Source organism: Hemicordylus capensis, chromosome 5 (assembly GCF_027244095.1).
Source record: "Hemicordylus capensis ecotype Gifberg chromosome 5, rHemCap1.1.pri, whole genome shotgun sequence".
Lineage (NCBI taxonomy): Eukaryota > Metazoa > Chordata > Lepidosauria > Squamata > Cordylidae > Hemicordylus > Hemicordylus capensis.
The window spans coordinates 68,816,030-68,874,492 of NC_069661.1; the positions used below are offsets into that span (position 1 = coordinate 68,816,030).

The window sequence follows — 58,463 nt, forward strand, 5'->3', positions numbered from 1 at the left end:
TACAAATTGAAAGCATATTATGCTAACAAAAGAGCATACTAATTTAATCTGGTATGATGCCAGATGAAGGTATATGTCAGTACCATGAACTACCTTTGGCTACAAGTAGGGATATGCAAACAGGTTTGACGTCGAACGTGTTTGACATTGAACCAGTTCGGTTTTACCGTTCAGGGTCAAATCAAACCATCCCCTGTCTGGTCCAACACTGGACTGAACACCCCCCGACTGTGTGCAGGGTTCACGGATATTTTTTATTTTTAAAAGAATGTTCGCGAACACCACCACCGAACCAAATGGGGGGGTTGAGGGGGTGCCGGACCAAATTTGCCTGGTCCAGTTCGGGTTTGGACTCAAATCTAACTGGACCAGCTGGTTCTGTGCACACTGCTAGCTACAAGTTAACCAAATGACCAGTATATTTAATTCTGCCTATAAACTGCAGAGTTTTGTTTGCTATTATTTATACTAACAGAAAAAGATTTGGACTCTTACATTATCATACAAGGGCGTAAACAGGAAAATGGTATCAAAAAACTTGTCTGTTTCTTGCATTATCTCACAGTTTTAGCCATACAACTTTTATTTTCACATACAAACTTTCTGCCTTAAAAGGTACTGGGGAGGGGTTGCAGCTCAGAGGTGGAGTATCTGCTTTACATGCAGGTTCAGTGCCTGACATTTGCAGATAGATCTAGGAAAGACCCCTGACTGAAACTCTGGAGAGCCACTACTAGTCAGTGTAGATAATACAGAGCTAGATAAACCAATTATTTGTCTCACTGAACCAGTTCAGATTATACTTTCAACACATTATTAAATTCCTCTAAGGTAAAGTGTGTCGTCAAGGCGATTTCGACTCCTAGTGCCCACAGAGCCCTGTGGTTTTCTTTGGTAGAATACAGGAGAAGGTTTACCATTGTCTCCTCCCGCGCAGTATGAGATGATGCCTTTTAGCATCTTCCTATGTCACTGCTGCCCGATATAGTACCAGTGGGGATTCGAACCAGCAACTTTTTGCTTGTTAGTCAAGCATTTACAAATAGTAGATATAATGTAGGGTTTAAAATGTGTGTTTGTCACTATCATGTGAGTAGATGGTCATCTGGATCTCAAAGTGGTGTTATCACCTACCTGTCCCTGAGTTCGAATTGTAAACATTTGTAAAAGAAAGAACAAAAAAGAACCTAGGATAGCATCATTCACTCTACCCACGTTGGTCTGTTCGTCTGAATTTGCTTTCTAACTGGGTATAAAAAATAGAGATATATTAATTGTATGTTTAAAAGTATCATCTGAACTGGCCTATTATAAGGCATCTTTGTATATTTCTGAGCATGTTCTTGTATTTATCTTTAAGTGAGATAAATTACTTTGATAGGCAATTATGAGACAGACACTAAGGAGGTGATCTGCATGAATGTTTTGTACATTCCATTCAGTGCTTGAATTGAAGGAGAGAAGGCCACAAGTCCCATCCCAATTACCCCACAATTTTAGCTTTAGCTCACTCTGTAGCCTTCTAAAAATAGTGGCTGACATCCCAGGTGATGCAGCACACATGAAGCATGCATGCAGCTGCTGCATTCCAGATGGAAGGAGTGTGGGCACTCATGCAGAAAGGGCAATTTTCACTGACCTCCCTTTCTCAGAATACCTCTGAACTCTTCCTCTGTGACTGCCAAAACTATGTCTCTGAGGGCTGCACAATTCTTAAGGACATATTTTTAGGAGTCGCAGAATGCTACGAAGGGAAGGAGAGATCAATGAAAATTACCTCTCCTCTGTGCAAGTGCCCACGCAGTGCCTTCTCTTTTAGTTGGGAAAACTAAAAACTTTTAGTTCTCTTTTTAGTGTGCTTCCTTTGCTACATGTGTGCTGCATTAGTTAGGGTGCTGACCATCAGTGAAGCAGCAAAGCACGCAAGCTAGGAAGAGCAGGCCTCCTCTGGTCCTCCTGTAACTCAAGCACTGGTTTAATTCTGTTCTGCTCCGTAGCCCACTCAGGATGGAGGAGTATAATACATCCATGAACTCTTGGTCACATTTCATAAACTTTAGAACAAATAATTTCTATGAGGGCATGTAATCTAGAAGGATGGAAGAGTACATCAGCATGAGTCCATACGTACACTATATAAACACACACATTTGTTCTGTTAATCATCAAGGCATCTTTCAGTGTGAAATTCTTCTTGCAGTTCAGCCTCATTTATCATCGAAACAGCATAACAGGTAGAGAATAGGCTAAAACGTGACAGTTTTCCCAAGGCCACTCAATGCCTCCGAAGGAATTATCAACCTCTTCCCGTCTGCCGCCCCAGGAACCAACTGCATTGCTCTACTTTGGCCCTGAGGCAAGAATACTAATGTGAATAAAACCTTAAACATGAAACCAGTGATATGGAAAGTGAATACTGATTCCTTGAAACTCACAGAAACTCTAAGGCATGAGATATTTTAGTAATCAATATTGTGATGACCTAAGGCAAATAAAATAATGGTAAAGGGAAGGGTTGCATTTATAATTTAGGAAACTGCACTCCCATTCTTGTTCAGTAATATTTCTGAATATGATCCATTCCTTGCTTCATATGAGCCAGCATGGTGTAGTGGTTAGGGTGCTGGACTAGGACCGGGGAGACCCGAGTTCAAATTCCCATTCAGCCATAATACTAGCTGGGTGACTCTGGGCCAGTCACTTCTCTCTTAGCCTAGCCTACTTCACAGGGTTGTTGTGAAAGAGAAACTTAAGTATGTAGTACACCACTCTGGGCTCCTTGGAGGAAGAGCGGGATATAAAAAAGCAATAATAATAATAATAATAATAATAATAATATGTACGCCTTCACACCTGTCTACATAATGTAGTTCATCACTCATTAAAATAGACACTGCTGCTGTGTTAGAAATTAGTTTGTTAAATTCAGTATTACACACTTCTGTATTTAAGCAAATATATTTCGTACTACAAAGCTGTTTTAAACTAAACTTCTTTCTGTCACAAAAGGAAGAGAGTTTTTCTTATGTCAAAGTAAAAACATAGGCCTACTTAGATCAGATTATTCTTCCCCAGTCACTCCCCAAGTGGCAATTAAAAACAATAATCTTAGTTGTATTGATACAGAATAGCTGATTATTCTAATTATATACCTCAGCATACATTTCTCAGTTATAATTTATCCCATTCCAACTTTAGCCTGTCACAGACACAGGAACCAATGATAAATTAGGAGAGAATGTTCTTTGAAATGAAGTCCATACATACACAATGAGAGAGAGAGAGTGAACACTCCCTCCTTTTTTGCCGGATCATGTGTGCCTGTGCCTCTGTTCACAGTGAGTGAGTGAATGAATGAGAGTGCAAAAGAGAATGAGAAGAATAAAGGAATGGAAAAGAAGCTTTCTGTACACTCTCTAACCAAAAATAGGAACTGTTGAGGTTTTTTGTGAAATCTCGTGGACAACATTCATTTCTTCATTGTATTACTGCAAGATAAAGATGGCATCTAGGTCCTTCTTCTGCATATTTTTAGCTATTGGAGCAAATGGTAAGTATGTTTAATCTTTTGTATATTGAAACAGATAGATAACAGACTTCAATCACTCATTTTCATTAGACTGTGATTTTTAAAGAAAAGATTTTTACTATTCTCTGATTTTGACTATTCTCTGGCAGTTTTGAGATACTGACATTTCTGATATATTTGAAATGCAAATATTAGGTATGATTGAAAGCTGTTGTACTTTCAGGGGTCAAGCATATAATAACTTTTTAATGCTATGCAAGTTTACATTCAGTTCAGAACTCCAGAATCCCAGTTCAGATCTTTTTAAAACAGCTTTAGATTGAACATGGAGTTTCATTCAGATTTCAGCATTTTCCTTGAGTTGCTAATTATTTTACTGTGGTGTCTATCAGCTGAACAGTATCTCACTCTTTGCTTTTTAGAAGAACTTCTCAGTTGTTTAGCTTTAATATTTAGTTCCAAAGTGATAAACCTTGGTCAAAGCTCTTATCATTAGGACTAAAACTATTCTACCACCTAGATAGAAGAGCAAATAGACAAACATGTGATGTTTCTCTTTGATCAAGTTAGGATCACCACATTGGCTTCAATATCATTAAGCCAGTATGAACAGAGAATTAAAGGTTCTCTTTGAAATTTGTCATTGCTTTGAAGATGACGAAGACCAAAAAGTTGCATAATAATATAAACTCATGCTCTTATTTTGCATATCAAATAATAGTACTAATAGTATTGGACTACAAATTCCTGTGTATAGATTTGTGTGTGTATGTGTGTATGTATGTGTGTGTGTGTGTGTGTGTATATATATATATATATATATTCATTCCTATTCACGTGTCTTGTTAATCAAGTACCTGCATGATCATAGGTAGTTTGAAAAATTTCCAGTTGGCTCTTGTCCACTATCTTGCTCAAAAACAAAATATTAAATAAGGAGTATTTAAAGTATATCAACAGACATACAGTATATTCAACTGTGTCCTGCATGATACCTCTTCTTCTTTTAAGGTGTACCTTGGCTTTTCTTGTGCTCTTACTTTTCTTTTTTCTTTCTGGTGATAGAATAATTTGATCGTAGGCTGTGTTTTACTATATGAGCTTCTGTTCTGTTGCAGATGTTTGCTTATGAGCAGTACTAGAAGACCTCCAAGGTCTTCAACACTGAACTTCTATGATTGTATGGAGTATGTTGCAGAGAAAGAAAGAGAGCGAGAGAGAGAAGAGCTCGTCTTGGGTAGTGAATATGAATTGTCCCCTTTGCTAAGCAGGGTCCCCCTTAGTTTGTATTTGCATGGGTGACTACATATGAACACTGCAAGATATTCCCCTTAGGGGGTGAGGCTATAGCTCAGTGAAAAAGCAGCTACATGCTTCACGTAAAAGGTTCCAGGTTCACTCCCTGGCATCTCCAGGTAGGGCTAAGAAAGACTCCTACCTGTAAACATGGAGAGCCACTAGCAGTCAGACAATACTGAGCTAGATGGGCCAATGGTCTGACCTTGGTATAAGGCAGCTTCCAGTGTTCAAGAGTGAGTGATCAAGTGTGTGTGTGTGTGTGCGTGTAAGCAAGCAAGCTCCAGGCCAAACAGAAGTATGGAGAACAGAAGGCCTAAGTAACTCATTCCGCCTGTTTACTCCATATCTTTTAATGTTAAAATAAGTGCAAGGACTCTCAGTGATCTATTCAGTCCCCTTCATCCATTTTTTAATAATGATTTTGGAGAAGATTCTGCCCCTTTTAATCACAGTGTGACCAACACTACACTCCTCATGGCTACCCAAACCAATCTTTTCAGTATAAGGTATCCCTGAACTGTTCTTATGTTTCTTGGAGCATAAGACTGGTGCAGATTGCACACTGATTTGCTTATTGTTCCCTAAATTCAGAAATGAAAAAGAAGAGCCTACAAGAAACTCAAACTGTTTGACTCATACTCAGAATGGATGAGATAGTTCCCTTCAAAATGTTTCACATGCCCCTGACTCAAAGTGTCAACCATTAAACTAGTCCTTGAGGAGAGTCTAGTCTTCGGGTCCAAATTCAGGATCAAGGCCACTTCCAGTAGACCACATTTCCTGCTGCAGTCTGGGAAGTGAAGGCTCCTTCAGATTTTCTTTTTGTAACATCCTGGATTTTTAGAGAGCCAAGCTTCCTGGATTAGTCTGGGGAGCCCTTGATGTCTGCTCTGGAAAGTTCGTTTGTGATGGAACTGTAGCTCAGTGGTAGAGCTCTTGCACTTTGCAACTACCACTGAGCTACAGCTCCTGTGATTTCGATTGAGAAGGTCCCAGGTTCAAGGCTCTGCCTCAGTAGAAAGCCAATGGATAATTTAAAAAAATCTATGGATTTTTTTGGGTGAGGCTCATAGTGTAAGTCTTTGGCATTTGGGGCTGTCTCCTATATTTAAACTTGTAAGTGTTTTCCTGGAACAGATTCAGAATAAAAGCTATGTATTGAAATGAAATCTATAAACTAAAACTCGGTGGTGACGCAAATTGCGTGGTGACACAAATCACCTCTGCATATGCATGGAGGCCACAAAAATGGCCTCTACGTGTACGCACAAACCTGAGCCAGGCCACAGATAAACCAGGTTGTCATTCTGGAGGCTGGTGGGGGGCTTGGAGGAACTCCTGCCACCGCCCCCTGATGCCTCCAATGCTTCTCCACCACCTCCACCTCCTCTAAAAGTATGTAGGCCCCTTTCTTTCTCCACTCACACCCCTGCACCTTTAGCATAGGGATTAGGGATGCCCCCTTTACTTATAAAGGAGAATTCTCAAGGATTCCCCCATACAAGTATACCAAAGCTAGCCCACGAACTGGTTCAGCCTGGTTCGATGACCAAACTAGACCAGACCTGGTTCGGCCGAGCCCAAAGCCGGACCAGGCAGGGTTGGTTCGTATCCTATATTTTCAAACTGAACAGATTCTAACTGAAACAGCCAAACCAGTTCCATGCACATCCCTACAGTTTGGATCAAGAAACTGAAAACCGGGACTGGACAAGAGAAAGATGGCAAAGTACCTTGCATAGTAAAATGCAATTTAAGTGATGGTGATGGCAACAAGTATGCATTTTTGGCAAGTAAAGATGGAAAATTCAGCACTGGTTTAGTGTAAAGTATTCAGCTACAATCATAATCCTATTGCACCACACAGACTTCAGTAATCTGAACAGCAAGCATTAAGAAGCCCACGTTTGTTCTTGTTCTTCCATGTTCAGTTGCCCTTTTAATGTTGTTAAATTACAGCAGAAATGGAGGGTGCAGGGAAAAACCAATATAAAACTGTAGGAAGAACAAGGCCTTTGAATTTATTAAACTTAAAGCAGCAGGAGTAAAATATATATGCAGCTATTTGCATATGGTGCTTTATGTCTGTGTCTTTGTTCTGTCTCTGTACATATCCAAAATAAAAAGTCTGTAATTTATTAGGAACATTTTAGCCATGCTGCACAAATAAAGTCGGATAACTTTTGTGATAACACTTATGGGCTGAAATGGGAAACTTGCCGTAATCATGGTGGTGATCAGGCTACTGGAATGTTATAATTATGATAGTAATAAATTTTAGAATGTGACGGAAATATGCAGGCAATTCTTGGAAAAGAAGCAAGCTAAATGGAACCCATTAGATCCATTAGTTAACTTGATACAAAACTACTAATTTCATATTTGTTCCTTTGACAGAAATGATTGGTCTGCATAACCTGACCAATTCCATGTTTCTCACATTGGACATTCTCGCTTTTTCACATGTCCATGGTTGTTGAGACATGTTTGTATCTAATTTCCTTGGGGGACCCCTGTCTGCCATTTGATGGCAATAGCTTGTACTCTCCCCATATCAGTTGTGCTGTTCACCCAGTCTGAGTGTCCCATAAGTGTGTTAGACAAATTTCTCATTTTTTAATTGGTCTGTCCCATGAGGTGTAAAGCTCTTAGTGCTTTGTTCAGACATCCTTTCTTTTGCATGAGGATTGCAGACCCCAGGAATGATGCCACCTCCTCTGGTTGGCAAGACAGGCATTGTATATTGTATCCAATAGAGATTTGTCCAAGATTATAGGAGTTAAAGAAGCTGACACTACTCCTAAGGTCTGTGGTTCCAATGTGAAGGTTGACTATCCATTCTCTCTATCTGATCAGATAGTCTTTTCAAGGTTAAATATTTAGCTGGTCTATGAGGGTGAGTTGCATCACCTAAGAAAGGTAAATGTCTGGCCTGGGCTCCGTCTTCCTGAATCACTATGTCCCAAATCCGCTGCCTAAGTATCTCCTTGGCTTTTAAGAGATACAATTTCAAATAATAAGAGATCTTTGCAACCCAGACATGTGCTTCAATTGGTACTACTCATGCCAACTGATTTGGCTTAAACTTAACTGAAGATGCTTTTATTTATTTTTTTACAAAATTAATTTAAAGCTTCTCTGACAACTGAGTGAACAGTGAATGGCAGACTACCAAGGGTTTTGTGTGTTTTGAATGAGGGAGAAAGAGGTTGAGAAAAAATATTTGTTCACTTTCATGTGACAGTTTCATTCAGTGGGAAACACAAAACCTTATTAGATTCTGCAATATATTGCTATATCAACAGAGAATCTAAGTACTGTATGTTAATGTTTTAACATGATACTAATAATGACACTATATATTTGAAAGCTATCCTAGCTACATAAAATATAGTTTATCAGAGTTAATAAAATATATTAATATATCACAAGGTTCATGAGAAATGAACAATAAAACCTCATAATAGGTTCTGGGTGACTACAATATCCATTGTGAGGCTGACTTGTCTGGTGCGGCTCAGGAGTTCATAGCGGCCATGACAACTATGGGCCTATCCCAACTAGTTTCAGGACCAACTCATGTTGCCGGCCACACACTCGATTTGGTCTTTTGTTTGGATCAGGGGGGTGTTCCGTGGGTGCGGGATCCTGTGGTTTCCCCATTGTCATGAATGGACCACTACCTGGTTAAGGTTGGTTTCACAGCCACAACCCAGCCCTGCAGGGGTGGAGGACCTATTAAGATGTTCCACCCAAGAAGGCTGTTGGATCCAGTAGGATTCCAAAAGGCCTTGGAGGGTTTTGATGTTGGTCCTGCCAGTGATTCTATCGATGCCCTAGTGGGAGCCTGGAATAGAGAACTCACCAGGGCAGTAGACACGATTGCTCCTAAGCGTCCATTCTGATCTGCATTCAGAGGAGTTACAGGGTCTGAAGCAGTAAGGTAGACGACTGGAGCGCAAGTGGAGGAGAACTCGGCTTGAATGTGACAGGACACAGCATAGAGCCCATTTGAAGATTTATGCGGAGGCAGTGCATGTGGCAAAAAAACCATTCTGGTCTATGCGCATTGCTTCTGCGGGTTCACATCCAGCAGAGCTGTTCCGGGTTGTGAGGAGTTTGATTCAGGATCCTTCCAACTCAAACCAATCCCCGGGGACTTTGTTCTGCTGTGATGCTTTTAATGGGTTCTTTGTGGACAAAATCTCCTGTATTTGGGCTGACTTGGACTCCACTGTTTCTGCAGAGTCTATTAAGGTGGTGTCCAGCAATCCCTCTTGCAGTATTAGATTGGATCAGTTTCAATCTGTGATGCCTGATGACGTGGACAAGCTGCTTGGGGCGGTGTGGCCTATCACTTGTTCTCTGGATCCTTGCCTGACTTGGCTGCTTTTATCTAGCAGGGAGATTGTTGGGGATGGCTTAGTTAATATCATTAACTCATCACTGAGGGAGGGTAAGATGCCTCCTTGTTTGAAGGAGGCAATGATTAGACCACTTCTTAAGAAGCCTTCCCTAGATCCCTCAGTGATGGACAGTTATAGGCCGGTCTCCAATCTCCCATGGTTGGGTAAGGTGATTGAGAGAGTGGTGGCTAACTAGCTCCAGGCGGTTTTGGAGGAAACCGATTATCTAGACCCATTTCAAACTGGCTTTAGAGCGGGCTGTGGGGTTGAGTCTGCCTTGGTCGGCCTGATGGATGACCTTCACCGGGGAATCGACAGAGGGAGTGTGACTCTGTTGGTTCTTTTGGATCTCTCTGTAGCGTTCGATACCATCGACCATGGTATCCTTCTGGATAGCCTGGGGAATTCGGGATAGGAGGCACTGCTTTGCAGTGGTTCCGCTCCTATCTCTCAGGCAGATTCCAGATGGTGGAACTTTGTGACAGTTCCTCTTTAAAATGGGAGCTATTATATGGAGTCCCTCAGGGCTCCGTTTTGTCACCAATGCTTTTTAATATTTACATGAAACCGCTGGGTGAGGTCATCTGGAGATTTGGTGCAGGGTGGTACAAGTACACTGATGACACCCAAATCTATTTCTCCTTATCATCATCATCATCATCATCATCATCATCATCATCAGGAAATGGCATTCACTCCCTAAATGCCTGCCTACAGGCAGTAATGGGCTGGATGAGGGATAACAAACTGAAGCTGAATCCAAGCAAGACATAGGTGCTCATTGTGCGGGGGTCGGAATTTAAGGGACGAGTTAGATCTTCCTGTGCGGGATGGGATTACACTCCCCCAGAAGGAACAGGTACGCAGCTTGGGAGTGCTCTTGGATCCAGACCTCACCATGGTATCTCAGGTGGAGGCTATGGCCAGGAGCGCTTTCTATCAGCTTCAGCTGATTCAACAGCTGCATCCATTCCTTGAAATGAATGCTCTCAAAACAGTGGTCCATCAGCTGATAACCTCCAGGCTCGACTACTGCAATGCGCTCTACGTGGGGCTGCCTTTGTACGTAGTTCGGAAACTTCAGTTAGTTCAAAATGCGGCATCCAGATTGGTCTCTGGAGTAACCCGGAGAGACCATATTATGCCTGTCTTAAAACAGTTGCACTGGCTGCCGATATGTTTCCAGGCGAAATACAAAGTGCTGGTTATCGCCTTCAAAGCTCTGAACGGCTTGGGTCCGCGTTACCTGAGAGAGCGCCTCCTTCTTTATGATCCCCATTGCTCGTTGAAGTCATCTGGAGAGGTCCATCTCTGGTTGCCACCAGTACATCTGGTGGCGACTCGGAACAGGGTCTTTTCTGTAGCCTCTCCTGGTGTATGGAATGCACTCCCGGCAGATATCCACAGTTTAGGCTCGCTGTCGGCCTTTAAGAGAGCCCTAAAAACCTATTTATTTGGCCTGGCCTTCCTAGGCTTGTAAAGTGTTGTTGTTTTTAAATGTGTTTTAATTGGTTTTAAATGGTTTTAATCATTTTTGAATTGTTTTTATATTGTTTTTAGCATTGTTTTAATTGTGGGGTTTATGTCTTTTAAAAGGTGTTGTACACCACCCAGAGCCTCTGGATGGGGCAGTTTATAAATGAAATAAATAAATAAATTAAATTAGAATACATTAAAACAGCATTTAAGCAGGCTGTGCTTAAGAGCCTGTATGACTGTAGCTGAAGAGGAGGAAGCTGATGGTGGTATAAATGCTGTGAGCTATCCACAGCTATAAAGCTATTGTTAAATTGCAATAAACTATCATAAAATGATTATAAAATGAAAGATTATAAGAAGCTTATAAGAAGCTTTAAAATTAGAGTTACAATTGTTGCTTATTTGCTGAAATCTATAGATTTAAAAGCCTATCAAATATTTGTAAAAGTTATTTTTAAAAACCATGTATTAAGACTAAAACAGTGAGATACCTTGTAGAATATGGTGTAGAGAGGTAAGCTGTGTCAGGCCTGATTAACTCTTGCTGGTGGTCAGGACCTGATGCATTTGACATGCTGCACACAGAATATGTAAACATTGTGTGATATGATGGAATTGTGGTTGGAGAGCAGAAGAGAGATGTAGAACTGGCCGAGCGACCTGGCATCCTGGTAATTAGCAGGAGAATAAGGGCACTGCGAATATCTCTATAGAATAAGCAATAGAGAAGGGCCTCCACTTTCACCAGGCCTGCCTCTAGGTGCAGGCTGGTGTTTGGGATGCACCAGTGTACTTGGAAAACCGCTTTTAGAAATTTGGACTGAACAAGCTCCAATGGAGCAAAGATGGAGAAGGGGCCCACTTGGGTACCATAGAGGAGTTGTGCCAGTGACTTAGCTTCAAATAGTTTGAGGGCTGTGGGTATGCAATGGCCTCCGCTTGTTCAAAAGATTTTTAGGATGGCAGCTGTGCTCCTCTGGGCATTTTGAGCAGCATGAGTGTCGTGAGCCTTTCTGATGCCAGAGGCATGGAAGACCACCCCCAGGTATTTGAAGCATGAAACCTGTTCAGTTATGTTCCTGTTTATATGCCATGAATGTATCTTAGGCTTCTTGGTGAAGGCCATAATTTTGGTTTTGTGATAGTTAATCTCCAACTTATCTTTCATGCAGTATTGGGTGGGGGTCCTCAGAGCTCTTTTGAGACACATGGAGGTCCTTGAGAGAATTGCTGCATCATCTGCATAGAGCAGAGTGGAGATGTGTTTCTCTGCATGCTTGTGGGGGTGGAAGTCTGAGTTATTCAGGTGTCCTACCATGGAGTTTATGTAGACGTTAAATGGGAGCGGAGCAAGTATGCACCCTTATTTGATGCCCTTAAGGGTTGGAATGGTGCCTGATTAGTGACCTTGGGGGTTTCATCTATCTTTCAGGGACATGTCGTCATAGAGGATACCAATGAGAGATAGCAGGCACTGGTCAATTGTGGAGGCTTCCAGTTTTCCCCACAATTTGGTTTGCGAGTTGGAATCAAATGCAGACGAGATCTATAAAGGTTGCATGGAGGGAGGTTGTAGTACGGGTGGAATATTTCTCAATTAGATGTTGTAGGACTCAACACTGATCAGTGGTAGATCATCATTCCCTGAATCCAGCCTGCTCCTCTGCTAGGAGGTTTTCTTGTTCCAACCAGTCCCTTAGTTTCCAGTATAGGTGTTTGGAACTGTGATATGTTGCCAGTATAGGTGCATTACTGAATGTGCTGAGCAGCCTATAGTTAGCTGGTTCGTCTCCTCTACCTTTTTTGAAGATGGGGACAATGACTGCAAGCCCCCTGTCCTTAGGAAAATGGCTGTGCTTGTCAATCAGTGTAAACAAAGAGGCCAGAATGGGGGCCTACGTAGAGTTGGTTTTGATTAACTCTTGGGCGATTAGATCATCACCAGGGGCCTTCCCAGGTCTCAGTTGGGAGATAAGGTTTATGATCTCAGCTGTCATCACTGGTGACCAAGCCAGCAGGCCCTCAGTATCAGGGCACCCATGTTCTGCATCTCCATCTCTGTACCATTCAAAGAAGTGCCTTTCCCACATCTCTGGTGAAATGTGGCTGTGCAGGTGCATCAGGCTGTTGTTGGGGAGATCCACAGTGATGCACCAAAATAGGGCCAAGTCATTTGATCTGACTGCCTGGATGAGATGTGATTTTCATAGCATCTCTTTTCTTGCATTTGAGTAGTTGTTTGTATTGCTTCTTCTGTTTAAGAAATTTCTGTGCAGACACTGGGCTTGTATTGGCTTTGTAAGCATTGCAGTTAGTGATGAGCACTTATTTGGCATCAGTGCATTCAGTGTCAAACCATGGTTTGAAGCAGAGTTGCCAGAACCTAAGGGGTATACTCGTGGGTCAAATGGGCTGTAAGCCAAAATTTGGCTTTTTAAAAGCCAAATCTGGCCACCTAGGTTTGGAGTGCTGCAGGTGCAGTTTTGGGCAAGCATTGAAATAACCTCCTACCACTATGTGCACATTGGGATAGGCAGAGAGGTCAGTTAAGTCGTTTTCCAGTTTAGTCCATAGGTTCCTGACCTGGGATTTCCATCGCTGCAGGGGTAGATAGACATTAATTATTAAAAGGGTGCAATGTCTGAAATGAATTGTCACTGCCATTGCCTGTTGCTTAAATGGAGGGAGTCTTGCTGAGGTTGCACACAGGGTGGTAGAGACTAGCACTCCCAGTCTGACTTTAGGTCTTCCCCTTCCCGCACCAGCTTCTGCTCCAAATGAGAATGATTTGAAGCTGTTGAGTGTCTTCTGGTGTCCAGGTTTCCTGGACCAAAATGATGTCATGTTTGGAGATGTAATCTGTGAAGGAGACATCTCTGCAGCTGGAGTGCCAGCCTGCCACATTCCAGGACAGAAGGGAGAATGAGCCATGGGGCAACTGAGCACTTGGTGCCCCACCTCAGGCAATGCAGGACCGTGGGCTACCCCTGAACACCATTCTCATTTCTAAGTGAATTGCTTTTTCACCTTATAGTCATCCTGCTTAAATACCTCTTTCAAATGCACTCCTTATAAGTACACCCGTTACAATTTATTTTAATTTGTCTTTTCTGATATGTTTCTAGACTTCACTTCTGGTATTCTTTGTATGGATCAATAGTTTCTCCTAGTAGTTACTACTGAAGTACATGATGAGGTCATTCACACAATCAAAAACTGTGTTCTACCCAGGTTTGGGAGCTGTGTGTGCTCCCAATTTTCAGTTGAATGGAAGCAAGATAGGAAGAAAACCTGGGTAGAAGTGATTGTGTGGAAGCAAGGCAGGAGGAAAATCCACCCAGGTTTTCCTCCTACTTTTCTTCCACATAACTGAAAATGGGAAGCACACAACCTGTGTAGAATACAGTTCTTGATTGTGACCTCACTGTTGTTAGAGCTATAGTGTTAAGGAGTCATCTACATATGCAATAACAAAACTATTTACTTGGAAAATGTGTATGGAAAAAAATTGCTACATGAAAACAAAGCATTGTTGGTTCTTGGTTGTTGTTTCATCCCTTCCTTGCAAGGAATGTTTTAACATCACAGACAAAGCACTGATGATTTCTCCCTGTAAATGTTTCTTCTCACTTCTGTTTATGACCTTAACTAATGACCCTCATCACTTTTTATTCTTTTCTCAGTTGCATTTCTCAGCCACTGAATTTGGCTGCTCTTTTAGTGTAGATTTTGAAGCTCACATTCATAGGTAGGCCTTCAGACCAAACTGTGTAGTACGTACACACACACACACACACACACACACACCCACACACACACACACCCCTCTATCTATATTTTTATTTATTTATTTTATTTTATTGTTGGATTTATATACCGCCTTTCATTAAAAACAATCTCAAGGTGGTTTACAAAAGTTATAAAACATACAATAAAATGGCAATAAAAATATTAAGCTAAAAATATAAAAACAAACCAAATTTAATATCTATAAAATACAAGCATAAAAACTATACATGGATAAAAACACATAGAAGCAGCAATAAAAACAATCATGTAAAAGCCTGGATAAAAAGCCAAGACTTAACAAGCAAATGGGACTGATGACTGTGGGAATCTATATCTCATTGATTCAGCCTAAGAGGCAAGATGCCTCTTGATACCAGTTGCAGGGAGCAACAGCAGGAGAAAGGGCATGCCCTCACCTCATGCCTGTGGGCTTCCCAGAGGCATCTGATGAGCCATGGTGCAAAACAAGATGCTGAACTAGATGGCCCTGATCCATCAGAGCTGTTTTTATGATTTATTGCACTGGAACATATTTTCATGAAAATATGTGTAACACTGCAGTCTCAAGTCACTGAAAATACTATATGGAAAATTAACAACACAAGATTGCTCTTAACCCGAAGCATGTAGTGATATTGTTGTATATAGCACTGTATCGGTAGAGATATTTGACACTTTTAACTCAATACAGTTGTAATTCAACAAAGAAACGTATGTGTGGGAAGACATGCTTTAAATGAAGCCTATTCTCTTTCTGTTGGTTTTAAAAATAGCTCCGTATGCTACTTCAAGAACTCATGATTTTGGATTTGGTCTCCCATGTGCACTTGGCTATTTCCCTTGTGGGAACATCACCAAGTGTCTGCCTCAGGCTCTGCACTGCAATGGGATTGATGACTGTGGGAATCAAGCAGATGAAGACAACTGTGGTAGGTTAACAAATCCTTTGTCACTGCATCACATTTCATTGTTTACTGTAACTAAAACTAAATATCTATAACTAAAATAACAGTATATTTCTGCCCTGTTGGAGACTCCACCACAGTTTCCATTGCCCTCCCAGTCATCTGTTGTCTCCCTTATGTCATTTCTAACTCCTAGGGCAGACACTTGTCATCCCATACTTTGTAAAGCACCATGTACATCACCACCACCACCACCACCACCACCAATCTAGAACAATGAAAGTAGCTAAGCCTGCTCTCCCTGCCAAACCCTCCTCGGCTCCACACCTTGATCGTGTGTAGAGCCTCAATTTGAAGGGAGGAGAAAGCAGCAAGAATGGCACCCTCCCTGCTATTTCTGCTGGGGCAATGGAAACAGGTCGGAGCACACTTAAGCTGCAGTCTTTTTGCATCTCTGCAGAGCTTCTTCCATTGTCCTAGCCCTGTGGAGAATGCAAGCCACTGTTTTCAGAGGGCTATTTTGGAAAACTTGGGCTTTTGCATGCGTACAGATCTTTGGGGATATTCTGTTACACTTCGTCTGAAATGTTTTATTAGTATGATTTTAAAGCGAGTTTACCAGCAATTTGCTAAGAGGGGCAAACTTTATTTTTTAGCTTGATGATATAATATTGATGATATAATATAAGCATAATATTTCTTCCATATAATCTCCATTAGGTGACAACAATGGATGGTCTGAGCAGCTAGATAAATATTATGCCCTGTACCATGAAACATTTTCCCGATCTGTCTTTGAGGTGGAAACCTATGAGTGCTGTAAGTAGTGAAAAACCTATTTGTGGAACTGTTGTATTTGTAAATATTTGATTCTGAAATAACACCATTATATGAATGACTCTTGGCTATGTAGGGGTCCAAGAATGGGAGGGGGTGGACAGGTACCTTTACCAGGCTTGGGAACTCATGAGGAGGGGCAGATTGGGCTGTCTCAACATGATGGAGAAGGTCCCTTTGTGTCTATTATTCAGTCAACGCTACTATGGATAATGTGTACCTTGAGAAAATGTGGAGATTGAATACTGTATTAGGCAGTTTTGGAAAATGAAATAAACAGGAAATAGCAACATTTTATAAAGAAGATGGGGGTGGGAGAATTAGGGAAAACATATTACCATCACAGACCACAGTCATAGGTGGAGATAAATGCTGGAACAAGTTTGTTTCTAATATGATTATCTCAGCTCCATTATAAGATATGCTTGCATTGTACTAAGCAATGTTATTTGCAACACATCTCTTTTCTTTCCACATGATCTGCCTCATCTACGACATTCTCTTTATCCAGTGCTTGATTCTGTACCAGCCGAATGCTTGTGCCATGGGCTAGAGCTGGTCTGTGATGATGCCAATTTACACAATGTCCCTTCAGTCTCTTCAGATGTAACTATGATGTAAGTAGAGCAGCAGCAACTTCTGGGTACAGCCCTGAATCCCTGTCCTACAGGCCACAAAGTTATTAAGGCAGGTGACAAGTGGTGTGTAGCCCTCAAGCCTGTAATCATTTTCAGAAGCCCCTTTTGACTTGGACTAGGAATAATTCCCAGCTCAGTGTTTAAGTGTTCCTACCTGACTCTTTTGATAGGTCAGAGAAGACATGACACCTAATGAGGCTCTCCACATGAGCAGTGTGGAGAGCCAGATGGGGTTTGGCATGGAGAGCAGGCTTGACCTGCACTCCCTCCATATGAGCATTCAGCCCTCCCTGGGCAGCTGAATCTGCTGCCCACATGATTACCGGCTCCATCATGGAGCTGGTAGGGACGGTGGGGATCGGGGGCCACCCAGCCCCCAGAAGCCCCAGAATGCCCTGCAGAGTGTGTGGAGTATTCTGGGGAGCCTCCCCCCAACATCAGGAGGCTTGCTGTGGACTCCCGGTCAAGGGTCTCCTCACAAGTTGTCACGGCACAGCACTGTGGAGACTCACGATCCGAAAAATGGTGTTAATGCCCACTCCACTAACCTCATTTAGGAGGGGGTGCAATTAGGCAGGCTAGCCACCGTGAGCTGGAGGTTCACCCACGTAGGGGAAACCAGGTTAGGCTCCCTTATCCCGCTTTCCTCTGTGTGTGTGAATTGCCTCAATGTGTCATTTGGGCTTTCTTTCTTAAATAGTATAGGAAGCCTCATCAGGATTGGGAGCTCACTGAGGCTATTCACACATGTGGAGGAAACTGGGCTAAGGGAGCCCAGCCCGATTCCACACTCGTGTGTGAAACGCTGGGAGCCATGCAGCTCCCAGTGGCTAGCCCACCTAATTCCCCCCACCCCCGATTAAATGAGGTCAGCGGAGCAAGTGCTTAATTTTGCATATTGGGCTTCTGTTAAAGACACAGGAGCAGGGAGAAGAAAAAAGTTGGCCACACACACCACACACACACATTCATGAAGTAATTTAATTTATGGAAGTGTCTCTCTCAACATAATTCAAATGAAAATTAAGTCAACTGTACTTATATTTATTTACTTACATTTCTACCCCACTCTTCTTCCAAGGAGCCTGGAGTGGTGTACATGGTTATGTTTATATTGTCTATATGTTTGTATGTATTATATGTTTATATTATTCACTTATATTGAAAAGTGAATTGGTGTGTGCTTTTAGCTATTCTTCTTCTTTTTAAAAAATTATTGCAGGTCCCTAAAATGGAATCTGCTGAGGAGTCTTGTTGCCGATGGTTTCAAAAAATATCAGGATCTTAAAAACCTGTAAGACATGGTTTTAACTTCAAATAATCTTTTGAAATATAATTGTTTTGTGGTGTAAGTGGCTATGGGTGAATTAACACTTTTCACAAGACAATTGGAACTGTGGGTTGATTATCTGAATGTCTGACACTGTTGTCACAGGTCATTCTGTCTCCTGCTGGAAATTATCTAGCAGTGGGTGGCAAAATGAGATGTGAAAGCCCTATCAGGTGGTGTTTGGTATTTCTTGAACAGACTGCGTGAATTCACCCTAGAGTTATGATTCCGATGATCTCACTACATATAACCCTTACATACCATATTTACCTGAATTCAAAGCCAGGTTTTTCCCAAGTACTTTGATGTTAAAAATCAGGGAATCATCTTAAATCCAGAGTCCTGTTCCTTTTGGGTATACAGGTATTAAAGGAAAGATTGTGCCGTCAAGTCAGTGTCAACTCCTGGTGACCACAGAGTCCTGTGGTTTTCTTGGTAGAATACAGGAGGGGTTTCATTGCCATCTCCAGCACAGTATGAGATGATGCCTTTCAGCACCTTCCTATATTGCTGCTGCCCAAGTCTGGGAAACACACCAGCGGGGATTTAAACCAACAGCCTCCTGCTCTCTAGGCAGGTTGCTTCCCAGCTGCACCATTAGGTGGCCTATACAGGTGTTACCTGTATTTATTTAACCTCTATTTTCAAGGGGCTCACCATAAATTCAGAATCATCTTCTGGTCAGGTAAATATGGTATACCTGCCAGCTGAGGATAATACTTCATGCATCTCATGAAGCAGATTGTAGTCCACAAAAGCTTAGAGAACGGTACAGTGTGTCATCAAGTCGGTTTCGACTCTTGGTGACCACAGAGTCCTGTTCTTGTTTTTGGTAGACTACAGGAGGGGTTTACTATTGCCATCTCCTGCGCAATATGAGATGATGCCTTTCAGCATCTTCCTATATCGCTGCCGCTGTAGCTACTCACAATTTTAAAAACCGGTGCTCGCTCCGCAAACCCACTTTAAGGCGAGGGGTTGTTTGGTGGGTTAACCACCGGGAGGCAACCAGGCTCACCTGCAAGCCCGATGGCTCCCACTATCAGCCAAAATAGAGCTAGGCTCCCCTAGCCTGATTTCGGCTGATTGTGGGAATAGCCTCGATGTCTTTCAGCATCTTCCTATATCGCTGCTGCCCAATATAGTACCAGTGGGGATTCGAACCAGCAACCTTTTGCTTGTTAGTCAAGCATTTCCCTACTGCACCACTTAGTGTCCGCATCATATTATAAAGAAGTACAATTTAGAATAAGCCACCTAATGGCGCACTGGGGAGCAAGAGGTTGCTGATTCAAATCCCCTCTGGTATGTTTCTCAGAATATGGGAAACTCCTATGCTGGGCAGCAGCAATATAGGAAGTTGCTGAAAGGCATCATCTCATCCTGCACGGGAGATGGCAATGGTAAACCCCTCCTATATTCTACCAAAGACAACAACAGGGCTCTGTGGTCGCACAACAACAATTTAGAACAGAGCAGTACAGCAAAGGTGACAAAAGTCAACTGAACCTCTTCCACTTAGCAAACCAATAGGAATGCCTGCAGATAGATGGGTATTCTTTAACACACTGTTAAAATACGTCTAGAGGATTGCGCTTCATGTATCTGATGAAGTAGACAGTAGTCCATAGAAGGTTATGCTCCAATAAGTGTATTTGCCTTCGAGTTGCCACAAGATTCTTTATTATTTTTACTGTTAAACAAGTTCCTTTCATGTTTTAAAATGTGATACAGCCCAAAATGTGCTTTATGTATGTATCCAATACTGAGTGAAACTGAATTGTATTAGACGTATAAAGTAAATCACATGCACATGAAGTGAATGGGCAACTAAGAACTATATGGGGGAAGCACACATTCTCTTATCCTTTTCTTTCCATCAGATGCCATGATATGCAGTTTGTATTAGCACCCTCTTGTGGTCACAAATTTAAATATAGCTATCACTATATGTTCTGTTGGAAAACATAGACATTTCATGAAAAGGAGGCATATTCCTGTAACTTTGAAATATAATTGTTTTATTTGCTTTGGCCTTCTCCTAAAAACAAAAATACCATAGATTGGGCTTGCTTAAAAGTCACTATCAAATTTCCAGCATTGTCAGTGGCTGACGTTCAGACCAACACTGCACTGACAGTACAAGGGAGGATCGATCTTCATCCATCTTTCCTTCCCTCTGAATTCTGTGTGGGAGACGTAATGGACTTCAGAAGGAGAGATGGGTGAAAATCACCCCTCCCCTGTAGCACCAGCACAGTGCTGGTCTGAATATCAGCCATTGTGAACAGGGCTACAGTCTCAACATAATCTTCATAGCATTTATGTCTATATTCAGTTATCCAAAACTCTTCAATTTAAGATGAGAGTTAAGATGCTTTCAAATTTTGCTCATGATCTAAAAAGTGAACATTCACAAATACACACAAACAAATTTTGTAAAGAACTTTTTTTTTGCATTTTAAATTTTTATTGGCATTTACAATAGCTTTGCATTCAAATTACATTCATTTCTACACATAAGTAAATATTGACTTCCTGCTTACCTATCTGCGTGGTTCACGATAACTATACATCTAAACCATTGCTATAATAATTCAAAACATACATACTCCACAATACTACTCGATTTTACCCAACCCAACCTGCTGTTATTACTATATTTCAAACCCTACTGAAAGTCCATATTAGAAAAATAATTCTTTAAGTAAAGCAAAAATGGTTCCCAATCTTCTTATTTTGTAAAGGACTTGTAATGATTTACTGTTGTCATTAATATCTTCACAGATATCTTCAAAATAATAAAATCAGCACTGTGTCACTACATGCTTTCAGAGGACTCTACAATCTAACAAAGCTGTAGGTATCTCATCTGCAGTTCTACACTATAACAATCAGTGCATCCACACTTAAATACATTTAACCATAACCTCAGTAGCATGGCTGTCATATACATATTCTTAACTATGCATTTATAATGGAAGCCTCCAAAACCTTTACACCTAGAAGTTTTCTGTTGCTAACCTGGGGTAGATTTCAAAAGGCAAGTGTTTTTAAAGTCTGTGAAAGATTGTGACTAAAATGTTGTGCATGAATGTAGGAAATCCATGTCCCCCTCTCTTCTCAGCTGTAATGCTCCCTGTGGATCTGGGCAAATTGCTGTCTCACAGCCTAACAATGAGGCTGTTCTCACAACCAGCCTAACCTAGCTGGGGCAGCTCAGCCTGGGTTAGGCTGGTTGTGGGAAGCGGCAGGATCCTTGCAGATCCCTCCGCTTCCCACCCACCTAACCCTGCTAAATAATCCGGCTGTTAGCCGATGTTAAGTGTGTGCTTGCACCCTTAACCCGGCTGCCGGGTATCATGTGTCTCCTTGGGCTGAGTGCAGCCCAAGGAGACACAGAGTCAGGCACATGGAGCACCTGTCTGACAGGGGAATCCCCCAATGCACCACGTGTGCCACACCGTGCATTGTGGGATGCCCGTAGGCCAAAACAACAAGTTCCAGCCCTGGATTCTTCTGCCCTGCTTTGTGCTTCACGGAGCAGGGCTGCCCATGTGAGAGCACGGAGCATGCTCCCACCACCTTCACCTTGCTCATCTGTGGGGAAGGTAAGGTTCACCCTGCCTTCATTGCCCCCGCACCCTGGTGATCATGAGAATTGCCTCAATATGTCAGAGTTGCTGTGGGTCTCGGACATCACTCTGAACAACTCTGAGGAAGGATCACATTTATTTATTTTTTATTTATTTTTTAAAAAAAACAAATTACCAACATTTGGTGAATTAATGTTGTAATGCTATTTTACCTCTCATCCGGTGCTGATTTCGTTTCAGATATCTGAGTCACAACAACATAACTTTTCTGGAAACCCATGTCTTTGAAGATCTACATAAACTTGAATGGCTGTATGTACTGTTTTTATATTGGTTTAACTTCCCCGGAATATGGAGTCCTCAAATCCGAGCTCCTTAGAATACCAGCTATACTGTATGCCTTTGTCACCCCACCCAGGTTCTGATATGGTCCATTTCTAGATACTGAGGCGAGTCTCACGATCAGATAGACGGGGTTAGTAGAGAGCTCGCTCCACTAACCACATCTAAGGGGAGAGGTATTCAAGCGGGTCACCCGCTTTGGAGAAACCGGGCTCAGCTGCAAGCCCGCTGGTTCTCACGCTTCACTTCAATCGGGCTAGGCTCCCTTAGCCCATTTTTGCCCAATCGTGAGAATCGCCTCACTGTCATTTCCAGCTGTGTCAGTGTACCCCAAATATATTGAGCCTGGAGATTCCATGGAATGTATTTATTTGAATGCACGAATATATGAAACTGCTTTATATGGAGTTTGACTCTTGGTCTGCTTATTTGTCTACTCTGACTGGCAGCATCAGAGTGAGTTATCAGTGTAGATTTGTCTGCTCCGACTGGAAGCAACTCTCTAGGGCTTCAGATATAGATCTTTCCCACCTCTACCTGGGGAATGCCAGGGACTAAATCTGGGACCAGGGGTGTAGCAGGTTTTGTAAATTGATGCAAGTCATTTAATGGTACTAGAGAAAGACATGCTGTTCTGGTAGCTCCAGCTCTTAACACTCACATCAGTTTTGGAGGATGAATAGCCCGGGCGGGTGCGTGGCTGGGGGAGTCAGTCATGTGACTTGCCTCCGGGGGGCCCCCAAGGCAGTGGGCCCCCAGACAACTGTCTCCCCTTGCCCTATTATAGTTACGCCCCTGTCTGGGACCTTCTGCATACAGTGCAGGCGTTTTACCTGAACCCTTCCCCTTACACATATATCTGTGTAAAATATTATTTTAAAATATACACAAGGAAACATTACTCCCTCTATAACATAAATTCTTTTCACAATACAATTATTTACTTGCATTTGAATTCTATTTCAAACTACCTGTTTCATTATTGTTGTCAGGGTCAGATCAATACTAGTAGGAACGTGGTATAACTTACGGAGTGGAATAGTTGCCACTTTAAAGGCAGCAATCTGCAATACAATGCACAGCACAATTTTTCCCCTTTCTTGGCAAGCACTTTAACAGGAAAGGGGGAAGGACTGAGATTTCAGGGAACACAAATTCACTTTTCTTAGCACTGCTTTTTGCCAGTCTCAGATTTGTCAGTCTCAGCATTAATCTCTCGGAGATAACTGTGTCCCTCACCTCTGAAAGGTAACTTTTGCTGCAAAAAATGATCCCTTTGAAAATCTGGTACAGCCCTATACCAAACAGACTGTTGCAATTTACCCATATAGCATTTGGATGTGGGCTCCTGAACCAGTTCGGCACTTCCTAAGGAGGCGCTGAACTGGTTCAGGGACATCCTACCTTTGACTAGTGGAAGGAGATCTTCACTTACGCAGCTTCCTTGAGTATGTGCAACTTTCCTTTCACCAGTGGAAGGAGCTTTCCACTACAAAGACATTCTGTAAAAGGTTAGGATACAACCCTCTAGATTTGTCCACACGACTGCCGGTAGGGTAGGCGGAGTGCCCAGCCTAGGTAGAACCACTGGGCACACTCCTGATTTGGGGTCATAGGCTTGCAAACATTAAGATAGGAGGCGGGGAGAATGATTGTGTGCAAGGCAGCTGATAGGTAGGATGGCTTTTCCTTCTACTTTGGTAAAAAGCTGGGGACGGAATGGGAGTAGGGCAGGCTCATCCTACCCAGCTGCTGCCTCTCCCTGCACCTCCTACCTTAATGTTTGCAAGTACATGACCAAAAATTGGGAGTGTGCTCAGCTCTCCTATGCAGCCTTCTCCTACCTTGCTGATAGCCAAATGAACAAGCTAATTGAGTCCGTAAGCAGCATTCAAAATGTTTCTTTTTAAAACACACGCAGATGTGTGTGAAGGATAAGTCTGTTCAGGGGTCACATGACTTTCTCCCCCATTCTTGCTTTCAGCTCAGACTGTTACAATATTCTGTAGAATTGTCTGAGGATTTACCTTGATTCTGTTGCCATTTTTTTATGAGGAAAGATCCATTTTGATGGGTAATGGCAATATAGAAGCAAAGGACATTGCATGTGAGGCGTTAATGACATAGCTGTCTCTGTCCCAAAGTACAACTGCTTGGTTATTTTTCCCAGCTGTGTCTTTTCAAATGAAGTATTGTCTTATGGGAGCAGTAGTAGACTGCAACACTGAAAAAATGTTCTGTGCAGTGGCAAAAGGCTAAGCAACTCATTTAAAAGACTGACAAGAAAATGGTTCACTTCTAAAGTTCTTTTTTCAAATCTCTCTGGAAATAATGGTTTCAGTCATTGATTGATGATCTAGTACCTTTATTTTGAAATAAGAAGTTTCTGGGTCAGGAAGCTTTAATCATCAAGTCATTAATAAAGTCTTATGTGGTTTAACTTTTTTTAAAAAATCATAAGGCTTGTTCCAACATGTATTTTTTTACATGTGAGTGCTTTCAGAATAAAATGTTCTTTACGAACCTTCACACAACCACTTTCAGAAAAGTAACTGCTGTATGTGTCCACTGTTATCACACACTGTGATGGTCCTGCTAACCTCTTACCCAATGCTCAGTGTGGATTATCAGTCTGTACTTGCAGAGAAGTGCAGAAAGCTGATCTATCATTTAGCAGTCACATGAGTACCTCAGCTCATGAGGCACACTGGAGGTGGTTGTTCAATCAATACCACCCTTAGTTTTCTTTTTCTTCTAATGAATGGGTAAGCCTGATCATTTATATCACATTTATTAAAATGGATCTATCTTCCAAACTGTCTGCAATAGGTTGTTTCTAGATACAAATGTTTCCTGGCCTGTAATGCACTTTTTTTTTAAATTCACAGCATAATTAACGACAATAAGATCAAAAGCATTTCTCCACTAACCTTTTATGGGCTCAAATCACTTATTCTCCTGTAAGTATTGTCTTTAAAAAACACACATCTGAACTAAGTTATAAAAATGAACTATGTTACACTGCTGGTAACACTCTTGATTTGGTCTTTTGCTCAGATCAGGGTGGTGTTCCATGTGTGGAGACTCCTAGAGTGTCTCCATTGTCATGGACAGACCACCATCTGGTTAAGATTGGTCTCATGGCCACAGTCTATTAGGGATTGTCCGCCCAAGAAGGTTGTTGGATCCTATAGGATTCTAAGAGGCCTTGGAGGGCTTTAGGGTTGGTTCTGCTGGTAATTCTGTTGATGCCCTGGTGGAGACCTGGAATAGGAACTTTACCAGGGCAGTAGACACTATCATCCCTAAGCGCCTTCCCCGTTCTGCTTTGAAACGAGCTCCATGGCATACTGAAAAGCTACAGGAGCTGAAGCGGCAAGGGAGAAGGCTAGAGCATAAGTTAAGGAAGACTCAACTTGAATCCAGTAAGACACTGCACAAAGCCCATTTGAAGGCTTATTCTGTGGCAATACATGCAGCGAAGAAGTGATTCTATTCTACACATATTGAGTCCACAAGTTAGCATCCAGCGGAGTTGTTCAGAGTTGTGAGAGGCTTGACTCAGGTTCCCTATTCTCTGAACATTGTTCTGGATTTTTCATTATCCCACTGTGATGCTATTAACAACTTTTTTGTGGACAAACTCCAAGGTTTTGGCAAGGTCAACTGCAGAGGTGTCCAGTATCTCCTCTGGCTCAATTAGAATGGATCAGTTTCAATTTGTGACTCCTGAAGATGTGGACAAACTCCTTGGAGGTGTTTGGCCTACCACTTGTACTTTGGATCCATGCCCAATGTGGCTTATAACATCTAGCAGGTTGTTAGAGATGGCCTGGTTGACATCATAAATGCCTCACTGAGGGAGGGTAGGATGCCTCTAAGTTTGAAGGAGGCAATGTGATACCTTTGCTTAAGAAACCTGCCCTAGTGATGGATAATTATAGGCCAGTCTTCAACATCCCTTGGGTGGGCAATGTAATTGAGAAGGTTGTGGTTGATAACTCGAGGCAGTTTGGGATGATACTGATTATCTAGATCCATTTCAAACTGACTTTAGAGCAGGCTATGGGGTGAAGATGGCCTTGGTCGGCCCCATGGATGATCTCTACCAAGGAATGGACAGAGGAAGCATGACTCTGTTGATCCTTTTGGACCTTTCTGTGGCTTTTGATACTATTGACAAAGGTATCTTTTCTAATTGCTTGGTAGATTTGGGAATAGGTGGCACCACTTTGCAGTGGTTCTGTTCCTATCTCTCTGGTAGATTCCAGATGATGTTGCTCAGAGATAGTTGCTCTCTGAAACGAGAGCTATTGTATGGTATCCCTCAGGGCTCCACCCTGCCTCCAATGCTTTTTAACATCTACATGAAACCGCTGGGTGAGATCATCAGGAGATTTGGAGCAGGGGGTTATCAATATGCTGGTGACGCCCACATCTATTTCTCCTTGACGTCATCATCAGAAAATGGCATAGCCCCCCTAAATGCTTGCCTACAGGCAGTAATGATGAGGGATAATAAATTGAAGCTGAATCCAGTCAAGACAAAGGTACTTATAGTGAGAGGACATACTTCGAGGGATGTGATAGATCTTCCTGTTCTGAATGGGGTTGCACGCCCCGCACAAGAAAAGGTATGTAGCTTGGGAGTGCTTCTGGACCCAAGCCTAGATTTTTAGGCTGAGGCTATGGCCAGTAGTGCTTTCTATCAGCTTCGGTAGATATGACAGCTGTGTCTGTTCCTGGAGGATAATGATCTCAGAAGGGTGGTGCACTCTCTGGAAACCTCTAGGCTTGAGTACTGCAATGCGCTCTATGTGGAGCTGCCTTTGTATGTAGTTCGGAATCTTCAGTTGGTTCAAAATGCAGCAGCTAGACTGGTCTCCAGGGTGTCTCAGAGAGACCATTTTACGCCTGTTTTAAAGCAACTGCATTGGCTGCCAATAGGTTTCTGGACAAAATACAAAGTGCTGGTAATTACTTTTAAAGCCCTAAATAGCTTAGGACCAGGTTACCTGGGAGAGTACCTCCTTCTGCATGATCCCCATGGCACATTATCGAGAGATCTGACTCCACATACTTTCAGCTCATCTGTCTTGGAAGCGGGCCTTCTCTGTAGTCGCTCCTAGGCTGCGGAACGCACTCCCTATAGACATTTGTGGTTTAACATCTTTATCAGCCTTCAAAAGTGCCCTTAAGACACATTTTAAGACAGGATTTTAGTAATTTGAGTTTTACATTTTTAATTGCTGTTTAGGTTTTTTTAATTGCTGTAATTTCTGAATGTGTTAGATTTTTTAATTCTTGTTTTAATAGCTGGTTTTGTTTGTCTTTGTTTTTGTGAACTGCCTGGAACCTCTGGAGTCAGGCAGTATATAGATTAGTTAATCAAATCAAATCAAATCAAATCAATAAATATATAAATAAATTTGTCAGGTTGAATTTTAGCTAGCTCAGGTACTGAATTACATGGGACACGATTACAGCATAGGCTTTTCAAAAACTATGGGTTATATCCCAAGAAAGTGAATCATGACAAAGCATCACTGAAATCAAAGGGTTGGTTCAGATGATACTCCAACTGACCCTCTCATTCACATAGAGGTCTTCCCTCCCATCCTGGGCAATCAAGTGATGGGGGGGCACTGATGGTCCCCCCCACCCCGCATAAGGTGAACTGTCCCATTGTATTATTATTATTTATTATTATTATTTACATTTTATCTCCTGCTCTTCCTCCGAGGAGCCCAGAGCGGTGTACTACATACTTGAGTTTCTCTTTCACAACAACCCTGTGAAGTAGGTTAGGCTGAGAGAGAAGTGACTGGCCCAGAGTCACCCAGCTAGTTTCATGGCTGAATGGGGATTTGAACTCGGGTCTCCCCGGTCCTAGTCCAGCACTCTAGCCACTACACCACGCTGACTTATGCAGTAGTGGTTCATCCAACCCCCCTCCCATACATTTAGGCAATGGTAGGATGGCACACCTGATGCGGGAGGGGGGCTGCACACCCAACCTCCTCCCCCACAAAATTAGAATGGGCTGGTTGGAGTATCATCCAATCCAAAGAAATGAATTAGTCATGAGCTTTAGTTGCAGCAAACTAACATGTTTCAAGTTCAGACACTTGTACCTGATTTGGACACAATTTCTGGATTTCTTGCCAGTAAAGGTATGATCTCATTAACGAGATACTGATTTTCCCATTGTGTCCCACAACAATGCACAGATAATAAAGTACATTAAAACCTGGCTCTCAAACAGTACAGTACTATTTGTGTAGATTTAATGGCTGATATACTGCACAAGACCTCAGCCTAGTAATGCTGCATTCACACAATTTGCATAAGTTGTGCAAATCTAACACTCCTAGGCTGATGTACTCTTGTGCAATATGCCAGCTACTGATCACTATTGATTTATTTAAAATTCTGCTTTCCTGTTTTTCTGTCTCAGATATGTGATGTCCAAAGCCGCTAATCAGCAGTAAGGTTTCAAACAATAAGAATAAAATACAATACCAAAATCAGAGAGGAAAAAGTAAAAGTACAGAAATAAGAGCACAGATAAGCACAGTCCAGGAGAGAGAAAGCAGTTTGACTTCCAGCCCTGCTAAAAACCTGCTGAGAGATGAATGTTTTTAGCTGGGACAGATGGGGCCTGCCTGATCTCCTTAGATACAGCAGCATGGATTTAAGGATTCTGTCACCAGATTAAGCTGCTCTGAGTGAATTTACTCAAGATGAAGTGTAGCAATATGCCAATTCAAGTGGCATCCTGGTGCCCCCTGATTGTCCCTTTGGGATGAAAGTGTCGCATTGCTTTCTTCGCTTTGTGTACATTTTCTTCAGAGCAGGTGTGGCAGTATGCCACTTGGAACGGCACAATCCGTTTGCTTAGTCCACTGTTGTCATTATCTATTCCTGTGAAAAAGAAGAACATTGGTACCATGAGAAACAAGAAGTGTCAAACTATATTAAAATGGAAACAAATGTAAGATCGATGCTATGGTGTGTCTCACTGTCAGTGGACTTCTCTCTAAGCCCTGTACCCCAGACACAGAGTTTACTACCAGCCTGTCCACCCACTAGTCATCCCAGCAGATGTCACCACACAATTCCATCCACTATTCTTTATGCACGTGTGGGTCACAAAGGGCAAAGGAAGAAAGGCACTGCATTAGAACCAAGTGCATAAGGGTGAAACAGTACAGTCCTCATACAGAGATCAAGCCACTCACATATGGGACATTTTGGATTTGGAACCATCTTCATAAAAGAATTGCACTCACATGCCAAACCTATCACATGAGAGGTCATGATAATTTAATAAATAAGCTGGAAAATAAATCCTAAATGCTCTGTTGCAATGCAGCCATAAAAGGCAATCATGTTTTTGTTACCATAACCTATTTATTTGTCTTTCCAGTGTTCTAATGAATAATTCTCTTACTCATCTGCCTGATAAACATCTTTGTCAACATATGCCAAGGCTAAACTGGCTGTGAGTCTCCATTTTCCTTACAAGAGTTAAACTTCATATTTAAGTTGAATCAGAAGCGAATTATTTCTTGTTCACAATAGCTGACATCCACACTAATCATGATTAACTTGTCCCATTAATTTCAATGTGACTGCTTATGAGTAATTCAGTCTGGATGCCAGCCAATGGTACTTAGGAAGCTGCCCGGGGCAGAGCTATAATGTGGCGGATGGTTCAAAGCTTGGGCCATGCCCCTTTGCATGTGATGTCACGCACAATGGAGTCTCACTGGCATGCATGCAGTGGGCACCCCACAGAGCTACCAGGAAGCAGGGGCCACCCCCATTTCCCTGTCTCTGCCAGTGAAGCTGCCTTATTGGTCTATCTAGTCAGATTATTAGTCTATCTAGCTGACTGGCAGCAACTCTCCAAGGTTTCAGGCAGAGGTCTTTCCCAGCCGAACCTGGAGACACCAGGGAGTCAACCTGAGACCTTCTGCATGCAAACAAATGACCTACCTCTGAATGATGGTCCCACCCCCTAAGGGGAATATTTTACAGCATACAGTTCTTGCATGTAGTCATCCCTCCAAATGCAGACCAGGGCAGACCCAGCTTAGCAAAGAGAACAATTTGTGCTTGCTACCACTAGACCAGGTCTATGTGTGTTTGAAATTTCTTGAAAATAGAAAATTCTGGTTCTCTAGAAGAAAAGAAAATGAGAGGTTTAGCAGTTTTGTGTACACAAAGCAGTCTGAATTTTCCAATGACTGCCTCACTGACCACTGAAATTTAATTTCCCCCCTTTATTCTAGTGGCCCAATATCAATGAAATGTGGTTTCCCACTATGATAATCTTGACCAAAGATTGTCTTCTTCTGATGTTATCGTATTATATATTGTGCAAATCTTACTCTGTGCTTTAGGAAAGTATTATATGGACATCTGATATTAAGAACTAACTTTTTAATAAAAGTATATTTTCATCAATTCCCCAGAGACTTTGAAGGCAATCAGATCCATGATTTAAGAAATGGCAGTTTCATCACTTGTAGACATTTAACAGTCCTGTAAGTAAGAAGCACTGGAGTTGAGTCCAGAAGATTACATGGGAAGGGAATGCCATGTACCACCTAAGGAAAATATTCAATTTTACCATAATTCACTCTGTTGCTAGAAGTACACAGAATAGGGCATGACATAAGAATCTTAATGGGCTGGGGCGCTGGTGGGTATAAATGGGAGGGATTACTCCCCAAAATACACTAAAATGCTTTCTATCATTTCAGTGTTTTGAGAAGAAACAACATCAGCTCTCTAAAGGAAAATAGTTTCTCCACTCTTCAGAGATTAGTTGAACTGTAAGTAGATTTTTCGCCATGGTCATTAATCAGTTTTTACAACTATATCTTGTAAGCATATAGTTAATGCATTTGGAAGAAAGTCTGTTTTACTGCTGCAAGTGCTCGAGTCAAACTGGTTGTCACAAAAGACATCAAAGAGGGAATGAAGCTTCAGAATGTACAATATTATTGCCAGGATAGAATTACAAAGGAAAACTGATAAAGAACATTCAGTTGGAGAAGAATTGGAACAAGGACAAATGGATGGACATTATCAGTCTAAAAAAGTGCTATGTTCTCAATGGAAAATGCTATGTAAAGTGGTAAGACTGTGTAGAGTAGTAAGATTGTTATACCCACACAATATATTTTGAAATGAAATTGCCAAGATGGTTGTCTGCCAACATGTTTGCATGCTAATCAGAATTGGCAGCCTCATTAACACAGCCTCTAAGTCTAATCTTTGATCTCACAGGTTCCCATTTATTAACATTGCTGCTGCTTATGCCATTATTTTGCTGCTAACCTAGCCTTATCACTTAGTATCTGTAACCTGCTTTTACATTTTTCTGATTTGCCATCAGTCTTATACTTATCCATACCTTAAAGAATGTATGAGGTATATAACACTGATACCTATTACTGCAGACATATTCCTTGTGTTAACACCACCTTCTTGCATCCTGACCCCTGTACTTGTCCAACCATGCCCATAAGCATCATGGCTTCCTCCCTCATATAATGTTAACATTATGTGTGATCATCATTGCTCTCTTTTTATGTTGGCTTGTGCACTTTGATTGGTGTGCAGTATCTGGAATTTAATTGATTACTGGCTGACATCCTGACTAAATTTATTCAAGGAAGTCCCATTCAAATTAAAGGGCAAGTTTGCCATGCCACTGTTTTTATTGTATGTGGATTTGTTTATAGGGTGAAAGGTGGTTAATAAATCAACCCATCAATTGATAAAATACTTGTTAGGCATGTGCATTGTAGAAAAGGAAAGATCTCTTTCAAAAGATCAGCACCACTGCAATAAACATATGCCCTTGTAAGCATAAACAAATTTTTAAAGAATTGAATTTAAACAAGTGAACTATAATCTCTTTCTTCAACCGTTCTGATATAATTTATTATTTTCTGAGCTCTCTATTATTGTTTATAAGAGGCCAACTTTCCCCCTTTTTTCAGGAGAGAGACAGATTTGGGGAGGTCCTTAAGTTAGAAACTTGAATAGTAATATAAGCTATCTGTTAAGAACTAAATTTGGGGGATTTTTCCACAGGGACTTGGCTAGCAACAAGATTGAATCGTTTCCTGCATACGTATTTAAGGATCTGAAGGAACTTTCACAACTGTAAGATTTTGTAAAAATGATTATACTATTCATTTATTTTCTTTACATTTGTTTCTCTGTCTTAGAGGGAAAATATACCTTCTTAGAATGAAGTACATATAGTAACAAGCATGTGGTAACAAGCATGGCTAGTCCCCTTAGCTATGCAGGGTCCAACCTGGTTGCATATGAATGAGAGACTAGATGTGTGAGCACTGCAAGATATTCATTCCCCTTAGGGGATGGAGCCACTCTGGGAATTGCATCTAGGTTCCAAGTTCCCTCCCTGGCATCTCTAAGATAGGACAAGATTTTTTTTTTTAATAGGACAAGATTTTTTTATTGAACCAACAAACTACTAGGGATGTGCATTTCGTTTCGGGCACAGATCGTTCTGTGCCCGAAACAACGAATTTCGGGTGATTCGGAGCCGATCCGAATCACCCATGAGGACCTCCGAAATGTTCTGTGCCCGATCCGAATCACCCCGATTTCGTGAAAAAAAATTCGGGTGATTCAGACCTCCGTGGGCATGTCTGCAGCCTTCATTTTGTGGCTGCAGAATTGCCTTCTTCTTCCCCCTCCATTTTCATTCTGACAGCTCTTTGAATTTCCCGCCTTTTTTTCTCCATTGACTTCAATGCAAAAAATTTTTCCCATTCACCTCCATTGAAAATAGAAGTTCCTACCTGCAGAGGAAAATGACCAAATAAGGTTTGGATAGTAAATCACACCCTCCCATTGGCCAGGTACAGGTGGAGGTAGGGTCAAGGGTGGGGGTGATTTTTGGAGGGCTTTGCAGGAGGGTATTTAAGGGGCCACCAGTAGCCATTTTCTTCCTTTCTGCTGCCTTGCGTGGGAGAAGAGACACAAGAGAGAGATCTGCTGCCTTGCTTAGTAAGTCTTGCCTCCATTTTGATTTTGGATTTTTGTGGGTGCTGTTTTTCTACATTTACGCCAGTGCTCTGCCTTGTTGGTTGGTTTTCTGCTTTATTTAAGCAATTTTTAAAATAAAGAGAGAAGAGGGTGGAAATTTTTTTTAAAGAAACCTCTGCCTTGCAGAGGTTTCCCACTGCTCATTTTTAAATCCTTGTTGGGGCTAGAAGAGGGGGAGAATTTTTTTTTTTTTAAGGAAACCTCTTCCTTTCAGGGGCAAACCACTTTTCAATTTTTAATCCATTTTTGGATTAAAAGAGGGTGAGATTTTTTTTTAAAGAAACCTCTGCCTTGCAGAGGCAAACCCTCTGCTCATTTTTTAATCCTTGTTGGGGCTAGAAGAGGGGGAGAATTTTTTTAAGGAAAGGAAACCTCTTCCTTGCAGAGCAAACCTCTTCCCATTTTTTAAAATCCTTTTTTGTGAAGAGAAGAGGAGTAGATTTTAGATTTTTTTTAAAAAAAACATCTGACTGCCTGCAAGCATTGCCAGCCTGCAGCCCTTGGTGGGAAAGGAGGGGTTTTTTTCTCCTTTTGAATCCCCCCACCCTATCTTTTGCCAAACCACTTTTTTGGGCAATTTTTTTCTGCGGAGAGTCACTGCTGCCTGTCCCTGCCTGCCTGCCTGCCTGCCTGCCTGCCTGCCTGCCTGCACTCCAGGCCCGCCTGTGTGACCACCAGACCAGACCCTCAGAGGTGGATGCCAGAGACCCGGGGTTGGAGAAGCCTACACCTGAGTGAGATTGGCCCAGCCATTTATATTTTACACACGCACACAACACACAGACACACGCACGTCACACACGGCGTTCTAATCTGTAGTGTTCCGTTCCTTTAACTGTGCGTTTGGGGTTTATTAATTTTTCCCTGTTTTTAGGTTTTTGGGGTTTTCACTTTTCTCTATAAGTGTTCTGTGATAGTTGTAAGATTGGGTTTTAAATAAATAGTGTTTTAAATAAATAGGGTCTTAAAGTGTTGTGATAGTTGTAAGATTGGGTTTTAAATAAATAGTGTTTTAAATAAATAGGGTTTTAAATAACTAGGGTTTGTGTGTAGCCTTCCCCGGTAGCTAGCTATTAGGAGGAGGTTCAACTGTAGAGTAGCAGTAGACTGTAAGAGTGGCCTGGCCTAGTAGTGCTGCAACTTTATATTTCTGTTGCTGCTTTTGTGTATTTTGCAGAAATATTTTTTAAGGGCCTAGTCTGCCCACAGTTACTTTTCCATCTTGTTTGCCTGTGTAATTGACACAGAGATAATTTTTTGAAACATTTTTGTAACTGTGTGTTACTTTCAGACCACAGAGAGAGTAACTTTCCCCTGTGGTGGAGTGCGTTCGATACATTAGTAACAACAACACAAGTTACTTGCAACAAATAAATTCTCCTGTCCATCCATTCAAAGTGACCAACAGTCAGAGAAAGATAATATAACTAAACTTACTTTCACTTCTACTGACTAAGTGCACTGCACACTGTGTGCGCAAGGCTCCAGCCTTAAATAACTCCTCCTGCACCTGTGCACTGCACAGCAGCTGAGCTAGTATCTTAATTTTTAATTTTTATATTTTTTGTTGCACAGCCTGCTTCTGTTGTATCGCGCATCAAGTAACTCCCACTGTCTCCCAGTCCCTCTGTGACTGACTGACTGTGTCGTGTGATACACATTCATTGCACGGCAACTTCTGACTGGGATCTTGCAGCAACAGCATTTGTGCCAACAACAACAAGCCTTAAGCAAGGAGGCATTGTAAAGTCACCGGCACCGCAGCACATCCACTGTTTTTCTGGCCCTCTAGTATACCTGCTGCCCCCTGAGACAACTACCCCTTCTTCACATTTTGAAATTTTTAAAAAAGTTTTAAAAAGCAATGGTTGGGAGGACAGCAGGAAAAGGGAGGGCGCAAGTAAGTGGGAGGCTTGTCTTCCCTACAGCTGGTCGTGGCAGGGGGCGGCAAGAGGGGCCTACTCCCCAAGTCACCCCCGGCCCTGCTTCGGCGCGCAGGCTTGACTTCTTCTCGGGTCAGCCTGGCCCTATGCCAGGGCCTGTGGCCAGGCAGGATTTAGGGGGGGGGGCCTCCCAGATTGCCAGGGAAGAAGATCTTCCTGTGGCAGCTGAGGAGGTGGTGCTGGTGGAGGAGGTTGGCAGTCCAGCCAGATCCACCTTGCGGACCCCCCAAACGGTCACTATGGGGATTGGTGGGGGGCTCAGTCTGGCATCTGAGGGGGCTCAGGAGGAGGGAAGATCTTCTCCTGCCCCTGGGCCTTCCCATGCCAGCGCTGAGGGCATCGGTGGTGGTATGCCCGAGAAGGAACCAGCAAAAGTCCCACCAACAAAGCGACCTCGTGTCGCTGGGGAGTCTGGCAGTGTGGTCTGGGATCACTTTGAGCTTAGCCCTGGTGATCCCACCCATGCTGTGTGCACCCACTGCAAGGCACTGGTCAGCAGAGGCAGGGACCCTATGCACTTCACAACCTCGGGGCTGTGGTCGCACATGCGTCGGCGGCACCCAGGTGTGGAGACCTCTGCTGGCACTGGCAGTAGGCCTGGTGCCTCACCTGGTAGCAGAAGCAGTAGTAGTGACAGCAGCAGCAAGCGGCCAGCGGCTCCTGCCCACAGGCAGAAAAAGCTGACCGATCATCAGTGGGTGCAATCTCTTGGGAAGCGGTCTGATCGTCCAAAGCCTCATCTCGTGACTCGGGCCATTGGTGAGATGATCGCTCTTGATGACCAGCCGTTCTCCATTGTCGACAATGTCGGCTTCCGGCGTCTGCTCCAGCTGCTTTCTCTGGAGTACAAGATCCCCTCAAGGACCACTTTCAGCAGGAGGGTGGTCCCCTCCCTGTACCATGCATGCAGGGGGGCCGTGTTGGCCAAGCTGCGTGCAGCTGGGCCAAACACCAGTGTGCATTTCACTGCGGATATCTGGACTAGCTGCAGTGGGCTGCACACTGCCTTCATGTCCCTGACAGCCCATTGGTGGGGGCATGGGGGTGAGGGGACATCTGGCGCTGCTGGTGCTGTATCCAGCTCCTCCCATGCATGCACGCCTTCTTGGGCAGTGTTGCATGTGGAGGCGATGGACACAGACCACACTTCGGATGAGTTGGCTGCCGTCATGGAGCGGCAGGTGGGGGCGTGGCTGGCCGGGGAGCCAACCCTCCACCGGGGCTTCATGGTGACGGACAACGCAGCCAACATCACCAAGGCTGCTAGGCGGGTTTATGGTGTGAACATCGCTTGCGCTGCGCACACCTTGAACCTCGTAGTGAAGGGTGCGCTTGGCCTCAAGGAGGCGCCGAAGAAGGCCAAGGAGCACCAGCGTGTTCAGGGCTCTTCTAGTAGTTTAGGTCAGGATCCTGCTGCTCCCGTGGCCGCCCTGGTGGAGCGTTGCCGCCAGGTAGCGGGCCACTTCCACCGGAGTGAAAAGGCAAGGCGCCAGCTCAAAGCCAGACAGATCGAGCTGGGCCTGCCTGAACACCAAATCCCCCAGGATGTTCCTACCCGGTGGAACTCCACCTTTCTCTTGCTCCGGCGCATGCATGAGCAAGAGGGAGCACTCAACAGCCTGGGGACGCGTGGTTGCTTGGATCTGTGCAAGTCTCTCTATGATGACTGGCCGGTGATCCGCGAGCTGGTCTTAGTACTAGAGCCGTTCTATTCTGCTACGAACGACTTGTGTACTCCGACCGCCACGCTGAGCCTGGCTTTGACCACTGCTATTCTCCTGGAGAAGGCAATGAGCGATCTCCAGACCACTCTGACCACTGGGGTTGCGATTGCCCTGGCAGGTCGGTTGAGGACTGGGGTAGTTGAGCGGCTCAAGACACCATGGGCCGCATCTGCATGGCATGTCCTGGCATGCATTTGTGACCCAAGGATGAAGGGCAGCGCTGTGCCTCCTGGCGAGCTGCCCAGGTGGAGGGACCTCCTGGTTGAACACGTGAAGCGTGAAGAGGAAAGGAGGCTAGGGATAGGTGGTGCAGCAGACGACCAGGAGGAGGGGTCTTGGTCGCAGGCTGGCACTGTGCATCCCACCCCCAGCAGCAGCAGCAGCACTGCCACCACCCCCACTTCTTCCCAGTCCAGCGGCGTGGTTTCTCCGGCAGTGGGACCAGCAGAGCAGCCAGTGCGACCTCGAACCACCACCCGGTGGCTCAGGGGCTATGCTAGTCTCATGCCGGGGAGACGGGAGGAGCCTGTCCCTCGCCCCAGCCGTGTTGAGCAGACTGTTCTGCAGTACCTGGAGGAGGCGATGGAAGACGAGGAGAGTGAGCCGTTCCCCTTTTGGGCAACGCGTTGCAAAGTCTGGCCGGACTTGGCGTGCGTTGCTGTCCGGTTTCTCTCTTGCCCGCCAACCAGCGTCTCGAGCGAGAGGTTGTTCTCCATGGCCGGGGACGTGCTGACTCCTCTGCGCTCACGCCTGGATGCTGAGTTGGTCGAGCAGCTCGTCTTCTTGAAGGCCAACCTCCCCCTGCTGGGCTACCCCGAACTGGCCGTGGAGGGCGAGTGACTCGCGTCACCCCCCCCTATGCAGCGCCTCCCACGCCACGGCAGTTCATCCCGGCCAGAAGATGTGTCACAGTCCATCCCTCTAAGCCCACCCTGCCACTAAAACATGCCCCTTAGTGCTGCTGGCACATCCAGACACGCATGCATACACAGGCACCGCTGCACTGTCAGCCTGGGATGGTGGACTGCCAGGTGAGTGCTCCCAGCATGAGGGAGGGGTTACCACAGATGTGGCAGAGAGAGACTACAACTCCCATTTCCCACTGTCTCGATGGCTGGCCACCATCAAGACTAGGGACAATGGGAGCTGTAGTCGCTGTCTCTGCAGAAGAAATCTGTGGTGCCCCCCCCCCCCCGATGCTGGGAGCACCCACTTGCCCAGTGCTGAAGGCTGGGCCGTAGGGCAGTGCACTATCGATCCACAACCTCAGAGACAGGCTGCTGCGTGTGCATGTGGGGGGGGGGGCACAGTCAGGATTGGAAGGGAGGGACATCCCTGGGGGAGAGTAGTGGCTCTGTGCAATGGGCCTGTGCCTCCTGGCGAGGGGGGCACACACACTGTCACTGAGAGGGCTTGCTGCTAATTGCTAGCCTGCTTGCCTGCTAAAACTGTCATCATTGCTTCCTCCCATGAACAATAGCATTGAAGCTGAAATCTAAAAAAGTCTGTCTGCTGCGTTTCTCAATGTGATGTGCTGTTATTTCTGATTTTGGCTTGCTTGTCAGGTGATGTTCTTTACTTCTTTCTTAATCTTCATGCTCTCCTCTGTTCAAATCCAAATATGTGGTTTGCCTTGGTCTACTGAGCTATTAGGTTGTCGCCGCCGCCGCTGAGTGAGATGGTCTGCTCTGCTGCTGCCTGCTTTTTCTGGCTACAATGGGAGTAGTACTACTGCTGTGCCTGAAGCGGCACACACACACACATGCACCCCCTCTCCCCTCCCCTCCCCCCCAAAAGCTGTGTTGCCAATGATGAGCTTGATGCTGGTGCAGCCCTCACACAAATGTCTGTCTCATGCAGACAGAGAGAGCACACATTGCAACCTGAGGCGACACAGCCCTTTTCAGCCCTAACCCTCTTGCAGAGTGAGTGAGCAGCACACCCGCACAGTGCACACACACAGGGGAATAAAGGCATCTAGACTCCAAACTAGTGGTAATGTTGTATCATGTGATTGCACACAGTCTTTCTGCCCAGTATCTGCGGTATGCATTGGGATGCAATCCGAAAAAGCCTGCAAATTCTAGCTTGCTTTGTTGCAGAGACCTCTTCGTGGTGTGTGGTGTTGTTGTGTGATGTGGTGTGGTGTGGTGTGGCCGTGTGGGGCCTGGTAAAGGACAGGACAGGTGCAATTCACTGTGCCTGTGCATGTGTGTGGGGAGATGTATTATGTTTCCAAATGAAGATCGGGTCATGTTTGAGAGTTGATTGACAGCATTTTATTTGAAGATTGTGCTTGCCCATACATAGATGCGGCGATCTCATGCCACAGAGTCAGACAGAAAAAGAAATGTCCAGAGACACGTGCGTGCTGCCATTCTCTTCTTATCTGCCATCATCATCTGTTACTCTTCAAAGCTGTGTGGGCTAGGAGGGGGCAACAACAACATGCCAAGCCTTGCTGCTCCACTTGCGGAGTGTTGTTGTCTTGCGTGCATCCTCCACATGCTATGCGTGTTCCCTCCTGGCTGTGCCTGTCTGTTTACTGTAGTGGGCGAAAAAAGTTTGGATGAGGTGAGGTTCAGGGCAGGGCACTGTTGCTGGACTTGGAGTGGGATATGGGTCAGCAGAGTGGGGTGGGGCAGGGTGGTAGTGCCTAATGGGTGTAGGCTGCCACCCCAATTTCAGGGGGGTGGGACAAAGGGCTGATTTTTGGTGAATTTCTGAAGTTTTTGTGTCTTTGGGGCAGATGGGGGGCAGAAAGTGGATCTGCCCCAAAAGAGTGGGGTGGGGTGGTAGTGCCTAATGGGTGTAGGCTTCCACCCCAATTTCAGGGGGGTGGGACAGAGGGCTGATTTTTGGTGAATTTCTGAAGTTTTTGTGTCTTTGGGGCAGATGGGGGGGCAGAAAGTGGATCTGCCCCAAAAGAGTGGGGTGGGGTGGTAGTGACTAAAGGGTGTAGGCTGCCACCCCAATTTCAGGGGGGTGGGACAGAGGGCTGATTTTTTGTGAATTTCTGAAGTTTTTGTGTCTTTGGGGCAGATGGGGGGAAGAAAGTGGATCTGCCCCAAAAGAGTGGGGTGGGGTGGTAGTGCCTAATGGGTGTAGGCTGCCACCCCAATTTCAGGGGGATCGGACAAAGGGCTGATTTTTTGTGAATTTCTGAGGGTTTTCTTGGGTGCAGCAGAGTGCTAGATTGATTCATTCCCATACTCGTCATAGTAATAAAGGAGAGAGTGAGAGAAAGTGAGAGTGTTAGGGTCATTTAGAGTTGAGAGTACTATATGCTGCATGAATGAATGAATCAATCTAGCACTCTGCTGCACCCAAGAAAATCCTCAGAAATTCACAAAAAATCAGCCCTCTGTCCCACCCCCCTGAAATTGGGGTGGCAGCCTACACCCATTAGGCACTACCACCCCACCCCACTCTTTTGGGGCAGATCCACTTTCTGCCCCCCATCTGCCCCAAAGACACAAAAACTTCAGAAATTCACCAAAAATCAGCCCTCTGTCCCACCCCCCTGAAATTGGGGTGGAAGCCTACACCCATTAGGCACCACCACCCCACCCCAATCTTTTGGGGCAGATCCACTTTCTGCCCCCCCATCTGCCCCAAAGACACAAAAACTTCAGAAATTCACAAAAAATCAGCCCTTTGTCTCACCCCCCTGAAATTGGGGTGGCAGCCTACACCCATTAGGCACTACCACCCCACCCCACTCTTTTGGCTCCAGGGTTCTTTTTGCTGATCCAAATCAATTCGGATTCAGATTTGGATTAAATCCGAATCCGAAACGAATCGGGGGTGATTCGGGTCAGCAAAATTCGGGCACAGAACAGAACAAGGGTGATTCGGCTCGGGTCCCGAGCCGAATCACCGAAAACCCGAAATGCACACCCCTACAAACTACCAAAGCATACAGTAGATAGGGCTGAGAGAGACTCCTGCCCGCAGCCTTGGAGAAGCCGCTGCCAGTTGTAGATAATACTGAGCTAGATGGACCAATGGTCTGATTCAGTATATAGCAGCTTCCTATGTTCCTATCTGTACATGTACACATATTGTACATGCACTGATGAAAATAACATGTGAACAGAGCTAATGTGACTGTAATGTCACATTAATGTAATGTAATGTAATGTAATGTGTAATACAAGGTTATGCAGGGCTCTATACAGTGGGGAATCTTGCTTTTTCAGAGTTCCTGATTGCATGGAGCCGCCTAAGAATGTACACTTGTAGGCACATTGCAGTTGTGCATCTGAATGGGGGGGCTGTATGAGCCTGTTGCTCTCACTGCTTGTATGTGCAGAGGACTTCATTTTAACATGTAGATTGCTTTTATTACTCTCTGAAAAGGGCTGGAAATCTAATCAATCAGTCAATCAATCTCACTTCAGTCTTATGCAGAGATATACATACTACTTTGCCTTTGGAAACCTACTATTCTTTCATATTCACTTTCCCCACATTTAATATTGGAATAACAGTGCTGGCCTACCTTACTGGATTGTTATGAGGATTGCTGAGACAGTGCCTGACTTCCAGGCTAATTATGCTTCTGTGGAATAGCATTTTCCATTTTGTAAGTGTATAGGGGGTGATTTTTGGCAATGTTCCCTTCCCCCTGCAGCTGCCTGTGAGTCTTCAAGGGTTCCCCATCTCAGGGGTGTTTTTTTGGGTGGCATAGGTGGCTTCAGGGAGAAAGAGGAATGTCTAAAATCACCCTGTCTTCACTTACATAGTTTTTCTGTGCACACATTTTTAGTCTGGATGTCAACCGATGTTATGTAGATGCTCAGATATCACTAGGTCTTTGCTATTTTAAAAATGATGATGACATAAAGCAAAGAGAGGAAGGCACACCTTATTACCCTTTCTGTTTCTGAGGGAATACAGCTTTAATTCAGATTTTTATGCCAGCTCTGTTTATGAAATTTATTATGTTTTAGTTTAGGTTTAATGAATGTATTGAATTCATTAATTGATTTGAGACTTACTCAATGGCTTACTAAGACTGACCAATAAATATTAAAATATAATGTACCACACAGTTTCAAATCCATTGATTGTAACTAAGTCAGGTGGGTATCCAACACAAATACTTTTAAAAGTCATTTAAGTCATGTTTATGTTTTACAGGAATCTTTCATACAATCCAATCCAGAAAATACATGCAGATCAGTTCGACTATCTTATCAAACTCAACTCACTGTAAGTATATATAGGCCTTCTGATAAACTGTTGGTGTTTTACAGATAATTGTGGTGTGAAATGATCATTTATTTCTTGGAGTCTATAAAACATTTAGATGCATTTAGTATTTTGTCAGTTATTCTGTTGTGATATGTTGTTTTTTTAAAGGTTACGCAAGAGAACAAGATAATTCTGAGTTATGGATAAATTATGGAGTGTTAAGGTTTACTGAAGATACCAGAAATGCAATACAATTAATCAAGGAAAATCTACTAATGAAAATTATTTTCTTTTTCCAATACAGAATAATTTAAAACTATATAATAGAGATGACATGTTTATCTTTAGAGCATTTTAGAAAATGGAAAAATTATTAAACGGTCATATAAATGAATAAAGCCTTAAGTCTAAATTCTATAGGATTCTCAAGAAGCTCCCTAAGTGCCCTCTAAACAATTTAATCTGTATACCAAGTAAGTCAAAGAAATTAGATTTAAGTCATTTTGACATCTGACTTTAGTGTGAATTGGGCTCAAAGGCTAATGGTCACTATTCAGTAGATTTCACTTTGCCCTTATTTATGAAAGTGCATAAACTGTTCTGATAAAGACTATTCTAGTTTGTGTTGCTTTTTCAGCTAGTTTCACCCACTTTCCCCATATATTTATAGAAGCCTAGATGGCATTGAAATTACAAATATCCAAAGAAGAATGTTCATCCCACTTCGAAATCTCTCCCATATGTGAGTATCATATATAAATTGCTCTTTTATATGATGGCTGGATTTAAACATGTTCGACTCCCTTCCTTGTATCCTACAGATTTGCAATATGCAATGTTACTCTAACATTGTCCGTCTGCATTTGCCACTGGATCGTCTGGTGGCTACTCAGGGACGGGCCTTCTCCGTTGCTGCCCCGAAGCTTTGGAATGAGCTCCCTAGTGAAAGAAGAGCCTCCCCATCTCTGACAACTTTTAAAAAGTCTTTAAAGACGCATCTGTTCACCCAGGCTTTTAACTGATATTGTTTTGATTGTTTTAAGAATATTGTTTTAAATTTTTAAATTGTGTTTTAAATTTCTTGCTTCTAAATTATTTGTTTTTGTTTTTAATTAATGTTTTACTTTTTAAATCTTGTTGTAAACTGCCCAGAGACGTAGGTTTTGGGCGGTATAAAAATATAATTAATTAATTAATTAATTAATAACCAGTATGGTTTAAACATGTAACATGATAGATTAAACATTTATCTATGCCTGATCTAGATCAGGGTTTCCCAGCCTGGGGTTGCCAGATGTTTTTGGACTACAGCTCCCATCATTCCCCACCACAGTGGCATTGTGGCTGGGGTTTATGCAAGTTGCAGTCCAATAATATGGGGACCAAAGGTTGTGAATCTAGAGAAACTATTCAGTTTGTGGAGAACTACCTTCTTCATTCAGTAGCTTCATACAAAAACTTTGCATGGAGAAAATTAAAATGAGTCCATATAACCTGTTCTTCATCAGCAAGCTGTTCTGCATAGTGAATTATTTCCTTACTTCATATTTCATAATTGTTTGTGCAAGGGCTTAAGCATCTATGTGCATTGACAGAGTGTTTGCTTCATTGCCTTGAACACACAGCTATTGGGATTCTGTGCATAGTTCATACTAATTTATATTTAAGGTTCAAAATCCTGTATTCAGAAGTAAACTGTAGGGATGTGTGAATCAGTTCAGCTACAAATCGATTTGTACCTGAATCTAGCTGATTCGGGTAATCTGGAGACACAAAAAATTGCCCCTGTGGTCCATTGGCTAGATTCGGGTCCAAATTGCATCACGCTTGATTTGATTCGAATCAATTTGAGATTCGGATTCTTATTAATTTCCCCCGATTCCCAACTTTTTCTTTTTAAAGCTAACCTCCAGCCCTTGTAGAAATGGAGTTATGAGCAAAATGTGTGGTCACTGTTTCATCTATTCATTTTGACTGTCTTTGAACAGTGCCAGCTGTTGTGTGCGCCAACTACACCCCCCTCACACCCACCAGGTACTGGAGTACTACTCAGTTTATGTTCTAGGATTTTTTTTCCCCAAGTGTTTAGATTCTCTGGTGTCTAATAACCTTTCCTCATAATGAATCCTTATGAAGATTCGTTACACACCAAAGAGTCTACACACCTCAAAGAATCCTAAAATATTAACTGAGTATCCAGTAGCTTGTGGGTTGGGGGTAGTTGGCACATGGGATGCCACTAATTTCCCACCCCCACCCGAAAAGCAGTGGCATCACAATGAACAGAAGAAATGAAGGTGTGTAATGAAGACACCACAGAATCTAAACACTTCAAAAAAAAAATCCTAAAAAATAAACTGAGTACCCCAGTATGTGGGTGTGTGTGGGTATAGTTGATAGTTGGCACTGTCCAATGACAGTCAAAATAAACAGAAGAAATGAAGGTGTATAATTAATCCTCATAGGAATACATTATGAGGAAAAGTTATTAGACACCAAAGAATCTAAACACTTCAATATTCCTAAAAAAATAAACTGAGTACCCCACCTCCTTGCAGGTGGGTGGATGTGTATTTGGCACATTGCAGTTGACAGTTGGCACTGTGCAATAACAGTCAAAATGAACAGAAGGAATGAATGTGTGCAATGAATCCTCATAGGGATTCATTATGAGGAAATGTTATTATACACCAAAGAATCCAAACACTTGACAAATAGTGACCGCACATTTTGCTCTATAACCCTACTTCTACAAGGGCTACAGCTTTGCTTTGCTTTGCTTTGCTTTGCTTTTTAATTAAAGCTGGGAATCCATGGTAGGGTTAGGATAGGGTGACTTCCAATCCCCAATATTTCCTATGGCGGAAATATACAAAACCAGTATAAACAAAAATCAATCATCAAAAATCAATCAAGTGCCCCACTACCTTGAAATCTGGATGGTAGGTGACGCCCATGAGGACCTACCCACCACCCAAATTTGGTGCCCCTAGGACCTTTATAAATGCTCCAAATTGTTCCAAATATGAATCAAATAAAATCAAAATCGAATCTGGGGTAATTTGGGGAGACAGATTTGGACACAAAACAAATTAGTGGTGATTCGATGTGGACACAAATGGAATTGAAAAAATTGATTTGTGTATATCCCTAGTAAACTGAGGTTTATGTACACTATAACTAAGCATCAACCAAACAAAATGCAAGTCATGAGTACATTTTATCAAGATTTCTGTATCAAGAATTAACTTTATTAGTGTGCTCATTTGTACTAACTTAATGAACATAGGCTTTTGTAAAGGCTGAAACTACATGTATCTTGATTTAATATTCAAAAGTGCTCTATTTCCCCCCCCTCTCAGATACTTTAAGAAGTTTCAGTATTGTGGCTACGCCCCTCATGTACGCTGCTGCAAACCCAATACTGATGGAATCTCCTCTTTTGAGAACCTGTTAGCCAGCATTATACAAAGAGTATTTGTTTGGGTTGTGTCTGCTGTCACTTGCTTTGGAAACATATTTGTCATCTGCACGCGGCCTTACATTCAGTCAGAGAACAAACTACATGCCCTCTCGATAATGTCTCTCTGCTGTGAGTATTCCTGACATTAAAAAGTTACAAAAGATCTCTGAGCATGTTATGGTCTAACAACTACATGAAGCTAAAGCAGTGTCTATTCTAATATATACTAAAATTCAAGAGCTGAGAAGATTAACCCAAGCTGTTAACAGCCAGAACAAACAAGAGACTAGTTAACATGATTATGAATAGGGTAGGAAATCCCTATTTCCCTATTCCAGAACTATCCTAGTTCTGGAGCTGTGTATGCTCCCATTTTTCTGCTCGTGTGTGTGTTAAAATCAAAGTCAGCACTGTCAGTAGGTACAGTATGTGTACAAAGCGTTCCATGCAGCTGTGCGGGGCAGAGAGCAGTAACTTTAAAAGGGGGCATGTAGGTCTTACTTGCTCCTCTGCACCACTATCCCACGGCAGCATTGTCAATTCTAAAAAGCTGCACCATGCAGCTGCAGTGCTGCTCTCAGCAGCCCACGTGCGGCGTGGTGACCAGGTACATGCCGCTGCCTGTGGACTGGGGGGAGCAGCACCGCAGCCACACTGCACGGCTTTTTAGAACTGACAGCACCACAGCGGAGGAACAGGGAAGACCTGCATGCCCCCTTTTAAAGCCACCGCTCACCACCAACCAAAATGATTTAGATGCGGCAGCTTGAATCATTTTGCTCCTCTGAAACCTCTGGCTGGCAGTGTTCATGTGTTGGAGGGCTCCCTCTTACCCAGCAGCTGCACTCAGGCCTTTAATGAGGTAGAAGGAAGAGCCCGCTGATGCAGCTGCTCCGACCTTGTTTTTAACTCATACGAGAGCAGAAAACGGAAGCGTTCACAGCTCCCAAACTAAGATCACTCCTTGCCTTTTAAAGCCACCGCTCACCACCAACCAAAATGATTAAGATGTGGCAGCTTGAATCATTGTGGCTCCTCTGAAACCTCTGGCTGGCAGTGTTCATGTGTTAAGCAGCAGCTGGGTTGGAGGAAGCACTACGTCTGGCACCTTCAGACAGGGAATCTTTGGCACGCTAAGTATAGAAGGCATGTGAAACTAACGCTCTAGCTGGAAAAAGCACCATTAGGGTGCCCACTTTGTTTACGTAGAGGCTCTGTGATTTTAAACAGCTTCATGACAAGTAGGAATCTCATGGTAAAGGTGCAGTGCTAGGAAACCTTTCTTCTGTTGATTTTTGACTGTCATCCTCTCTAATAAAAGCCTTGGTGTCCGTCCGTGGACGGACACCAAGGCGTGTGTTCGTGCCTCCCTGGCCTGTTCTGCGCCTGCGCGAAGCGCAGGCGCAGAACAGGGCAAGGGAGACACGCTCGCCGGCACCCGGCAGCCATCTTGGGCGGCCAGAAGCAGCCGCCCCGAAGAAGCCGGAAAACCGGCGCCGGGGTAAACTGGGCGAGGCAGCGGCAGAGCCGCTGCCTCGGCCAAAAGAGACGGAGGCGGGGGCGGAGCGGAGGCCACTTAAATATTTTTTAAAAGGCACCCGCAGCCGACGCCGCCGACCCTCCCTCCCAGCTGACCCCCCCCATTAAGGGCCAAATCGGCCCAGCCACTTGCTTCCGCAGCTTCCGCCGCCGACCAACCGCCCGCCCACCCAGCTGCCGATACCTCCTTGCTCCCGGAACACGTCCTCCGCTTGATCCGCTGCTCGATTAACAGAAGGAGAGAGGTGCTCGCATGCAGAGCTCCACTCTCTTTAAAGTCTCTTCCCGAACTGGCGCTTTGCGTCCTTGCCGCGCAAACCGCCAGTTCGGGAAGAGACTTTAAAGAGAGTGGAGCTCTGCATGCGAGCACCTCTCTCCTTCTGTTAATCGAGCAGCGGATCAAGCGGAGGACGTGTTCCGGGAGCAAGGAGGTATCGGCAGCTGGGTGGGCGGGCGGTTGGTCGGCGGCGGAAGCTGCGGAAGCAAGTGGCTGGGCCGATTTGGCCCTTAATGAGGGAGGGAGGGGGAATGGCAGCGGGGGGACAGGAGAGTCGTTACTAGGGCCTGTTGTTCAACGGGCCAAAATTAACTAGTATTGCTAATAAGAGCATAGTCCCTCCACCTACATTAAAAACAACAACAACCCCAATCTAATCTAATCAAAATTAATACTGTCCATTCACTATGGCTTGGATTCTAACATGCTTTTACGTATGCAGAAGGCACTTCTGCTTGCACAATGGGGTGCAGCCTTCACACACACACACACACACACACACACACACACACACACTGCTCAGCCTCCCATGCCACATTCCATCCTATTCCAAAAAGTCTCCAAACCCTGCAGGGGATGGGGGAGGCATGGCACAAGAGGCTGCAGAACAAAGCCATGTTCTGTGAATGTTAGAATCCAATGTTAGAATGTTAGAATCCAAGCCATTGCTATTCTCTTTCTATTCCAGCTTTTCTCCAGGCTTTGTACCTCTCCAGGTTTTGTAGATCTAAGGTGGGTTACAAAATATGAACAAAAATGGCCTGGTTCATACAATACTTTGAATCTAGGTTTAATGTAGGTTATCAACAATAGTGTTATTTTTGAGAACCTACACAAAAGCAGGAATCTCAGATTCATCTCAGGTCATAAACCACCTTGGTATGGGTTCACACAATTAAACTTAGATGTGAATGATAATGTGGAAAGTAGGAAGCTCCCTTATGCTGAGTCAGACCATTGGTCCATCTAGCTCAATATTGTCTGCACAAACTGGCAATGTCTTCCCCAAGGTTGCAGGCAGGAGTCTCTCTCAGCCCTATCTTGAAGATGCCAGGGAGGGAACTTGGAACCTTGTGCATGCAAGAATGCAGGTGCACTTCCCAGAGTGGCCACATACCCTAAGGGGAATATCTTACAGTGCTCACACATGTAGTCTCCCATTCAAATGCAAACTAGGGCAGACCCTGCTTAGCAAAGAGGACAAGTCATGCTTGTTACCACAAGACCAGAGATTTTTAGCAAAGTGCCTAGGAAGCTACCACTCCAGTTACAGAGTGCAGAGTTCAGTTATTGAAGCTATTTAAGGAACACACATGGAGATCACTGTAGAGTCTAAACTAAATTGATTTATTGATGAAGTACATTTGAGATAGGGAAGACCTATCCTATCTATCAGCTACATAATGAAAAGGTAGGGGGAGAAAGAGATCTCCATCTTCTCTCTAGGAGGAAAGGAAGAGGACTGACTCACTACAGAAGTGCCTGAGGAGTCAAAGCAGAGGTCACAGAGTAGAGGCAAGGATGGACAGGTAAGGAGACCCTCACTAACTACCTCTATTCCCAATGCCCCTAGTGGTCATTAGGATAGAAGGTGCAAAAGCTCGATGCACTGGAACTCCATATCCAACCCTCTCCTTCTTTAACAATGGGTGCATAGGAAGCTCCCTTATACCAAGTCATAGCATTAGTCCTCTAGCTCAATGAGCACCGTAATCAATTCCCCTTAGGGGATGGGGCTGCTCAGGGAAAGAGCTTCTGCATGCATGCAAGGTTCCAAGTCCCCTCTCTGGCATCTCCAGAGATGGGGCTGAGAGGGACCCCTGCCTGTATTCTTGGAGAAGCTGCTGTATTCTTGGAGAAGCTGCTGACAGTCTGTGTAGCCTCTGCTTCCAGGCCAGATCGTCAGTTTGAGTAGCTCACATACTCTGAGGCTGCCTTGCCTCATCTGATATCTGAGCTCCAACCTGTCCTTGACCACATTTTTTGCCTATGACTAGGGATGTACACGAACCTGTTCAAAGGCCCTTTTACGGGTCTCCAAACAGGTTTGAACACTGGGAGGTTCGAAGGTTCAACGGCGGTAGGAATTACTTTAAGGTCAGGAGAGGGTGCACTTACACACACCCCTGCCGCATTTCCCCTGCCGGTGCTCACTGAAAAACCAATCCAGTGGGGTAGCAGTGCACTTCTCCGCCGCCCCATCCACTCCTCAGACCGGAAGTAGCATGCGTGCATGTGAGTGCACGTCACTCTCACTTGTGCACACACTACTTCCTGACACTTCAGATCCGAGGAGCAGATGGGGCAGCAGGGAGGTACACTGCCGCCCTGCTGGACTGGTTTTTCAGTGAGTGCCAGCGGGGGAAACGTGATGGGGGGTTAAGTGTACCCTCTCCTGCCCTTAAAGTTATATCCCCCCCCCCCCCCGCCGGTGTTGAACTGCTGGTTCCATGCACATCCCTAGCTGTGACCCTCTACTTCTCTTCTGCCTGATCTGGAACCTCCCACCAACACTCCGCCAGCCCATCCTTTACGTGGTTTCTGACCCTCTGCTGCTTTTCTGTTCCTGGCCACAGCCTGTCTACACATGAATTCCAGTTCTGGGCCTCTGCTCCATGGCTTCCCAACTGCAACCAGTCTCAGCTAAAGTCTGACATGAAGTGCCAGTAAAGTCAATAAACATGCTTAACACACAGTAAAAAGAAACACACATAGTTCCTTACTCAACTCCATAATCTTTCATAAGGAACTGATGACAATAGTGATAAAAAGAAAATAAGGAAATTCTCTCCAGGGTGCCAAATTAGTTTAACAGGCACACTATACAGTATTTTGACCCAGGCCTGTAAGCCAGCCTCAAAAGTTTGGGTGGGGGGAGGATTGCAGAAGTCAGGGGAGGCAGGTTATAAAATGTTCAGTGAAAACAGTCTGTGAGGTGGGGAGGAAAGAGAATTTTTTGGTACACACCATGCTACCAGCTGGCTACAGGCCTGTTTTGATCCCAAATAACGACCTGTTCAACTTGCAAAACCAAAGCTCCCTTGAGAATGAAAGAAATAAACTAGTTTTTATATCTATCTACCGGTAATTAAATTTCACTAACACACACTTTTCTCTGTAGGTGCAGACTGCCTCATGGGTATATACTTATTTGTGATTGGAGTCTTTGACCTGAAGTACCGAGGGGAGTACAATAAGCATGCTCGGCTATGGATAGAAAGTGTCCACTGCCAGCTAGTGGGGTCTTTGGCCATTTTGTCCACCGAAGTGTCAGTTTTATTATTAACCTACTTGACTTTGGAAAAATACATCTGCATAGTTTACCCTTTTAGATTCATGAGGCCAGGAAAATACAAGACGATTTCAATTTTGGGTCTCATCTGGATTATTGGCTTTGTGGTTGCTTTTACTCCACTGATAAATAAGGACTTTTTCCAAAACTACTATGGCACTAATGGCGTCTGTTTCCCTCTTCACTCTGAGCAGTCTGAAAATACTGGAGCTCAGATTTATTCTGTTGTAATATTTCTAGGTAAGTAAATGTCATGTTCACCCTGATTTATAGCAGATGACCTATTCATGGTGCACCTCCGCTGAATACCAGTCATTAAATCATACAGTCACTAAATTGAACTATATGGGGAACTCACTTCTCAGTAAAAAAGACATCCATGCCAATATGGTCACATCCTATACAACTAGTTGCTGAAGGTGTCACCTGAATTAAACACAATTCTATACTCAAAGGAATCTAACACATTACTACTATCATTTTAAACTACTGAATTCATTGTGAAAATAGGGTTTACTATATATTACTGTGAGCAATAATTGTAACCCACAAACCACATAAACTTATTCCTGCTGAACTTAGAAAGGAAGCACCTTGCCCCATATGACCCAACCAGGACCTTAAGATCTTCTTTGGAGGCCCTCCTCCAAGTGCCCTTGCCAAACAGGGAGGGGCGGTGGCTACTAGGGAGAAGGCCTTTTCCATGGCTGCACCCACTTATGGAATAGCCTCCCCAGAGAGGTTCACCTGGATTCACCATTTTGTTCTTTTAGACACCAGGTAAAGACCCCTTTGTTCACTCAGGCTTTTTAAATTTGGTTGTAACGAGTTTTAAAATTGCTTTACATCATATTTTGTATTTCCTTTTTCCCTTTTGGTCTGTTATGATTCAATGTGTTGTATGTTTTCATTGGATGTTTTAATGTTGTGATATGTGCTGCCCAGAGAGCAATTTGTTATGGGGGCCGGGGGCCGCTAACAAATAAAGTTTATTATTTAGGGTTATTATTCAATGCAACTCTTATGCTGGTTAAGGGATTAATGACACAATACTTCTAAAATCCACAAGCCATCTGTGCTTTGACTTGGTTTCTAAGTCTAGTTCTAATTTTAATCTGGATTACATTTTTATTTTGTTGTGTTTTTGATTTTAATGTATACCACCCTGAGCCACTTTAGGAAGGGTAGTATAGCAATAGAATACATAAATATTTGATCTTTGCACATCATGCCTGCTTGCTGTTATAACACTGTGGGGTTGCGTTGTATATTATTCAGTACAGAAATCTCCTAAATGAAATTATAATGCTGCCTGTCTTTTTGCAACAGGTGTTAACTTGGTGGCGTTCATCATCATAGTATTCTCCTATGGAAGTATGTTTTATAGTGTTCATAAGACAGCTATTACTGCAATGGAAATCCAGAATCATGTGAAGAAAGAGATGACCCTTGCCAAACGCTTCTTCTTCATTGTATTCACTGATGCACTGTGTTGGATACCCATATTTATACTAAAATTGCTTTCCTTACTTCAAGTAGAAATCCCAGGTATTGCTAATTTTAATTCCAGTTTCTCTGTCAATTGTTTCGTTTGCAACTTGGAGGCTAGTGGCTCCTTACCAACAGGAAAACACCAGATAAACTTTATTTTAGCGTACCGATGGAGATTGAGACAAAGTAATACTTACTTCAAGCATATCAGCACATCAACGTGAAAGTTTGTGTCTACATACATACCCCTACCCAATCAAAATTCTCCTACCCTTTTGTTTGACCCAGTTAAATGTTGGGTGACCCTCCATGTACTTACACCAATACTCATTGGTCTAGTATCAATAAACCAATCTTTAATACGGTCTTAGACCAGCACAAAGTACAAGGCATAAAATGGCAAAAGTGGCAGAAACATAAAATGGCATAAATAGCATAAGACATAAAAAGGGTATTAAAAGTATATTAAAATTCCATAGGTTGGGTGTTTAAAAAGCTATAACACTATAAATCCATAGAACTTTAAAATGCAGGTTATAAAACACAACTATAAAATGTTAAGAGATGTGCTGCAGCTGAACTATGGGGTTAAATGCCCTGTTTGGCCTAATTAGGTCTTGATGCCTTTCAGGACCTGGTGGACTTTACACGCTGCTGTGCAAAACTTGGCAACATTATGTGTGATGGCAGGCTCTGAGTCAGAGAGCAGAAGGCAGGTGTAAAATTGGTTTTAATGTCTTGGGAGCTTGAATAGTAGTAGAAGGATGAGGGTGTGGTGGTACAGATATCTCTGTAGTAAAGGAGAACGTGTGCTGTGTTTCTAATTGGCAAAATTGTTCTAGTAAGATTCCATTACTACAGCATACCTTTTGTTCTATAGCATATAATAAGTGTTCTCTTTCTCCCTTTAGGTTCCATAACTTCATGGGTAGTTATTTTTATATTACCAATAAACAGTGCCTTGAACCCAATTCTCTACACATTAACCACTAGGCCTTTCAAAGAAATGATTAATCAGGCCTGGCACAACTACAAGCAAAGAAGATCCCCAGGAAGCAAAAGCAGCCAGAAAATGTGTGGTCCATCATTTATCTGGGTAGAGATGTGGCCTATTGAAGACATCTCATCTGAATTAACAAAATCTGCCCCTTACAGAGACTCTTTGGAGGGATCAGTGAATACACTGTCAGCAAGACTGGATTTGCACACATGAAGATGGCTCAGAGCAAAACATGTACATTAAGAATTTCATATACATCATCATTGTTCTGGAGTTATTGCCACATATGCAGTAAAGCAACAGACACCTTCAGCCAAGCTGTCAAATCAACTCAAAGCAGAACAGAAGTGACCACCATACACATCTATTAACAGAGTTTGGGAGCATGATCCATAAAGGGAGGAAATGAAAAGAAAAACTGCATATGTTGGTGATTTTTCCAGGGAATATGAGATCAAAGAAATCAAAGTGGCCAAAGCCTAAAGATTGCATTGGGTTGCAACTATATCCAAAGAATGTGAATCCTGACTAGTAAGTACCACTGAAACCAACAGAGACAACTTAAACTAGTCACATCTAAGTCTCATTAATTTCACTGAGACTAAATCAAGATTCACTTTCTTTAGATACATATTTTTTAATTTCTTCACACACAAAAATTAATTTGCAAAGCTAGAGTAATAGGATAATGGAGTGTCTAAGTGACAAGTGTTATTCCCAAATCACAGGCAGTTTTTGTGACTAAGATGCTATTACTGTACTAATAGAAAAGCTAAAATGATTTGAATAAGAGAGTATAAAAAGAACAGACCTATTTCAGCTTTAGGGGGACTAGAAACAAAGTCCCTTAAAGCACTTTTTTCATATGGGAAGATAATAGTTTCCTATTTTAATTCAGGTTGGAGGATGAAGGACAGGCAGCCAGCTGTCAAGGATCTTTTTGATTTGCAAAAGGTTTTATAAGATACAGTATTTGTACTTGACTTCTTAAGGAATGTAAGAAGAATAGGAGGCGTGATTTGCACTTTGTTTATACAGATTTTTGGAATATCTTGAACTCAAGATTATTTTAAAAAAACCAGTTGTTTTGGTATTCAGTTTCTACCAGTATGTATAGATGTTGTTTTTGTAAATAAAATATGGGCTGTTAAGTCATGCAATAGTTCCCTCCTTTTACAAAAACATCTGACAGCCCAACAATCTGATGTTTAAGTTGCACATTCATAGATGCTTGATCTAGGCTTACCTTGTTACCACTCTTGAAACTGGTGATCTTGACTTTAACATTACTTTGGAATTTTTTTTCTTTTTTTTGAGTTATCTGGGTAGAGAGTTATCTTTTGAAGATCAGTCCACAAAATGGATTGATATTATCTGAATTTTCTTCTTGGTGGACTGGTGAGCAATTTTTGTTTTTGTTTTTCTACACAACAAGCCTTTTAAATATCTTATTAATCTTGAGGTCTGGCTAGGGAAAACACACCATCAATTCCTGATGCATTTCCCAGAATTGAAAGTATTTAGTGTTTTACAAATAGGATGGGGGCTGTGGCACAGTGACAGAGCATCTGCTTTGCGTGTGGAACGTCCAAGGTTCAATCACGGGCTTCTCCAGGTAGAACTGGGAGACTCCTCCCTGAAATCTTGGAGAGCTGCTTCCAGTCAATACTGAACTGGATCCACCAGCCTTGATAAAACAGTTCCCTATGTTATGTTAACTCAAAAGTGAGTCCGACTGTGCTCAACGAGAATAACTCCTAGTATATTTAAGATTGCAGCCAAATTCTTCAACACAGAGAAGGTAAAAGTACAACAGCTCTACTTCCAATTTAAAATGCTAATACAAAGCTCAAATGCAATGAAAGTGCTTCATTTTGGACAATATATGAGAACACAATAGCGGGGGAAAGAAATAATGCAAAATGACAATCTGAGGACTTGAATGTCACACAAAGCTCTGTAGTGCTTTCCCAGTATTTTTTTATTTTTATTTATTTTACATTTTATATCCCGCTCTTCCTCCAAGGAGCACAGAGCGGTGTACTACATACTCCTCACAACTACCCTGTTGGAAACTCTTTTCTGAGGGAAGGATAAATTCTGTTATTGTATGTGTATATATAACACCAGGGCCGTGGCAAGAATGCACCTGCCCTGACATCACTGGTGGATGTACCAATGTGCTCTTGGCTCGTCCTTTAGTCACATGAGAGGGGCACGCAACTGAATTGCCCCTCTACATGTGCTCCAACAGGCTTTTGGAGTGCATGAAGAGAGCCAATTCACTTGAAGCAGTTTCAAGTGTTGTTCCATGGCTGTACACATTGCTGCACAAAATGCAGACCTGCTTGTCTTTGTTGCTGTTCTCCAGCTTGCTTCTCAAGGAAAAAGTTTTCTATCAGTGGGTAGGACATTTCTGCATCCCAGCATTGCTTCCCCCCCCCCCTTCTGGATGAATTAGGCAGAGGGTGTGGAGTGACAGTGTCTCTGGTTGTTTCACATGATGCCTGCATTGGGCCAGTGATAAACTGGTTGTGTTGTATCCCACCAGGAGAACTGGAGGGGGGGGGGGACCCAGAGATGTGGGTTGATCCACTGATGCCAGGGTTACTGAAGCTGACATGTTGTGGTTGCTTCTGAAGGATTTACTTGTTCCAAACACTAGGTCTGACATTGTGGGAGCAGCTGGTTTCATTTGCTCTAACTTGGGAACGTAGAACTATGCCTCAGAATATTTTTCAGACACTATCATCTTTCAAGGTTAAAAGAGCTTGTGGACTGAAGTTTCCAAAGAGAAACAGGGTGATCTCTCCTATCCCAAATGGCTTAACATGGGAATGGGATATAAATTATCCAACCATAGGGATTCCATTCATTTCTGGGTCGATTTTTCTCTCAGCTGACTTAACAGGCAATGTGACAGAAACCACCTCACCATAGCGAGTCCATTCATTCTGGAGCAGATTTTTTTGGGTTGTCATATTTTTATTAATAATATAAATATAAAAACTGGTGAAGGGCCATATATGTGGATATACTGTGTACCAGAGTGCAGGAATTAGTTAGTGCTTGGGCATGGTCAGGACAAAGAAGTGTGGTGCATGCACATCCTGGTTCCAGACAGAGGGTTCTTTGCTTTAGCTCTGCCAAAGGGTCTCTCTCCTTTATAATCAAACTCCAAGGAGTTACATCTTCTTGGGAAGGTTTTCTCCAGATTACCCCACTTCTAGAGGGCCAGAGCACAAAGACCTACTTTCTCAACAAGTTGGAAAGTCTTGCCTTTGTCAGTCTGAGATCCAGCAAAACCAGATAGTTATAGCATATTCCACTCAGGGCTGAAAAAAACCAAAAAACTATGAAATCAAAGCTTTCTTCCTCCTTTCCTCACCGGATTCCCTTTTACAAGCATAGCCCCTCGATCCCAAACAGGTCCTCCACAGACCGGGTTTGGTTTGCTTGTGGACCAGACTGCCTCTGGTCTGGTTCATGATCGAACTGTTGAACCAGCCCGGTTTGAGGTGCATCATTTCAGGATTGAATAATTCGTGCACTAATGTATAAAGGCAGAAGCTGCACAAATGCATTTAGCATTGGCAACAATGACAGATAATGATGATGGCAAAAATTATAGTAGCAACAACAAAATAAAAAATCCACATGTCAGTAACAAGACTTATTGACGTATCTCATTCAATCATATGTTCCTACTTACTCTAACTTATTCTGGAGCTGGCCAGACTCCAAGAATTAGTTGGTACTTGGGCTTGGTCAGGACAGAGAAGTGTGGTACATGTACATCCTGTTTCCAGATAGAGGCTTCTCTGCTTTAGCTCTCCCGGTTTTCTCCAGATCACCCCAATTCTAGAGGGTAAGGGCACAACGACCTGCTTTCTTAGCATGCTGGGAAGTCCCCAAGGCTTAATATGGGTCAGGTTGGTCCCACAGAGTTAGGCTTTGGTTGCCTACCATCTCAGGAATCTCTTAGGATACACATCTTTCCAAATGATGAGTTCCCTTGCTCCTTTGGGGTGCACATCTGTGTCATTCTGCCTGTCTCTGTCTTCAGCCAATAACCTGCTATTTCCCCAACTATGTCATCCTTCTTTCCACCCACACACCAATAGCAAAAGTAAACATTAGGCTACATTTGTTGAACTGTTCATTCTTAAGTTCATTATGTTCATTGTTAAGCAAACAGTCAATGTGGTTCATACTGAACCAGGCTTTTGATTTTGAGGCCTAGAACACAACTTTTCCTTAGCGTAACTGATTATCAGGGTACAGATTGTTTAGCTCCTCTTCTGTGCACATGGGCTTACTTCCAGGTAACTGTGCATAGGATTGCAGCCCAATCCTATGCAGAGCTAAGCCCTTTGATTTCCGAGTCTTTCCTTCTCAGTAAACATGCTTTGTGTAATGATGAAATGCTGCAGTTCTTATTTAGAAGCAGGTTCCACTAACTCCAAGGCAACTTAACTCCAAGTAAACATGGTTTGGATTGGATTATAATTCTTGCTTTAAAAGAATAATGAGCAAGACTTGAGTTCAAATCCCCATTCAACCATGAAACTCACTGGGTGACTCTGGGCCAGTCATGTATCTCTCACCCTAACCTACCTCACAGGGTTGTTGCATGGATAAAGATAACTGATCTGGACTCCTCGGGGGAAGAGCGGGATATAAATGTAATAAATAAATAAAATAAATTAAAGGACAGGTCCCCTGTTCCTGGATTACTTGCATCGAAGAGAGAATTTCTGCTCCAGTGTTTATCTGTGTTATCAGTGTTTACCCGCAGCAGCCCCCCGCCAGCCAACTGTCAGCTCCCGAAGCCGCCTCCGACTTCCCTGCCGCTTCACAGTACCCCCAGCCAACTGCCAAACTGTTTTCCAGCCACCTGCAAAACTCCCTGATGCTCCAAAACTCTCTCCTCCTCTGTCAGCCAATCACCTTCTTCATCTCTGTCAGCCAATCGCCTCCTTTCTGCCACGTTCCCACACATGGCCGTCTTGGAGAATTAATAATATAGATAGATAGACAGATCCTATCTACACGTCAATATATAAGATAGTAATCATCTTAATCCCTCTCAACACACACACCTTTCCCGCAGCAAAAATAAGGTTGATTGTCCAATAAACTTCGTGAAGACATCCAGGATTTTAACATATAGGCACCAGAGTGCATACTTAGAAGCAAACTGTAGCAGAAAGAACACCTGGTTCAAGCTTTATCTTAGGTCTTATTTCATGTGAGAAGAATGTGCCTAAGTTTTAAACATTTTT

General features: G+C 43.3%; 1 protein-coding gene across 2 annotated transcripts; it reads left to right on the forward strand.

Annotated features, from left to right (window-relative positions):
* The first annotated feature begins 3,290 nt into the window (after nt 1–3,290).
* On the forward strand, nt 3,291–54,334 carry RXFP1 (relaxin family peptide receptor 1). 2 transcript variants are annotated; one of them, XM_053257638.1, is made up of 18 exons: nt 3,291–3,550; nt 15,276–15,431; nt 16,128–16,226; nt 16,756–16,861; nt 18,105–18,176; nt 21,000–21,071; nt 22,049–22,120; nt 25,039–25,110; nt 29,580–29,654; nt 30,631–30,702; nt 30,922–30,993; nt 32,264–32,335; nt 42,063–42,134; nt 42,787–42,858; nt 45,479–45,708; nt 50,517–50,927; nt 52,017–52,235; nt 53,090–54,334. In XM_053257638.1, the coding sequence occupies exons 1-18, from the start codon at nt 3,502–3,504 to the stop codon at nt 53,389–53,391; spliced, it is 2,295 nt and encodes a 764-aa protein (XP_053113613.1). In that variant the 5' UTR covers nt 3,291–3,501; the 3' UTR covers nt 53,392–54,334. The 2 variants fall into 2 exon arrangements, with proteins under 2 accessions (XP_053113613.1, XP_053113614.1); XM_053257639.1 differs by lacking the exon at nt 32,264–32,335.
* The last annotated feature ends 4,129 nt before the right edge of the window (nt 54,335–58,463 follow it).

Coding starts and splice junctions, on each gene's coding strand:
- RXFP1 (XM_053257638.1), top strand. CDS start 3,502: ATGGCATCTAGGTCCTTCTTCTGCATATTTTTAGCTATTGGAGCAAAT. Junction 50,928..52,016: donor TTCTGTTGTAATATTTCTAG/GTAAGTAAATGT, acceptor TTTTTGCAACAG/GTGTTAACTTGGTGGCGTTC. Junction 52,236..53,089: donor ACTTCAAGTAGAAATCCCAG/GTATTGCTAATT, acceptor TTCTCCCTTTAG/GTTCCATAACTTCATGGGTA.